General features: G+C 37.4%; 3 protein-coding genes across 3 annotated transcripts; all 3 read right to left on the bottom strand.

Moving 5' to 3' along the window:
* Window positions 1–1,193: 1,193 nt before the first annotated feature.
* On the bottom strand, window positions 1,194–4,830 carry LOC127873091 (uncharacterized). The gene is made up of 3 exons (XM_052416748.1): window positions 2,799–4,830; window positions 2,354–2,502; window positions 1,194–1,629 (listed from the first exon to the last, which is right to left on the bottom strand). The coding sequence occupies exons 1-3, from the start codon at window positions 4,828–4,830 to the stop codon at window positions 1,453–1,455; spliced, it is 2,358 nt and encodes a 785-aa protein (XP_052272708.1). The 3' UTR covers window positions 1,194–1,452.
* A 32,294-nt stretch (window positions 4,831–37,124) lies between these two features.
* Window positions 37,125–42,366, bottom strand: LOC127865570 (uncharacterized). Its single transcript, XM_052405457.1, has 4 exons — window positions 41,880–42,366; window positions 40,543–40,787; window positions 39,142–39,237; window positions 37,125–38,805 (listed from the first exon to the last, which is right to left on the bottom strand). The coding sequence occupies exons 2-4, from the start codon at window positions 40,741–40,743 to the stop codon at window positions 38,440–38,442; spliced, it is 663 nt and encodes a 220-aa protein (XP_052261417.1). The 5' UTR covers window positions 40,744–40,787; window positions 41,880–42,366; the 3' UTR covers window positions 37,125–38,439.
* A 12,016-nt stretch (window positions 42,367–54,382) lies between these two features.
* On the bottom strand, window positions 54,383–56,692 carry LOC127873036 (uncharacterized). The gene has a single exon (XM_052416619.1). It carries the CDS (start codon window positions 56,690–56,692, stop codon window positions 54,620–54,622), a length of 2,073 nt encoding a protein of 690 aa, XP_052272579.1. The 3' UTR covers window positions 54,383–54,619.
* Window positions 56,693–61,841: the final 5,149 nt, after the last annotated feature.

Raw genomic sequence — 61,841 nt, 5'->3', positions numbered from 1 at the left:
GAGATCGTCGAGAGAATGTCGTGTGTCGACCTAGGGGTTTTTAGGTCGGCAGGCGACATTCTCGCGATATATCATATTGACTGTCGACTGATTTGTCGTGCGTCGAGAGAATGTCGCGAGAATGTCGAGTGTCGCGCTCGAAGGTCGACACACGACATTCTCGCGACATTCTCTTTACGCTCAATACGACGCGCGACAAATCAGTCGACAGTCAAGATTTTCTGTGAATTTGTTTTTCTAAAACCAAGCGCGATATGCGACACTCAAATATTAATTGTCGCGTGATTTTCGCGCGTCGTATTGAGCGTCGAGAGAATGTCGCGAGAATGTCGTGTGTCGACCTCGAAGGTCGACACGCGATACTCAACTTGGCCCTATCCGGATTCCGTAAGAAACGGCGTTTCGCATGTATCACTCGTATCACTGCCTAAAAGGTCAAGGTTGCACCTAGCTGTCTTAAATCAAATCAAGTCTATAAACATATTGTTTTTGACATAAGTGGAGTTTTGAGAAAATTTGGAATGTGGCCTTTAGACATACGTCTTTTTATCTCTTGCTCTTGCACGATGAATTTATAATAATGCCCGGCAGGTTGTATTTTAACGTAATAACTATGGCGTCATACAAATAGTGTGTTTTTTTACATCGAAGTTGCTCAGTTATAACGTTTAATTTATGATGTAGTTTTCTCAAGTTTAGCTGGTTGAAATTTTCACTGACAAAGAAGTTATTCACTTATAGTTATTTTTTATATTAAATTGTCCAAACAAAAACTTGGCATCAAGCCAGAGTGAAAGTACCAAACCTAATCATTCCACTCGAGCCACTGTGAAATGATTACGTTATTATTGACGGATATTCACTCATTGATCTCGATTATAAAACTGTTAGGATGGGATCAAACAGCCAAGGACATTAATCATGTAAAAACGAAAAACACACACGATAAAAACGGTCATTAAAAATAATTTATATTGCCTTAAGTATACAGGTATTGATGTTTTTATATTATGATACATGTATATGTATGGGTCTTTATAAGAGTACACGCAGAATTCATTCTAACCATGATAGACAATTGTATGGCCTTTATACGCCGACAGTTCGCGCATGTTGAAAAATGATTGATTTCTATGGAACGTTACTTTTGAATGGAGACACGAGACTTAAATCAAGTCCAATAAGAACTTGAATAAAAGCTATTCATCTATTTAAATACAATGAAATAATAAAAATAATATGTCAACATACATAAAACACGTCGCTCAATTTTTACGAAATTGTGTGAAATGTATTTAATTATTTAATAATTTGGATGAATAAAATGTTCCCGTTGTTCTTGAAAATGGTCCATGAATGTCGATCATCCATCACACAATGTTCGTGACAACTCGGTCAAACCCCTATGCCAGTGAACAAATAATTTATAGAAGACAAAACAAGTATAAGGGGTTAAGCGTTAGTTTGCGCGTGTCGGTTGAGTGTGGCAAGAACTTTGTAGCGCATGTCCCGGATGTTGAGATCAAGATGACGCATAATACGCAGGTACTGCGTTACCCAGAGCGGCTTCAAGGTGCGGTTGATATCGAGGGTTTCGCTAGAGCCGTTTTCATTCGCCTCCTTCTGACTCTGAAAGCCAGGTATACAAGAGGTTAAATTGGGCCATGTCTGTGAAAATTTTACAAAGGATAATATGACAAAAATACGTACCGGAAGTATGGCGTATTATGATGTATTGTGTATGTTTAAACTTGGAATTAGAGAGCTAGGTTTCTATGATTTCTGTCAATTAAAATATCATCGACACTAACCTCCGTGCATTGTTTTTTTTACAAAACCGTTTGGCGTTTATCAATGTGTTTTTAAAGACTATATTCAAAATGTTCACAATCCGGTATTGAAGAATACGTTGCAACTAAAGCCTATTCGCTGTATAACTGTAAACAAGATGTAATTGAGACTTGTTATGAGAAAACTGGGCTTAATGCATGTGCGTAAAGTGTCATCCCAGATTAGCCTGTGCAGTCCGCACAGGCTAATCAGGGACGACACTTTCCGCCTAAACTTGATTTTCGGTAAGGAGGGACTTCCTTCAAACTAAAAACACCATAAAAGCGGAATGTGTCGTCCCTGATTAGCTTGTGCGGACTGCACAGGCTAAGCTGGGACGACACTTTACGCACATGCATTAAGCCCAGTTTTCTCAGAACGCGGCTCAATTAATGATCGTTATAATTACTGAAGAAAGTACTTTAAACATGATTTATAATCACACATTTTTACATAAGTAATTAGCACGAGCAGTCATAAATTATGATGAACTAGCATCAATTACTTGCACCTCACTTCCTACCTCGACTTCATGCTCGAATTCACCGCCGTAATATCGTAGCCTGCTGGTTACACTGGTATACAACAAATTGAGGTCATCATGCACAACTGACCGGGTATAGCGTTGGCACTGCCTCATTATCCGCGAAACCGCAATGTATAATGGTCGGTCTGAAGAAGTTGGAAAAAAATCAGGCGCATCATTATTAGTATTATTATTTATTATAGTATCGATAAATTTGATTAATGCGTGCTGATAATATATGTACAAGTGGTTTCGCATTTAATCTTTGCTTAAACAATTGATTGTTTCAAAGACGTTTCTACGTCTCTGATTGTTTTAATGAACTATTTCGATTAAGTTTTTTGTAATTGTATGTCCTTTAAGTGAATTTGATTGATTTAACTGAAGTCGTATTTAATGGAAGCCAACATTATAAATCATATAGTATACATCTGCAGTGTACCAGTATTAGTTTGCGGCGTTGGCCTGGTGTCCGCGGTGGTACTCCGGTGTTGCGGTGCCAAGGTGGACGCTGGTGCTTCTAAGTATTGTGGGTCAGCCGTTGTCGCTACGGTTTCTGTAATAATTGTTTCTGGCAAACAGACGCACTTGCCCGACGGTTTACTCATAGCAGATGTGGGGTTAGTATACCGCGTGAGCTCTATTGTCGTCTGCTTATCAAGATTATAAGTGCTCGGTGTGCTAGATACATGCGGCGCTGTTAAACTCGGATCAGTAACATCAGTGAGCGATTCGGTCTTTAATGTGGTCACACTGTACTCAGTTATATCTGCCGCTGTGGTTGATGCGGATGATGCGGATGATGCGGATGACGTCATTTGTTCCGCCGTCATGGTCTTAGAACGAATTCCGGTGTCACCGATTGACGTTACTGTGTCATTCGGTGACGAGATTATCGTGTTTGTGGTTATAGGCGTCTCAACGTTTTCCCCTACGTTTGACAAGAGCGTATGTGTAGTTGCGCGCGTAAGAATGGAAGGAAAAATTGTTGAAGGCGTCGTAACATCGGTAGTCCGAAAAACTGAAACAGTAGACGTATCGAACAGGAGTCTTTCTAAAGGAGGGACATACGGTGTTGGTCCGTCGACACACGTTAAACAACACGTATGACTGGTTAACGTTTTATTTCCGGCAATGCATTTAGATATCTGACATTGTCCTGATCTGTCGCCAAATTCACACCCCGGAAAGTCTATCATTATCTTCTCGCACGATTGACAACATGCGAACCGCACTGTCTCGTTGTAGCATACCGCCATGTCATTCATAATCATTTCATTGCAATTAACAGTTGGGTCATTTCCGTACGCGCACGTGTCCGACACGTCCTCGCCATCTTCAAATTCGTCACAGTTGCCATGCCAACAATATTTATTGTATCCGCATGTTGTTCCATCCGCTGGAAAGATGTAATCACACACACCCGTTTCTGGAACCACACATAGCAACCCGACACAAATCTTGGAGTAACGTGTACCTATAGCAACCCTACACACATCAGAAGTTGCTCCAAATTTGTGTTGACATTGTTCTTTCGGCGAATAGACAAACCCGACGGGTTTCTCATTTACGGACGCCGGACGGTCTGGATTAGGCTGAGAAACACGTGTCTCTTTTAAACAATTCATGCCCGCGACGTCTAATTCGTGAAGGTACATTTTAACGTACTGCTCTGAACAACTGGAAAATTTCCATTTATTAGAGGCAAACGATCTGATCGGAAGTTTGAACTTTTGAGCCATGATGTAGTTAAAGAACTCGAGGCAGTCGTTGTTGTCCATGTCATCACGGGAACCAAGACTCCTGACAATCTGCTGAGTAGCAAAAGTAACGGTTCGAGTGTCAAACGTGTCTTCCACGATGCTGGATTTAGAAATGTTTAAGCACATCGACGATCCAAACGCTAGCCCGGTGTTACCCGCACTTCCGGCGTAGGAAAGATTGGTACCCGTAAATAAAATAGCATGGTCAAAATGAGGCAAATCGATATTCGTGTCGATCCAAGACTGAAACTTTTCTAGAGCCTCGGAGGAATTCACCATGATTCTAGGACTTGTAGCGTCCACCTCAAGGGTGCTACCGAGCGTCCAGTTAGATTCAGACTCTCTGCGGGCTACGTACGTTCCCGCAAGCGCCGCTTTGATTGTGTAGTCTTGTTCCTTAAGATTCTGGAGTCGAAGATCAATTTCTCTAAACACATACCCGAAATGAGTTTCTATTAGTGTAACCGTGTCCGTATGTTGTCCCAAGTCTTTCGCAAGCCTGTCCCACCAATCGTAAATGGCAAAATCAATCACCATGAACAGTTCAACTGTGATGGTTGCTGTCTGCCGTTTCGCCCTGGGCTTTGATATTGTTTCCTCTGCACCATCATCCTCGTCACTTTCACTGTTACTGATATAAGGTTCAGTGGAATCATCGTGCAGCCAATCTTTCAAATTTCTTATCTCCGGGTACGGACCATGTATTTCCATTTCTTTGTAATTATTAGATTTTTCCTTGTCGTAAGCAACGAAGTTTTTCAGCTTATCGCGAGTATCGGCATTTTGCTCGATTTTTAACTCTCCATTGCCGTCCTTTTCGAAATTATACTTAGCGTCGTAATCGAAGTCCTCACATTTTGTAATGGTGACAGTATGACGTAGGTTTCCGTTGTGATGTTCATCTGGTTGGAATAAAAGTCGGACACCACGTGTACAAAAGTCGCCGTATAAATGAAATGCGTTGTTGCTCAGATGCTTTACTCTGTAAACGTGGGCAGTGTATTGTCTATCATAAGATCGATAGAAAGTGCCATATTTGTTCCTATTGCTGACATGTGTTGTAGTGGATCTTTGTTTATAAAATTGCTTTTCTTGCAATTGTGTCGGAAACAATGTTATCCAGTTATTGACGTCTTCTTTTGCAAAGTCGTTCAGTTTAATATGAAGCTCGTCTGGGAGTTTATTGTTAATGTTGTTTTGATTCTCATATAACGTAATTGTGGGCTCTATGACGCGTACTGGAGACCTTTGGCCATCAGCGGCATCATCTGTTAGAACATTTACACAAATATGTTATACAGGAGCTATCTTTGGTTCTGAAACAATTTTAAGTGTATTTATAACCCTTACCCGTAACACTTATTAAGTCCGCCTATTTCCCAAATTAATTTGTCTCTGACAGATATAACAATTTAACCCTGCCCACATTCTAGACTACTACTTTCTTTCTGCAATGTTGCATTATTCGTAAATCACGCTCTCTTGGACCTTTTTTTGTAGGATTACCGTGAAAAAGTCAACACAAATCAATTTGCACCAGAGGTTTAAGAGCCCATAAACCCTCAAAATTTACGAGCATTTCCTATAATATTTCGAAAAAATAAGGTTAACACATATACAAAATAAATGTTCCTTATAGCAATAGCCAAAATTTCAACGCTAGATGTAGTCTGGTAACATAGATTTAAAGAGATACAAAATCCTCTCTTTTTCGCGGAACACTATATAAAACACATGGTCATGTACCAAGTTAATGTTCGTGTGTCGTATAAATAGATATTTTTGCGGGAAATCAAAATGGAATAAATTGCTCAATACAAAAATAAAGACGAGCAGTTTGTGTCTCTTTAAATCTATAACATACCACTTCTAGCGTTGACATTTTGGCTATTGCTATAAGGAACATTTATTTGTTCATGTGTTCACTATATTTTTTCGAAATCTTGTACGAAATATTCGTTAATTTTGAGTATTTATATTACTTTTAACCGTGCCTAGAAATGACGGATGTTTTCCTCAGTTTTGACGAGGAATCACGCAAATTGTACGAGTAATGAACGCATTTTAAATAGTTCCTGAAATAATTAGGAAACGTAAAAAAAACACACACGAAAATGCCGATTAAAAAATCGCCATCTTTAAAGTTAACTGTAAGAACAAAGTGTATGTTTAAATGCGTACTTTTAAAGTCGCACATAACATCCTCAATCTATAATCATCAGTTATGAGTATAAAAGCATCAATAAATTTTAAGTTAGACGCTTCGTTGTGTTTGCAACAGAGAAAACAGCTTCTTGTACTACATAATAATGTAAAGGATGTTGAATGCAGCTATTAAATTTCCACAACTTTCGACATACATCTACTCACTACGTCATAGCTTGGGAATACGTCATGCAATTGATCGATTTGCGTCATTGCTACGCAATGCAATTATTCTGTTATTAAAATTATTTTATTGTATTTAATTTGGCATTTGCATACAAACCCGTTACACAAACGCGACACAAATTCAAAATGCATCTCATTAATGTGTATATTCCCCACCCAGTTGATGATGTCATTTGGCTTAAGAGAATTTCAATATTGAATGCATCGTTTCATGATGTAAATAATGACCAAAAACTCATTTGGTGTGATGATTGAGAATCAGTTTGATTGAATATTTCATGATTTTGTTGAGTGTTTACATATGAAACTTTTCACCAGTTCATGTAGATTGCACTTTTATTTTTGTTCTGTTTCATCACACGAAAAGTAAAATTCTCAATCCGATGTCTTACTCATTTATTTAATTTGTGTCTTTTATTTTCTAGAACTATTTCTTGAGTGTACTGTTCAAAACACTTCGATGGCGATAACGGGTTGTCTAACGTTGCATATTGTGCTGTGCTCGCTTAAAAATTCTTTGTTAAATATCTTATCTACTTCGTCTGCCAACATACCACATCCCGGCATTTTTACCCCTTGATAAACAAGCACCTGACTGCGAGACGTGTTTCAGATTTGAGGTAAAGCCAATAGACTAAATATATGGTTGGTTACTTTATATCACGGGGTGACAATCTCGTTCGTTAAGGCGTTTTAAAAAGGCTCTGCAAGCCTTGTCTTTTCCTTCGCCATATCACATGATATTAAAAGAAAAGTCACAAGCAATATGTTCTCTATATATTTAATTTAACCACGCTTTCCAGTTAATTATTTTATTAAATAGTCTAGAATATGAATAAAGGTTACATATTGCATTATCATGCTAAATAAAACTACGGAATACCGTTAATGCCATCGTGGTTACACATTAATATCCATAGGGCGACAATGCGATAGTGCGCTAGTACGACGGCGACAACGCGATAGTACGATGGCGACAACGCGATAGTACGATGGCGACAATGCGATAGTGTGATGGCGACAGTGCGACAATGCGATGGCGACAGTGCGATAGTACGATGGCGACAATGCGATAGTGCGATAATACGATGATGACAGTGCGACAATACGATGGCGACAGTGCGATACTACGATGGCGACAATGCGATAGTGCGATAATACGATGACGAAAATGCGATAATACTATGACGACAGTACGACAACGCGATAATACGATGGCGACAATGCGATAGTACAATGGTGACGCTGCGATGATTCGATGGCGACAGTACGATATGACTATCGCATTGTCGCCATCGTACTATCGCGTTGTCGCATTGTCGTCATCGTACTATCGCATTGTCGCCATCGTACTATCGCATTGTTGTCATCGTATTATCGCATTATCGCATTTTCGCCCTCTGGATTTTAATGTGCAACCACGATGGTCCTAACGATAATCCGTATAAAACTGTGCAGAGAGCATGCGCCTCTAACAATCGACTGAGTAGTGGATATGAAAGAGCCATATTTCCAAATTTAAAGGGTCCTTTTGACAGATTTTGACATGTTTTGAAGTTTGTCATTTAATGCTTTAAATGGATAAATGTAAACATTGTAACTAAATAGCTCCAGTATAAAAAAAAAAACATGAATAAAATTTTAAAAAGAAAAAAAGTAATCCTCAACTGGGCTCGAACCACAAACATTTTGAGTAATAGTCTAGAAATTAAACCACTCGACCATCCTTGCTTACATCACGTCACATAGAGTGGCGTATTGTATACTGTATAAAAACAATCCTCGTAATGTGACAAAATAAACGATAACAACAGAACTCTCCAAACTATTCAATAGTTTCGCGTTTGTAAATACTTCTCAGGTTTATTTAATCGTCAAAAGATGCATACAGTGGATATTTATAAGCATGGTGATTACTGTTTTCTCGCAAATATCATAACAAAAATCGAACATTTGCAAATCTAAAACTTTTTTTTTAATTTTGTCAATTTACCAAAGAGGGAAAAGGTCAATTTATGAAACAAATTAGACGAATGCGAACGTTTGTCATATGAAATGAGCAAGGGGTGGATGAATTTTGGTAAAATGCATGATTTATTTACCCCACATATTTTCATGTAAATGTATTTTACACATAAAACAGCATATACTATTTTCCTAATGAACTCCGAAAAGTAAACATAGAACAAGAACGTACCTATTTCAGAAACGTCCAATTTAAGGATGAAACAAGCACATAATCGAACTGCTATAATGAACAACGCGCCTTCTTTTAAGGACCCCATCTTGACTGATTGCCAACATCGAGGCGTTTGCCGAACCCTTGCAGTAGAGACGTCTTTAAGACAGGCTACATGCGAACTGTCGCTATTTGATACCGTTTTCCTTATGGGAAACCATTAGGGCATCTTGATTGACCGATGGTCTTTGTTCGATTCGCTATTATTTCTGTGAATTGAGATGAATTTTGTATGCAACTGCTGTTTAACAGTGATTAATTTGTCGGCTGGTAGGATGTTGCACGGTTTGATATCCACTATACAGGTATATCGTTTGTTCAAAAGACTCTTATTGTACGTCTACACGCAGGCTGATAGACTTATCCACATAAATTGGAATTTTGCTTGTATGATATACTGGTATCAGTCCGATATTGGTGAAACTGACGAGAGTTGTGGCGTCTGAACAGTTTGCCCTTTTTTCATCGAATTATTTAGAAGTGGTATTAAGTTAGAATAATAGCTAAATACAATTTTCCTGAAAAGTAAATGGTTGTATTGTGCCGAAGTATGTTTGATCACCGACGAATCTATGTTATTGTTGCCCTCCATCAAACGAACCCCAATGTTCCACCAAAACTGCTTCAAACAAGCTTAACTGTTTTTGTATGTGTTTTGGAAAATCAAATTGTACTTTATTAATTTTTTTTGAATATTACAATCATGCTCTTTAGACGGGGTTTACGATGTTTTATATGGTTAAACGTGCATGAATAAAGCAGTTCTGTAGTACTCCATTGTGACTTAGAGGAGAGTGGGAATTGTCAGCAACGGAAGACTGGAAAATCCACCCGTATAATCTGAAGTGTCTTAATCAATAATGTGCAATAATAAACATCATACAGTGATTACTAATTAGACACATGTAATACGCAGTAATTTTCAAATGTAAACAATTCTATACTAGTATTATGTTTACTGTTCTGGTGTTGTTATTGCAATACAATGAGAGGTCCGTGAGATGTGGATTGATTGGGAATTTCTAAACATATACAAATAGATGACCACAGGCAGCAGAAAGAAGACCTCCAGCATCCCAAAGACCCTCGCGAAGACCAATCAGCCCAAGGCCGGTCAGTGATGTGAACCGCCTGAACACGAGTGTCGCAATCCTGAACATGGGGCCGAATACAGCAGCGACCTCTTTAACTACCCGCTTCTACAAAATTCAAGCCTGCTTCAGAACGATACAAGACCAGAAGCGGATGACGAAAGTCCTTCAATACTAAAGGCATAGGTGAAGGAGGAAGTGCACAGTCTGAATGCAGGACAATCTCAGGGAGCGAACAACGTACCTTCCGAGTGGATTAAGCATGGAGGAGATCAACGATGCAGCAATGACGGCACTATGCCAGAAGATCTGGGGAAGAAGAAGTGAACTTAGGAGTTGACAAGTCTCTGGTTCCCCCCTTAAGGAAAACTATGCAAGAATTACCGCTCCATCAGCCTTATCCTCCATCCCAGCAAAGTCATGCTATGCGTCATCATCAACCGACTGAAAAGTAAGGCAGATGAACTGCTGGCAAAAGAGTAGGCTGGATTCTGAGCTGGGCAGAGCACAGTGGAACAAATCTCGAAAGATCCATACACACTAAAAATCAACGATTACTTAGTAAAATTAAGTTAATCCTAAATAAATCCAAAATTTCGACGATACATGTGGTATGGTAACATTGATTTAACGAGATACAAAATGCTCGTGTTTATTTTCGTGGGACAATATATTTCATTAGACTTTTCCCACGACGATATCCGGAGAATTACGAGCAAACGCTAGATTGGCTTCGGGCAGGGTCGGAAGCATGACGTTATTCTCATGAAGCGATTAAGCAAGAAAAAAGGAGAGCGTGTTCAAATGAACGTGTATGTGGGGCAATACATAACTGAATGGAAGTTCGCCATGGAAACCATAGAGTTTTCCCATGATTTTGACCTTGCCCGTTCACTACGGTATTATAATAGCGAGCGAACCAAATAGATAGCACAGGTTAGTGCGCTCGCAATTATACAAATTAACGCAAACCGAAGTTATCCCATCCTGACTCGAGATCATCCGTAAAGCGAAACAAGGTCAAAATCGTGATGTTGCAGAATTTTGTATTTTATCCTTTTTACACCAATATAACTTGTTTCAGTGTCTTTCAATTGTAATTAACCTGCAATTGGCATTTTTTGTTTGAAGATTTTATATAGCATTACAGTATTGGGCAGCGTTTGGCGGCGTTTATGAATCTTAAACTGAGTCATCATCGAGAAACACATGCAACAGCAACGTGAGCTATTCCATAACTTTTCGACTTTAAGAAAGTGTTCGACCGCCCGTAGAATGATGGCCTATGGCAGGTTCCGACAGGATGCAACATTGACAAAGGGATAGTGCATGTCATCCAAAAACTTTACTGTAACTTCTAAATAGGCAGAAATGTGACTTCGTCAAGACATCAGTGGCTGTCTGTCAGGGATGTATTATCTCTACCGTCCTGTTTTCTTTATTAAAATAATGCAGCAGACCCTCCAAGACCACCACACCTTAATCTCCATCGGGGACAGACCGATCTCATTAACCGCATGTGTGGCCCCAGCAGTGAAGTCTTAGACCTCACCTACAGACTCTGTGAAAGAGCAGGAGAATATGGGATGGAGTTCAGCGCTGAGAAGTCGACGATCATTACGAACAACACGAGCAACACCAGTGCATACATCACTTATAACCCTGAACGAAAGAATCGGCCAGCTTCGAGTACTAGGGAGCAACATTTTCCAATGATGGAACCAGTACTTCGGGGGTCCGAATAATACTTGCAATGTTGTCCGCAGCGATGACCAGATTACGCCGGTTATGGACAAGTAGCTCCATCGGCTTCCCCTCCAAGTACAGCCTCTACAATTCCTTGTAGTCGCCATCCTGCTGTACGGCTGCGAGACCTAAATACTTCATGCTGACACATAACACAGGATACCGGCATTTGAACACAAGCGTCTCCGAAGACTGCTTCGCATCCCTACATAGGGCACAAGAGCAACGAGTACATCTGGAACACGACAGCAGCACTTGTAGACCCACACGAACCCCTCCTATTGACCACCAAACGGTGAAAGCGGGCTTTCTGTGGACATGGCATCAGGCACGACTCTCCCAACAGCCAACGCGGTCAAGGGAATGATGATGATGATGATGATGATGATGATGATGATGATGATGATGATGATGATGATGATGATGATGATGATGATGATGATGATGATGATGATGATGGTGATTTCTCTCATGGTTATGTCACGGAGTTTCAGTGTCACCACATTCAGCACATCATAGGCAATACTATGCGGTCGCTCTGATATTTAATTGCTATAAATATTGTCACCGATTTTTACGACGTCATGACATGACATTTCTTAGCGATAATATTGAAATACAATAAATATTTATAAGTTTTCTATGGTTTCAAATATTGCTATAAAATGTATACTAATATCTGTTGTTTTTTATGACTTTTCTAATTAATGTTAGTGTATTACAGCTGTGACCGGCTTTTCCATTTTGGTCCATCGCAAAACACCTTCAATATTTCTTGTTTTTGTTTGTTTGCAATAACAGAAAGATTGAAGTTTTCGTTTTCGCTATATCGCAACACAATTCAAACCGATTTAAAAATAATAATTGACCTGGTCAACCTTATGTCTTCATTTACAAATCATAGTCAGATCAAATAACTTTTGACGTCAAACAAATTGCAACACAATTTTTTTCTCACGTATTTCAACTGCTTAATATATAACATTATACAGACAAAAAACGAAAAAAAATCTCGCTGTTTTAAGATGGCACCCCGTGTACAACATACATGACGTCGTATTTTAAACACGCCGTAACCTATGGCGCACCAAAGGGGTCGAAACTTTAACTTGTGCTGCAGCAGAAAAAAATGCTGCTCGAGCAGCATAATTGCTGCTCGAGCAGTTTCTAGATGCTGCTCGACCAGCAAAATTCCTGCCCGAGCAGCATTATTTTCTGCTGCAGCAGAAAAATCCTGCTCGACCAGCATTTATTTTTAGAATAAGCCCTTGAACCCGTCATTCAATCAAGTTTGAAATTACAAACGGACGACATAAGCTACCTCAACGGAAACGAAATAGACCCGACAATAACTTTAGAAAAACTGCAACAAACTCATAGTCTGTGTTTGAACCAATAATTATTAAATGCTCATCCTTTTTCGTAGTTGTTCATAAAATAATAATTCAGCTTTAAAATCTATAAGTAATGTAGGAACATGCAAATTTGGTTGATCAATTGCTCCAACTTACATGATTTATGCTTATGTGTAATCTGATTCTGATTGGCTGATGCCATAATCTAAAAATAAATGCTGGTCGAGCAGGATTTTTCTGCTGCAGCAGCAAAAATGATGCTCGAGAAGCAAATTGCTGCCCGAACAGCATCTATATGCTGCTCGAGCAGCAATTTGCTGCTCGAGCAGTATTTAAATACTGCTCGAGCAGCATTTTTTTCTGCTGCAGCAGAAGTTAAAGTTTTGACCCATTTGGTGCGCCATAGTAACCGGTGTCGAAGTAAACAACAAGTTTGCGCGCGGCAGATTTTAAATTCTCCTTCAGAACAGAATCAGCCTATTTCTTGAACATGTAATGTATCTGTGAGTTGTAATCAATTGTATTAAATTGTATTTACGTTTTCCTTTCATATTTTTACCGAAATGCAGCCTAATGTCAATAATACTTTAGAGTGTTATGCATTTTCGCGTGTTTTTTCAAAACAGCGTTTATCGATTGACACTGTAAATAATTTTTAATGTAACAACATCAATTACACAAAATAACTATATAAAGCATGTCATTAGGTCATAAGATGAAAATAAAGTGTGTAAAAATATTGTAGGAATTTTCAAGGTTACCCGAAAATGCATCAAAAAATAAACTACGGAAGCGCATATGTTTAAGAAGTTCACAAAAATCGTAATATTTTTGTTAAAAAGTGGAGGTCGATTTTACATGTGTTTAGCATAGGAATGTTATATGTGAAATGATTTCAATTATTTATTCAGTTAGTTATCGAACAACTGTTCATTTTATTTCAGGTTCAGCAATTAAACTATTTGTTTAAGCAATGCATAATGCTGTCGCGTACGTCATGTCGCTTGACGGATGTGATTATTAAACAAATTAAAGACTTAGAAACACGTATTGCATAGCTACAATAATCCCATAACTAATTAAGAATGATTCCAATAGTATATTGATTTAATGATCCCATATTTTCCTAAGTTTATTCTTTGATACGATGAAGCTCTGTTTTATTATGTTCAGATTGTTTAATCATAATATACCCTGTAATCAAGAATGCTTCCATCCGTCACGAGGTCACCGACTCACCGTATTTGAGCGGTCAGTAAAGGTATTAAGGGGGCTTAAACAAATTAAACGGCGCGTTGCTGACAGACATGAGTATTCAACACATCGTAATTTGGTTTTAGTTTTTTTAGGATATCTTTAATTTTTCAATATATTAGTATTGCAATCATTTCGATGCAGATTCAATGCGGATCCATCTTTACCAATAGAAACAACTTTGCAAAGTTTTATTTTAAATATCACATTCGTAGACAGACGCTTTACCTTCAGAAAAAATAACTTCTAACTACGCTTCAAAAGTCTTACAAACAATCATATGTAGAGAAAATGATAAACTGGTATTGACATTTTAATATTTAATGATTTAAGCGACGCACCTGTACACCACGGCGTTTTAATTAAAGTGCTTTTTCTATTTACATGGGCTAATCGAAAACACCTAGGAAAATTGACAGACCGAAATAACATGGCAAAATGATAGGCGCATAAACAAGTTAATGTTTTTGATCCAAGAAATAAAACTCAAGACATTATCGTATATACAAGGTCTAGTGGATCGTAGTGGGTGACAGCAATATGCATAATTGTATGCATGTAATGTGCACTTAAACATGGTTATGATTATTGGTATGGTGGTACAAACTTATTATTTATAAATGCAGATTTATTAATGGTAACATATACCGTTACAATACAGTAATTGAGTACATTACCGCTAAGATCATGCGATTATGAAATCCACATCCATGTACAACAATAACAGGGATTATAAGAAAACTTGTACGGATTATTAGAATGATCTCATGCTGATATTTAAATACAATCACCGTAACATTTGCTTCTCATTATAATCTTATCTGAGAACACAAACATTAAAGAGTGTTTTCTTTAGTCTATTATCATACCTTCTAAACGTTAGATCAGTTTTTACACTTAACTTTCTCTAACATCAATTCTGACAGTTGTTGTTTTCTTCCTTGTCCTTTGATGATGTTTCTCTGGACAGTGTACGTATTCCCGTCACCCCCTCGTCGCCGGCTCTTTCTACACGGCCCCACCGCGGTGCCGGACACCTGTAACTGTCAACGCGTCAACGCGACCGTCAACTCAGTTGGAAAGGTGTAGTGCGCGCCGCGACGTGTTATAGGAGTTTTTTGGTGAGTGTGATAATGGCAATCAGCGTTGGTGCCGCGGTTGATATAGACATGCTGTCAACTGCTTGTAAAGAAGATAATTCTTTCTGTCAATCAGAAAGCAAAACATTAACTAGAGCAAACTATTTTGTTCAGCTATTAATTCAAACTACCACTAATGCTTATTTTACCTATTCTAATTTTGGTACTACTACTACTACTACTACTACTACTACTACTACTACTACTTCTACTACTACTACTACTACTACTACTACTACTACTACTACTACTACTACTACTACTACTACTGGTGTACTACTACTGGTGCTACTGCTCCCACTGCTGTTGCTACAACAACAACAACAACAACTACTACTACAACAACAACTACTACTACTACTACTACTAAAACTACTACTGCTTCTGCTATTGCTGCTACTTCTACTACTACTGCTTCTACTACTACTACTACTACTACTACTTCTACTACAACAACTACTACTACTACTACTACTACTTCTACTACTACTACTACTACTACTACTACTACTACTACTACTACTACTTCTACTACTACTACTGCTACTACTACTACTACTCCTACTTCTACTACTGGTGCTACTGCTCCCACTGCTGTTGCTACTACAACAACAACAACAACAACTACTACTACTACTACTACTACTACTACTACTACTGCTTCTGCTATTGCTGCTACTTCTACTTCTAATGCTACTACTACTATAATACGAATAATAACATAAAGATACATATACCATTGCATAACATCAATGGTAATTTCAATTACTTATATTGTTGATATTATTTTACTTACTTGCAAAGCAAACGTGAGCAACACTTTGGATTAAGTATTCGTTCTTTTGACAATTTTACTGAATCACTCCATGTTTTCGCATTTGTGGATTGCTAAAATAAGTTTATCGTCATAGTTTGAAATCAAATTGCATGCCTATTACCGACTGATCGAATTTTGCACGTTGGACACGATCAATAATTCATAACTTAAACAGTAATCATTCGTCTGTTAACGTTACATTACGTTGATAAGTAAATACACCCAATAAATAACAATGCATACAATGCCGTTTGAACTTTCAACTTAACGCTTGTAAATTCATGCTTTCGTGTGTGCGCGTGTGTGTGTGCGCGTGTGTGTGCGTTCGTGCGCGCGTGTATGTGTGTGTGTACTAGTAGATATTCTATTTAAATAAATATGTGCGAAAATAGCTCTACAAAACTCGTTTTCGTACATAAACATTATATATAAACACAAAAAAGAAATATTGTACTAAGTTTATTGAATTGTTTTCCAGTCAAATATCAAAATTATATTAGAATCAATAAAGTTTTCCGCCAGAAATGAAACGTTTATTTTTTCCAATTGAGACCATTACTGACTTTGTGCTCCAAAAAGAATATGCTCGCACATATATCTCTATAATATCAAAAGTACAATGCTTCTGCATGGCATTTCTGTCACATGAGGTCAAGCCAGCCAGAGTTATGTTTTCCGACATACAGCCTATAACACCATTTGTCATAAATGATTGAATACGCAGCAAATAAGCAACCATTTAAATAGGTATTGCAAAGAGGAAACGATAATTTATATCTGAATATAAATTATCGCAATACGGGCTAATTATAGTTAATGAGATATCAATCTGAAATATTTTAGCATCAGGAAGTCTCAATTTAGATGAAATCATTTATAATAGTTTATATTTAATTCATGACCATTTAAAACATAACTTTATGACCGTTCTAAGGTATGTTTCCTGGTACAAAATGCTTGAGAAAATAGCCACCAGAACAGAAAGATCCTTAGTACACAACGTAGTTTTACAAATGAGCTGGTTTATTGATGGTTTATGGTTTATTAAACAATAGATCCAGAAGGCCAAAAGCCCAAGTGGACACAGCAAGCATACAGTGTTTACAAAGTACACAGTTTATGAGTATACAAAATATAGTTATACAAAGAAGTAAACCGTTTAATGGCAACGATACATACATGAATTATTATATATTACAATAGTACATAAATAATTATCGAAAGTATATTTGTAATTAATATGTCCAAATTACGTCATAGTGTAATGAGGCTAATTAACCAAATAAACTGTAATTTACATTTATTAGGTAATACTAAGTCAAGTGTAATAAAAATACGTTGTACTAACCCGGATTAATAAAATTCGTTTAATGAGGAACATTCTAATGATACTAGTAGATGTATATATACATCATATGTTTTTGAGTCATTTTTACTTTTCATTTAAATGTTTGTCCTTTCATGTTTGTATGCTTTGTACAATATTTATTGATTGATTACTAAGCTCTGTAATACTAATTTTGTCTGATATTTTAAGTTCATCTAAACGCAAGTCTTTTAAAGTCATATTAAGTTACCTCTAGTCTTTTAAAGCAATACTTTATTCATTCTCATATTCTCTGTTGTTATCAACTACAGGATTGTTATAATCATGTTTCATTGTAAGTGCTATATATCATGTTGTTATCATGCAATGTAATGTGTAAGTCGGTTTTAAAAGCTCTTCAGAGCTTGTGTTATCATGTTTAAAATAATTGCTTGAGTTGACTTGAGTAGAACCACGTTCAAGGAAGACGGTCCGTATGGGCTAATCATGGTCGACCCTTTCGCCATAGATTGGAATTGTGTTCAGAATGGACGACACTTTAACCCTAGATTGGAATTGTGTTCAGAATGGACGACACTTTAACCCTAGATTGGAATTGTGTTCAGAATGGACGACACTTTAACCCTAGATTGGAATTGTGTTCAGAATGGACGACGCTTTAACCCTAGATTGGAATTGTGTTCAGAATGGACGACACTTTAACCCTAGATTGGAATTGTGTTCAGAATGGACGACACTTTAACCCTAGATTGGAATTGTGTTCAGAATGGACGACACTTTAACCCTAGATTGGAATTGTGTTCAGAATGGACGACACTTTAACCCTAGATTGGAATTGTGTTCAGAATGGACGACACTTTAACCCTAGATTGGAATTGTGTTCAGAATGGATGACACTTTAACCCTAGATTGGAATTGTGTTCAGAATGAACGACACTTTAACCCTAGATTGGAATTGTGTTCAGAATGGACGACACTTTAACCCTAGATTTGAATTGTGTTCAGAATGGACCACCTTTAAAACGAAACAATCTATAAAATTTGAAAGTGTCGCCCCATGTTAGCATGTGCGGACAGCACAGGCTTATCTGGGACGACACTGTCCGAACATGCATTAAGCTCCGTTTTCCCAGAGCGTGGCTCAAATATTTTACAAAACCAAATAGAAGGACCTCATTGAAACGATTCTGCTGCGTCGATTTTCGGTAAAGGGTTGTTGCCTCTATAATAAATCAGTTTTTCTTCTTTATTGAAGTCAAACCAATCTTTTTTCAAACTGAGTAATTACCTTTCGAATAAAATAAAAAAAAACCGTGTAATACCAATAATCACTAATAATAATAAAACTCCTCCAAATGTTGTCTCATCATAGGGTTTAACTGAAGAGCATATGCTCGGAAGCCGTCATATGGTGTCCTTTTGTGAATTTTCCGTGATTTCTGTCATCTGGTTACTCCAGTCGTCATTACTCTCTATACTTTCTGTAAGCAAGATTTTCTAAAACGATTTAACAACTACTAACTTAAGTTGAAAGAGGACATTGTGACTCAAATATATTTCCCGACCTAATTGACAAGACTTTGAAAAGCAATATCAAATCAAGTGTCACTGTGAATACTATTTAGGCCACGTCAATGGCACCTCGTTCTGTGAAATCTTGATAACACTTTCCGCCGGAAGTGGATATTCGTTTAGAAGAAACTTCATTTCAACGAAAAGTTTGATACAAGCGGAAAGTGTCGTCCGTGATGAGCCTGTAAGGGTCAGTAGGGATACCACAGGGCATAAGAATGGACGTCAGTAAGGATAATACAGGGTATATGAATGAATCAGTCACAAAATTCACAGGAAGTTAAGTATATCCGCGTGGATTTCACTAACATTTGGAATGTTAATTATCACACGATTATTGTAGATTTGATCATCATCATCACCACCACCACCATCATCATCACTATCATCATCAGCAGCAGCAGAAGCATCATTAGTAGTCGTTGTAGTAGTAATAGTAGTTGTACTAGTAGTATATCATGATTATTATTATTTGCATCATTCTGTATATGTATACGTATACGTATATCTATATGTAATTTACCTATATAAAAATATGTTCAAATATTTCTAGAGCCAATCTGAAATTTTCAGTGAAGCCAGTGAATGTAAAACACAGCAAACACAATTCTTAGTCAGATGACAAAATTTTATTTGAAATAAAATAGATCAACAACGGACAATCACAATTTTGAAGCACTGGTTGTAACGTGTAGCTCAAATTAAATAATATAGCACAATACTTGTTCATCTGACAGCCAAAAAAGCACATCAAATATTTTTTAACAATTTAACTTTATAAACACAGAATCAAACCCGTTTTTAAATTTTATATTACACAAATGTATATTATGATAACATGCTAACTTTTATTTCTTTGACTATACATGTATACTCGTTTTTTGTTGACTCATTTCTTATTCTTCAGTAACCGGTACACGTACAATTTATGATTTGTTTCATAAATATTTATCATTTGTAGATTATATATAACGATGTCAACCAACTAAATTAATTAAATTAATATTCAAATATTCACGCATATAAGATTCATTCAAACAAATGCATTCAATGCAAATAAATAAATACACATATACACCAGCAGAAATTCAAACAAGCTATTTGAAGACAAATACAAATATATCTTAAAGGGCCGTGTTCACAGATTGTCTTATTTTTTAACAATATCAGAAAATGAATTGAGTATTAAATTTGTTAATTTGGTATATTTTTAAATAATTATAGTTACCAGGAAAAAGATGTCAAATAGATTTTTGTCCTGATCCAGAACCTCAAACCTTTCGAAGCAAACGATAACACGCTACCACTACACCGCGCAGGGGTTCGTATTATATAAATATAAACGTTCTATTGGTAGCACACGGGTTTTTATTTAATTGTCGATGAAATGCGTTATAAACGCATTATTTTATCTGATTAAAATAGATTTTAATCAATGAAGGAACATATATTTTATTTATAAAACTGTGAACAATTCTCTTTAAGTATAGATAGTAAAAACACATATAATGGACGGAATATTACATCGAAAAATATGGAATGTAAATATTGTAAATATAATATTGCACAAACTTATCACACTTGTTCCATTGATATTTGTCGTTAGGACTGCACACTAGTAAAAAAGGAAACATACAATTCATTTCCAAAAGGTATACAACGATGTTCTTCTCAAACAACCTACTTAATAAACCTCTTTTTGACGTTTTTATACAATATTTTGTTATTAATTAGACATGAGTTCAAATGCTTATAATAATTGCATGTTTTTAAACATTTTGTCAATAGTTAATTGGTTGTATAGAGTATTATTTTGGGTTTCAAGTTACGTGCCAATTGTATTTTTGCAAATTCGTCCAGAAGATACCGAGCACAAGTTGTGCTCTTATTGATTCAAAGCACTTCTACTTAAGTTTTATCTGGCCACGAATACACTCATAGTTTTATTTCAACGGGTGAATCTCTCACGGCTGTATAAATCCTATGCAATGACGTCATCACTTTTTCAACGTCTCTTATGACGATGTAAGCGCGAAGCATTTCATTAACGGTAGTGGTCGGTAGATTTTTGAACTGATTAGAAACAGTTGTGTCAGAATTTGAAACACTTTGGACTGTAAGTTTGGATGCAATTTTTAAGTCACATAAAAGTTGGAAGATCTCTTTTTCTAGATCTCTGAATTGTGATTTTAGGCTTCCGCTCTCAGACTGTTGTCTGATTGTGTTGTTTTTGTATACGTGCTCAACATGTGTCACGAGTCTGAACAATAAAGAGTAATGCTCCCGGAATGCCTGTTCCCGCTAAAACAAACAAACGTCATATTATTTACATTTCTTCATTCAAAATGTCTATGTGAACTTCCATACTTAAATTATGCATTCTATGAGTGACTAATTATAACGTGTTTATTTCAAACCCATGTTTACCTTTTTTTTGTAATAATTAAATACTAAATGTACTGAAGGTTGAAAGCATAATTAAGCTTTATAAAATAACATACATATTTACTTACTATTATATTACATGACAGTGTAATAATGCGAATCAGAATATTACCATTGCATCGAAAACCGCAATTTTACTTAAAGATTGCAATACAACTATCAGAGTTATACGTACATTTGCAACTGCTGCCGCCGGAGTAAAACTAGAAGTTACAAAGCTGTCAGTTTCTACCATGTTTAGAAGCCTCGGCTGTAATATGTTGTCTTTCAGCTGAGATAAAAGTATTGCGTATAATTTGGATGTGTAAAAACGGGTTACGTTATGTGTAACTTGACATGGGAACGTTTAGGAACTAAGTAAAAAAACGTCGTTATCATTCATAAATGTTTGCAAAGTTTCACACAATCTTGATAAATTACATTTTACGCCAAGAAACCTATGGGCGTAGTTGGCAATGCGGAAAAACTAAAGCGCACACATTGATAATCCACCAATGAAGGCGCGTCGATCATGCCTATTGCATTGTGACCACGCGCGCGTCTATGTACGAAATCGTTTAACTTGACTTAGGGAAATCACATTATTACAAATTATTTCTTTCCTGATCCATTGCATGTACTCAAGCGACGTTGTTTCCTTGACATTAACTTAAATTTAGTTGCATTTCAACGTCTAAATTAATTGGTTTGCAAAATGATCTTTAATAAATTATTTTGGTCTTTAGGAAACGCGACACCCGAATGTGTTTTATTATCACAGCTTGATTGATGTATTGTTTCAGGAAATAAATCTTCAATCGTTTCGACGATTCAAACATGCTTATTGAATTGCAAACTGTCGCTAAGTTTAAACGCTTCGGTAAACGGAATGTCAAAAAAGTGTAATCAATTACAGTTAAAAATTGATTCCTTTTTTTACAGTGATACATTATGACTTATTTGTTGAAAGTTACTTCCCAGTTGTGTGGAGGCTATGCAAGAAATGAGGGAATTGCGTTACAAATGAAGCTCTTGCAATTTTAAAGACTTTGTTTTAAGGCAAAAATACCGATAGTTCACTTTTATATATGAATAATATACATGTATTTTGCAGTCACGTATTATAGATGTTACAACATAAATAATATGGTACTATATTTTTGACGTGTTTATACTCTAGAAAAAATGTACGGTTAAAAAAATCCACGAGCATTTCAATGATATAGCTTTTAATGTATCGTACTTTAAATTTCAATAACAATGATGTGACTCTTGGCGTACGACAATTGAAACTAATAATAGTTTAAGCACATCGTCGTAAAGTCTGTGCCACTTTAAGTTATCTTGACGCACTTCAGGTCTAATATTTTTAAGCTTAGTATCAACCACACCCAACAGTTATTTTTTATTGCTTGTCTAATATTAAAAAGCAATAAACAGTTCTTCAAAGGGAGAGACTCAGGTGGTCATTTACCAAATCAATTGATAATCAAGTATTTCGTCATGATTTCACTTATGAAAACTCCTAAAAATGCTATAAATTATCATTACAACAAATATTTAGTGATCGTTTACTTACGTGTTTGATAATCTTTGATGCGGTTATTTTTACTCCTTCCGTCCTTCTAACCATATCGTCAATGGTTTCCCTTGGAGATATATTTATGACCGGATTCTCTGGACTTAAAACGTAGCAAGGGGTCTCGTGCATCACCGTGGCTTGGTCCCTTACGACCCGGTTAAGGGCCGGATTGGGAGCCCCTTGCACTGTCAATGTCATGACAATCAATAGCAATGCCCGATATTGAGTTGAACTCAAACCAGCTGAAATTGTAGACAAAACACACATTAATCCTTCGTTACAGATAAGTAAAACTTATATCCAGTTGTAGGATTAGGGTAAAGGATAGAATCAAATCTGATTGTGAATTGCTGCAGAACAAATTGCCCATCACAAGAATGCTGCAGTGTCAGCTTACTATCTTATTATGAGCCAATAAATCTCTGATAAGCCCAATGTAGCGCAAGGATCAAGAAAATTATTTCTGGCTGAACAGTCCTACTCAGTTACTCCCAGGACGGCTAGATTTTAGCCATCGGCTTATCAGCAGAACTAATTAGTGTTAACTGTTCTGTGGTCATAAAGCACACTCCCCTGTCAGGCTGACAATGAATAAATAATAAATGAACCCAGGTGTTATATCTGGCCAAATCTGCAACATATTTCAGAGAGTTATCGACCAGTGTTATTATCAGTTGTGCCAAATATTCATAGCCAATACAACATTTATTTTGATTTTTTATATTTATAAAACAGGTAAGCTTGAAACTTGTTAGTTAAATAATTTTATGTTCACCTTTGTTAGATTTTAAATTTGACATGTAACAAGCACCGAACATGTTATATGAAATGATTGAAATTAAAACTAATAGAAGTTATATGATTTTAAAACATAGTTTTCTTTACTCTTTCAGATTGACAACCAAAATGAATTTTCATATTCCATCACTGAGGTAACTTAGAATAGTTTTTGACGAAACTGATTCAGAATATATTATCCTGATGAGTTCAAAACATTTCTAAAAAACAATAAGTGTGGAGATGAACCAGCAATTAAAAGTGGCAACATTTTCAGTTGGTTGAAAGGAAAAGATCACAGTGTAAAAAGTGTTGAAGGAAAACCTTTATTTAAACTGGAGAGCAAATAGTGAAATACGGTATGTCATATCGCGACACACATGAAGTGTGTAGACAGGTTACGACGGAATTAAGGGGATATTAGTTAAACAGTCAGAGGAAACCCCCATTACATCTACAAAAGAGATATACAAACATATAGTTAATGCTGATTTTCTATCTAAAGTCTTAAAATTGAGGAAAGTGGCATTACAACATTAAATTCATTTTACAAAAATGAGTTTACTGAAGAAAGCTGAAGGAAAATATGTTTCTTTGAAATGCATTTTATGAGAAAAGGAGATACCATATATGCCGACAATAGCAAAAATGTTGCTTTCAAATTGTGTAGCCTTATGCCGCATAATTACATTTTACTTTAATTCTGAATACATAATGTTTTATTTTGATTGTGTAGGAAATTGTAAGGGTTCGAACACATGATATGAATAAGTTTATACATAATGTTAGTTATCGTTAGTATTAATCATTATTAAAATCTTATCGATTAGGTACCGTAACGGCGCAACCTTTCAACTGACTTAATGTAGCTTGCCTACATAGTGTTGGAATTTATGTCTTGAATCTGAATAGATGTACAATTTATTAGTGTAAGTGGTTACATATTAAAAGAATAAGTGTACACAAATACAAGCATGCTGTTATTTTACAGAGAAGAATTTCAAACAATAAATCATTGTTCTTGTTTTCCAGAAAGAAACATGATGTTTGATGAACCAGTGCACAGATGGAAAATATGTTTGAAGTAGATCAATGCAAAATTCATGTTGATAAGACTTTAAGTTGGGACATTTTGGTATTTAATATTTATCAACCACAGGAGACTACATCTAATTAATTCATTTCATTATATAATTTAAGTTCAACACTCCACTAGCAAATATCATGCTGGATACTCATGTTGATAGTCCTGTAAAGTTGTTTATTAAGAAATTTGTTTTTTAACTTACTGATTAGTAACATGGTTACCCGTTATGTATATTATGTGAACATTTGTTATGTGAATTACTAAGGTGAAGTTGGTATTTGGTGTATAAATTAATGTTTTTTTCCATGAAATGTTCTTGCTAGAAAAGTTTGGGTTACAATCATGACAGTACTTAATATAACTGTATACATCAGCTTATCATTCTATTATTATAAATTGACAAGAATTCTATAAAGTTTCTGTGGCATACTATTAATGCTATTTCAACTTGTTTATATGAACATTAATAAATTTACATTGAAAAAATAAGGAATATTCAATTGCTTACTTCTGAATTTGATAATAATGTGTAATAAAAAATATCTGCATTATAATTTTATATAACATAATTATAATTATGCTCTGAGATCATTACATACTCTTCGCATATTTATATACTTTCCATAACATAGTTTAATTAATATGTTGTTCAATTCAATAATAAACTATGTACAAGTTTCGATCTGTTTTTTATATTTTAATCCATCATTCAAATACAAGCACGATGCTCTTTATTAAAATGTGCTTGAGTTAATTAATATTAATTAACTCTTTGATACCTATTAAAATGCATGCCCCTGTATTTTTCTACAATCAAATTATTCATTTAGTGTGTGAGCAATGTTTAAAACCCTCTGAATTCTCAGCATTCTGCACCAGTATCTTGTAATTAGATATGGCCAATAAATCCCCGTATGTTATCACGTCCAACAGTGTTCAGCGCTTCACACCACTTTGATAATGACCCCTGAAATGTTAAATAGATTAGCCCTGATCTTGTTGAATCTATGGAGAAAGGAGTAACCAAGTAGGACTGTGAAGATATTGTATTGTTTTCTATCCTGTTTAGAAAGAAACACTGCATGATTATAATCACTGTAATTTTATGCATTTTGAATATGTGTATGTTCAGATATAAAGGATGTATTCCTACAATATATATTTGCCAATTATGATTATTGTGGTGACATAAAATGAACTTAATAAAAAGTAAATTGTAAGCTTTCTTTGCAACTGTATGATTTTCATTTGTGATAAATAGTACACAGTGATAGTGAAATAACTTGAAACTTTGTCAAAAAAGTCCAACATAAAAAGGAGTGTGAACACTTGTATTAGCGCGGTTTGTGTAAATACCTTGGACTTGCCATATGATAGATCATTTATGATGCAGATTATGCAGGTGAGTGATTTTTTACATGAATATTTTATTTCATATTGAAATATATGTCTAACATATCATCATTAATATGGACAGAAAGCAACCAAATGGCATACCTGTTAAGTAAATCACTTGGAGAGAATGTTGGCTACGTTCGCATATATATATATATTTTTTTTTTTTCAATAAAAAAGTCGATTATATCCGTTTTATTTGTCATTAAAATGCAATTACTCCGTATGACTATGTATGTCTATGACTATATTACAGAAAGCTACACACGAATACAAATTGTCACAAAGCATGGCCTCCTTGTATATGTGACGGTGACATAACACTGGGCATCATGTGCATAACCATTAAATCTTGTGTAATAAGTCAAATGGTAACAAATGCATTCTTTTTTTAGATGTCAGATGGATGACAAACCTACACTAACAAGTCTCAATGACCTACCCTTTATAAAAATAAATGGTAGTTGCTGGATTGAATGTGAAAGACTTTCAACATTTCTTCAAAATCGTAGGGGTGAAAATGAACCAAACGTCAATTATAGTAACATACTTCGTGACTTTAGGAGTTACAGAGCCGGGATTTCTGAATTTAAAGGGAACAAGATTGTCAGTGCTTCGTCTGTGTTGAAATATTTAATCAAATTGTCTGAAAATACTCAGTGTGCGAAACTGTTCTCAGTGAATTAACAGACATAGTATTCAACTTTCAACAAGAAACCGTCGGAGACGGGTGATGCTCCCCAAAGTGTTTTTGTCACAATATTACACTATATATTCAGATAAAAGGAAACGTCTTGAGGGGCATAGCTTTGGACACAATAATACGATGGATGGTTTAGCAATTTAAAATTTCAAAGGGCCATAACTCTCTAAATAAATCATCTAACCAGAACCCACAAAATACATGCGCATCTCCTCAAGGTAGTTAAGCTTCCCATAAAGCTTCATTGAATTTCAGTGAATGTCAGTAGTTGGGGAGAAAAAGCCCGGACAAGAATTGCACATGTACAGTTTATAGAAAATTTCAAAGGGACATAACTCTGTGAAAAATCATACGACCATAACCGGCTGATAATATGCACATCTCCTGTTGGTAGTGAAGCTTCCCATAAAGTTTCATTGAATTCCCGTAATAAGTTGCTGAGAAAAAGCTCAGACAAGAATTGCACTATATGTACAATGGAAATTTTCAAAGGGCCATAACTCTGTGAAAAATCATCCGACGAGAACCGGCTGATAATATGCACATATCCTCTTGGTAGTGAAGCTTCCCATAAAGTTTAATTGAATTCCGGTCATTAATTGCTGAGAAATAGCCCAGACAAAAATTGTGCACGGACGGACGGACGCACAGACGGACGGACAGACGAAGCGGCGGCTATATGCTCCCCCAAACAATTTTGGGGGTGCATAACAAAAAGAAAATAGGAATGTATTCAATGTTGTTGATTTATAAATGGTGTATATTATTAAGAAAGCATGGATATTACAAACATGTGATAAATTGTGTTTCGAAGGATACATGAAATGTGTATGGTATAAAGAAAGCATGGATATTACAAAAGTGTGATAAACTGTACTTCGAAGGAAAGAAACAATGGATACTACACACTTGTGATAGACTGTTCTTTGATGGATACATCGGATAAAGGATGTTTAATTACTATTAAGAAACTAAAGATCTTATGAAAATGTGTTTTTAACAGGCTGGGTTCAATCATTAAATAATTCCGATCGGGCTATAGCAGTATTTCTTTGAAATTTACATTTTTGTTAGTGTAGTTTTCAATAATGATTTCACTTAAAAGCTATTTTACCATAAAGCTGACACCATCTGATCAGTTTGAAAATAGAAGGGCACTTTAAAAGGGTGAAAAACATCTGCTCCATGTTGGATTCGAATCCATGTGGAATCAGGGATTGACTGACAATTGTTAAGCTGACTTACGTGTTAGAACACGTTTCTATCAATATTTCACAAAAATAATGTTATAATAGTCTTAATGTAACAAGATATGGATTGATAATCTAGCGGTTAATGTATAGATCTAAATTGTGGAAAATCTAGAGCTAAATGTGCAAAAAAAAATAAAGACAAAAGTAGTGTATACGCTGCAAGCAGATCAAAAACTATAATTTTTATTTTAAAAAAGTTTACGTATTCCGTAAGGTTCTGATTTTGAAATTATTGTAGTGAATACACAATAATATACCAGTGAATAATAAAATTAGACACCGACGGAATGCGCAAACTTCGTTTTTTCCATGAAGATAATATTTCTTTACCCATTCAACTTTTGAGATAAATTAAAATAAATGATTGGACCCCAGACTGTAGTAATCTATTACTCTTATATAAAAGACGGTGTATTTTCTCAAACTGTCATTGCTCTGAATATAAGACCGGTTGTATTTACCATTTATATACTTTTTCTGTACATATTGTATCCTATAACAGAAGGGAATAGAAACATTATATACTGTGAACTCATTACAATCCAATATCGAGTAAGGAGATTATTCATGTCCATGTCTATTCATATCTATGTTTTCAGTAAAATAAATTCATATCTATGTTTTCAGTAAAATAAAAACTGGAAAAGTGGCTCCTTTTAAAGTCTCGTTATCAATTAATTCATGCTGTTATTTTTCAGTCAGATTCAAATTTTATGCTTTATTAATAAATACATTTGCATACATTTATCATAATCTAAAACTGCAAATATATGTATTCAGTTATTGATTATTAATTCAGATGTAGCTAAATTGTATTTTACAAATAAAAAGAATTATGACCTGATTATTTTCTTAAGAATATATAGTGAATAATTCAACATTTCGTGCAAAAAGATTATCCTTTAACGTGTAATTTTTTCATTATCATCTGATTATTTGCAAATTGATAATATCATGATCTCAGAAAATTAAAACACTTGAGGACATTTCATCTTTCTTATCAGTTGTAATCATCCCACAGTGCTGGCTGGTGGCAAGCAGATATCAAATTACCCTGCTCCCCAGTGTTTAATTGTCAAGCAATTGATTATGGATTTCACCCTTCATGATAAGGTGTTTGGTGAAAATTCTGCCTTACCCTTGTCCTATAACTGTACCCAGATACGTTTCTCCTGAGCTAGTTAGAGAAAGGTTATCTTCTTCTAAAACAAAAAGCAAAACCCATTATGACAAGAATGCGAAATCACTCCCTCAACTGTGACAGTTCTAATTGTTCTCCCCTCAATGTTTTATCTGATAAGCTTTGTTAATTGCATGGATATGAAATTACCAGGAATTTCATTCAAGTATTTGTATTCCGTTAAAGCAACAGTTTCTCTTTTGCTGTTAACTGCGCTTGTACAAGTTAGTTTTGTTGTGTTTTACATTTTGGAATTAATTTGATTTAAAAGGGGGAGATGGTCTAATATTACCGGTATAGAGTTTACCAGGTTTAAGTCACGTGATGTACAAAGATGACTGTACCAATTAACATGCATACACTGGAGCTGTGCGCTCTCTCTCATACCAGCTTTCCATCGTGTTAAATCTATTGTATTCACATACTCTTATATTGGTGCTTATTAAAAGTAAAAGCTTACAAAACACGAGTTAACATTCGAAACAGGTCTATAATATTTAAAATAGTACGACAATTCATATTCAATGCCTGTCCCTTCGCGAAACATTTAAAGAGAAACGCTTTAATTTATGATTACCGACCCTTGCAACATCAAATGAAACTATTAATTAATTTAGAAATGCATTTCCTTGACACAAAACACAATTCTATATATGAAATGCATATGAATTGTAGATTAAGACTGTACACAGGAGTTAACTATTGCTTCAGAAAAAGGGATAGGTGAATTAAAAGTGAAACCCGAAACCACCGACGCTTATGTTGCAAACGTATTTCCGAAGTTTAAGTTTGCTACTTAACGAGGAGGATCCATGCGTACAACTAACTACGATAAACGTGAAATAAAACATTAAAATTAACATCTCGTCCGGTGTTTATTGCAGATTAAACCATTAATTATTTTATTTCATTAACATTCTAATTCGTGCGTTGTTCTCACACAATTTACCATTTGGCTCTGAGCGCAACGGCATGTCCCTGAAAACACAACAAATTCCGTGGCACGTACCATGCTTTAAGCCATATTCTTACTTATGTATTAAACACAGTTGACATAAAGTTGTTAACTTTATTTAAAAACTGAGCTTTCATTTCCTAATAAAACCTATTTAGATCATCCGCACCATAATTGATTGTGATTAAACCGCCACTCGGTGCCCATCGACACAACACACTAAAGTTGTCAACAAGGAGAAGACCAACAGAAAACGCGTTACATATAGTTTAAATACCAATATTTTACCACCTTAAGGTTATTGAGCTTGATGGTTACTAAATTACATAAGAATTGGTTCTAAGTCGTAAAGAATGTCCTTATTTATTTAAATGTACAAAATACTATCATACATTATGCTCATAAAATATGCCGTTCAAAATATATGCAAATGCGGTAAATGACTTACAGCAGACATTTATCAATTGTTTACTAATATAGATACATTATTGATTTTAGCTCTAAGCAACATATACATATGAAAGATGTTTATTAAAAAGCGTACTGCAGCCAAAATGTCTAATGACATTAAAACATTTTACTCGATAAAAAAACGCGGATGTTTTTCCCAACATTAGGAATCATTTTGCTGATGAACTCCGTAGTACACAGACGAAAGCTCCAATCAGGCTTTCATTACGTAGTGTGTGTAATTTGACAGTGTAAAACTTATTGGATTACCGTAGTTATGTTAATAAATAAAAATAACCGAGCACAATCCCAAACTTGCATGGTTGACGACATGCCTTTGTGCGCTAGACCGTTGCTCGAGAGATATAAAGAAGGTTTCAACGAAATTTTTATTTTCACTATATTGTAATGTATGACCCTTGGGATTGAATCAATTTCAAGTAAACGGATCAAACGTCATTGTCTACTTAAACCTCGCAGCATATCACGACCTATCACGGCGACATGCATTGGTAGCCATTCGTTTAAGGATGCTATTTAATATTTTTCTATGTCCGTTTGAAATAACAGATGTAGAATGATAAGGAGCGCCCAAGGAACTAGAACAGAGCTGAACCTCTGGGGTCCCTCTGCGCAAATTGTATCTTTCATGGAAAGGTGTTGTTTTTTAAACATGTCAGACGAAATAAGCATTAGAAGGATTGGCGCGCAATCATCATCTTCATCATTATCATCATCATCATCATCATCACCATCATCATCATCATTATTATCCGTGTGCGTTGAAACATACTCATTATTAACCGAATGCAATTGTTTAACACTTACATACCATGAACAGTAGCATGTGTACAGAAACTTACTATACAAATAAATGACAAATGTTAACTAGATTGTTTCTAACAGTTTTATGACATTAAGTAGTAAGAACCCTAATCGCTTGTCAAAACGGAGACGTAAGTCAACATGTTTACACCGTTTATAACGATGCATTATTCCGAAAGAACATACCATAATGTGTTCTGTCACAAAAACTGGTATATAAATCGTGCAAAAAACTTAAACGTATAATCGTTTATAGTATTTTTGTGTATATCATTGTCTCTCGTTTCGCTGTAACTGTTAACCCAGTTTTATCAATCATTTTGTCGAAAGAAGCGAACTATGAAATCTACAGCTACTCTGCTCTGACGTTCTTGCTACTCCATTATTTTAGGCACACTTTTGAAAACATACATACCACGAGAGACTGACCGGCAGGCACAATTTATCGGTCGGGTGAAGAGACTGACCTGGATGTACAATCAATCGGTCCTAGTGGAGAGACTGACCTGGACGCATAATCAATCGGTCGGGGTGGAGAGACTGACCTGGACGCGCAATCAATCGGTCGGGTGGAAAGACTGACCTGAAGGTACAATCAATCGGTCGGGGTGGAGAGACTGACCTGGACGCACAATCAATCGGTCGGGTGGAGAGACTGACCTGAAGGTACAATCAATCGGTCGGGGTGGAGAGACTGACCTGGATGCACAATCAATCGGTCGGGGTGGAGAGACTGACCTGGGGGCACAATCAATCGGTCGGGGTGGAGAGACTGACCTGGACGCACAATTAATCGGTCGGTGGAGAGACTGACCTAAAGGTACAATCAATCGGTCGGGTTGGAGAGACTGACCTGGACGCACAATCAATCGGTCGGGTGGAGAGACTGACCTGGACGCGCAATCAATCGGTCGGGGTGGAGAGACTGACCGGAAGGCACAATCAATTGGTCAGGGTGGAGAGACTGACCTGGGCGCACAATCAATCGGTCGGGTGGAGAGACTGATCTGGAGGCATAATCAATCTGCCGGGGTGAAGAAAATGACCAGGAGGCACAATTAATGGTGGAGAGACTTACCTGGAGGCACAATCAATCGGTTGGGGTGGAAAGACTGACCTGGAGGTACAATCAATCGGTCGGGGTGAAGATACTGACCTGGAAGCACAATCAATCGATCGGGGTGGAGAGACTGACCAGGAGGCACAATCAATCCGTCGGGGTGGAGAGACTGACCTGGAGGCACAATCAATCGGTCAATCGGTCGGGGTGGAGAGACTGACCTGGAGGCAAAATTAAATGGTCGGGGTGGAGAAACTGACCTGGAGGCACAGTCAATCGGTCAGGGTGGAGAGACTGACCTGGAGGAAAAATCATTCCGTCGGGGTGGAGAGACTGACCTGGACGTACAATCAATCGGTCCGGGTGGAGAGACTGACCTGGAGGCACAATCAATCCGTCGGTGTGGAGAGACTGACCTGGAGGCACAATTAATCCGTCAGGGTGGAGAGACTGACCTGAAAGTACAATCAATCGGTCGGGGTGGAGAGACTGACCTGGACGCACAATCAATCGGTCGGGTGGAGAGACTGACCTGGACGCACAATTAATCGGTCGGGTGGAGAGACTGACCTGAAGGTACAATCAATCGGTCGGGGTGGAGAGACTGACCTGGACGCACAATCAATCGGTCGGGTGGAGAGACTGACCTGGACGCGCAATCAATCGGTCGGGGTGGAGAGACTGACCTGAAGGCACAATCAATTGGTCAGGGTGGAGAGACTGACCTGGGCGCACAATCAATCGGTCGGTGGAGAGACTGACCTGGACGCACAATTAATCGGTCGGGTGGAGAGACTGACCTGAAGGTACAATCAATCGGTCGGGGTGGAGAGACTGACCTGGAGGCACAATCAATCGGTCGGGGTGGAGAGACTGACCTGGACGCGCAATCAATCGGTCGGGGTGGAGAGACTGACCTGAAGGCACAATCAATTAGTCAGGGTGGAGAAACTGACCTGGGCGCACAATCAATCGGTCGGTGGAGAGACTGACCTGGAGGCACAATCAATCTGCCGGGGTAAAGAGACTTACCTGGAGGCACAATCAATCCATCGGGGTGGAGAGACTGACCTGGAGGCAAAATCAATCGGTCAGGGTGGATAGACTGACCTGGAGGCACAATCATTCCGTCGGGGTGGAGACACTGACCTGGACGTACAATCAATCGGTCCGGGAGGAGAGACTGACCTGGAGGCACAATCAATCCGTCGGTGTGGAGAGACTGACCTTGAGGCACAATAAATCGGTCGGGGTGGAGAGACTGATCTGGAGGCACAATTTATCGATCGGGATGAAGAGACTGACCTGGAAGCACAATCAATCGATCGGGGTGAAGAGACTGACCTGGAAGCTCAATCGATCGGTCGGGTGAAGAGACTGACCTGGAGGCACAATCAAGCGGTCGGGGTGGAGAGAATGATCTGGAGGCACAATCAATCTGTCTGTTGACGGTTACTATGAATGGTCAATATAACCTCATATAAAAATCCATCCATACATCCATCATTTCATGCAATCTTGCATCGATCAATCCATTCACGATATATTACGGGCCACGTTAAATAATTTATAGAAAACTTCAAAAGAATTGCTTTTAAGCCGTGGACCGCGCCGCCATCCAATCTCAAAATGCAGGTGTGCATCTTGTAAATTATTGTATAATAAGTGCGGCACCTTGAGACTATTGCACAGGCACTTCCGTCCATCCCATAAACATTATGTGCTTATCGTTGATAAGATCTTTGTCTGGATCTTAAGGCTTAATCTGCTATTAACTTATTATAAAGACCAGTAAGAATCATCAGTTCGTCAGTTATTGTGTTCAAAATGCCCGATTACAACGCAGTCCGTGTATTATACACCAGTGAAACGTAAATTACCATATCGTCCCCTACCCCCATCCCACCATAAAAGTTTCTGCCATCTTTGATAAACAAGAAACCGTCGGAGACGGGTGATGCTCCCAAAAGTTTTTTTTGTCACAATATTGCACTATATATTCAGATAAAAGGAAACGTCTTGAGGGGCATAACTTTGGAAAAAATAATACGATGGATGGTTTAGCAACTTAAAAATTTCAAAGGGCCATAACTCTCTAAATAAATCATCTAACCAGAACCCACAACCGCATAACGCACCATTAAACGTGTCTCCGGTTTCAGAACCGCCGCACGTGACACAGCAGGCAGTTCTTGTGCTTCCTCTCCTTCACGTACGGCAGTAGAAAACGTGCCACTTCCGGGTAGTGTATGTCGTTGTATTGAACGTACGAATAAGAAGCTTTTCTGCAAGTGAAAAGGACCATCGCCATTCGATGTGCTTGTTGGGACTTTGCGAGTTGCCGATGGGGACCACGTGACATCCGTGTTGGAGAATGAACTTCTTAAGTTCGACCGTGGGCCACACGAATCTTCGGACCCGGAAAGCCCACTCACGTGCAGCAATAGGCCACACCGGCGAATGTATGCAGAGAATCGGCTGAACAGTACCGCGGATTACGCCTGCGATCGCTGGCGGACTCACGATACCGGTTCCGTTTCGACTGTAGGAATCCATCAACAGTTTGCCTGCCAAAATCATTCGTCCTTGTTCGTCGGCAATGCAGCAGCTCAGTGTTGGCATAATTGACCGGCTGGGTCCGGTCCTCATTAATACGCACTGCAGCCTCACGTGTGACGGATGGTACGTCTGTACAACTTGAACAAGTGCACGTCGGACGCCGGACTCTCCGACTGCCGCTGCGGCGCTATACGCGTTCCCGACAGCGTCATCATAATGTTGCAATCGGAGCCCAGGCGTTCTAGGGCGACGCCCTCCGCGCTGCTACCGACGCAAATTGCGTGAAACATGAAGTCAACGTCGGAGCCATATTTGGCGATGCCCTCCATCGAGAAAAGGGAGTTGGTGTAGTCGTTGAGCCAGCTCCGGTGCTTGATGTCCTCAGTGGAGACCCCGACCTCGCAACAAAGCTCGTACAAATGTAAGGAGTCACGCTCTGTCTGTTTTACGCCGTTCCACATCGTCGGATGTTGCGTTCGTGCACTGAAAATAAGTTGAAAAGATTCAAGCTCGTTATTTCCCTTTCGAGAAGATCGATTGTCGTTTCAAGTCTGAGTCATCGTTCTCGATATGAACGCTTACATTAATCGCGTGAGTAGTAATAGTGCATGGGATTTTCTTATTAAACACTTTTGAAATATTATATATTTTAGCAAATGACAGCACAGGCTTATCTGGGACGACATTGTCCGAACATGCATTAAGCTCTGTTTTCGTAGAGCGTGGCTCAAATATTTTACAAAACCAAATAGAAGGACCTCATTGAAACGATTCTGCTGCGTCGATTTTCGGTAAAGGGTTGTTGCCTCTATAATAAATCAGTTTTTCTTCTTTTTTGAAGTCATACCAATCTTTTTTCACACTGAGTAATTACCTTTCGAATAAAATAATAAAAAACTGTGTAATACCAATAATCACTAATAATAATAAAACTCCTCCAAATGTTGTCTCATCAAAGGGTTTAACTGAAGAGCATATGCTCGGAAGCAGTCATATGGTGTCCTTTTGTGAATTTTCCGTGATTTCTGTCATCTGGTTACTCCAGTCGTCATTACTCTATATACTTTCTGTAAGCAAGCTTTTCTCAAACGATTTAACAACTACTAACTTAAGTTGAAAGAGGACATTGTGACTCAAATATATTCCCCGACCTACTTGACAATACTTTGAAAAGCAATATCAAATCAAGTGTCACTGTGAATACTATTTAGGCCACGTCAATGGCACCTCGTTCTGTGAAATCTTGATAACACTTTCCACCAGAAGTGGATATTCGTTTAGAAGAAACTTCATTTCAACGAAAAGTTTGATACAAGCGGAAAGTGTCGTCCGTGATGAGCCTGTAAGGGTCAGTAGGGATACCACAGGGCATAAAAATGAACGTCAGTAAGGATAATACAGGGTATATGAATGAATCAGTCACAAAATTCACAGGAAGTTAAGTATATCCGCGTGGATTTCACTAACATTTGGAATGTTAATTATCACACGATTATAGTAGATTTGATCATCATCATCACCACCACCACCATCATCATCACTATCTTCATCATCATCAGCAGCAGAAGCATCAGTAGTAGTCGTTGTAGTATAAATAGTAGTTGTACTAGTAGTACATTATGATTATTGTTATTTGCATCATTCTGTATATGTATACGTATACGTTTATCTATATGTAATTTACCTATATAAAAATATGTTCAAATATTTCAAGAGCCAATCTGAAACTTTTCAGTGAAGCCAGTGAATGTAAAACACAGCATACACAATACTTAGTTGGATGACAAAATTTTATTTGAAATAAAATAGATCAACAACGGACAATCACAATTTTGAAGCACTGGTTGTAACGTGTAGCTCAAATTAAATAATATAGCACAATACTTGTACATCTGACAGCCAAAAAAGCACATCAAATATTTTTTAACAATTTAACTTTATAAACACAGACGCAAACCCGTTTTTAAATGTTATATTTCACAAATGTATATTATGATAACATGCTTACTTTTATTTCTTCGACTATATACTCGTTTTTTGTTGACTCATTTCTTATTCTTCAGTAACCGGTACACGTACAATTTATGATTGTTTTCATAAATATTTATCATTTTTATTTATAAATAAGGATGTCAACAAACTAAATTTATATTCACGTATATTAGATTCATTCATAACATATGCATTTAATGTAAATAAATAAGTAAATTAATACACACACCCGTACACAAGCATACATTCAAACAAGCAATTTGAAGACAAATAAAATATATCTTAAAGGGCCGTGTTCACATATTGTCTTATTTTTTAACAATATCATACAATGAATTGAGTATTAAATTCGTTAATTTAGTATATTTGTTAAATAATTATATTAACAAGGAAAAAGATGTAAAAAGGTGCTTATCCTGATCCCGAACCTCGAACCTTTCGTATTATATAAATATAAACGTTCTATCGGTAGCACAAGGGTTTTTATTTGATTATCGATGAAATGCGTTATGAACGCATTATTTTTTTCTGATTAAAATAGATGTTAATCAATGAAAGAACATATATTTTTGGCCTTTTTTTCTTACTTATGTGTCTTAGTTTGTTTGTTCAAATATAATGCATTAGTTCTTTTGAATATATGGCACTTTTTTGAAAATTGTAATTTTATAAAACTGTGAACAATTCTCTTTAAATATAGATAGTAAAAACACATATAATGGACGGAATATTACATCAAAAAATATGGAATGTAAATATTAAAAATATGATATTGCACAAACTTATCACAATTGTTCCAATTAAATTGGTCTATAGGACTGCACACTAGTAAAAAAGGAAACATATAAAATTCATGTCCAAAAGGTATACAACGATGTTCTTCTCAAACAATCTACTTAATAAACCTCTTTTCGACGTTTTTAAACAATATTTTGTTATTTATTAGACATGAGTTCAAGTGCTTTTAATAATTGCATGTTTTTTTAACATTTTGTCCATAATTCCTTGGCTGTATAGAGTATTATTTGGGTTTCAAGTTACTTGCCAATTGTATTTTTGCAAATTCTTCCAAAAGATACCGAGCACAAGTTGTGCTCTTATTGATTCAAAGCACTTATAGTTAAGTTTTATCTGGCCACGAATACACTCATGGTTTTATTCCAACGGGCGAATCTCTCACGGCTATATAAATCCTATGCAATGACGTCATCACTTTTTCAACGTCTCTTATGACGATGTAAGCGCGAAGCATTTCATTAACGGTAGTAGTCGCTAGATTTTTGAACTGATTAGAAACAGTTGTGTCAGAACTTGGAACACTTTGGGCTGTAAGTCTAGATGCAATTTTTAAGTCACATAAAAGTTGGAAGATCTCTTTTTCTAGATCTCTGATTTGTGATTTCAGACTTCCGCTCTCAGACTGTTGTTTAATGGTGTTGTTTTTGTATACGTGCTCAACATGTGTCACGAGTCTGAACAATAAAGAGTAATGCTCCCGGAATGCCTGTTCCCGCTGAAACAAACAAACAAACGTTATATTGAAATCAATGTAATTACATTTCTTCATTCAAAATGTCTATGTGAACTTCCATACTTAAATTATGCTTCTATGAATGACTAAATATAACGTGTTTATTTCGAACCCCGTTTACCTTTTTTGTAATAATTAAATACTATATTTACTGAAGCTTGAAAACATAATTAAACTTTATAAAATTACATACATATTTACTTACTATTATATTACATCACAGTGTAATAATGCGAATCAGAATATTACCATTGCATCGAAAACCGTAATTTTACTTAAACATTGCAATAAAACTAGCAGAGTTATACTTATACGTACATTTGCAACTGCTGCAGCCGGAGTAAAGCTAGAAGTTACAAAGCTGTCAGTTTCTACCCACTGTAGAAGCTTCGACTGTAATATTGTGTCTTTCATCTGAAATAAAAGTATTGCGTATAATTTAGATGTGTAAAAACGGGTTACGTTATGTGTAACTTGAGCATGGGAACGTTTAGGAACTAAGTAAAAAACGTCGTAATCATTGATAAATGTTTGCAAGTATCACACAATCTTGATAAATTACATTTTACGCCAAGAAGCCTATGGGCGTAGTTCGCAATGCGGAAAAGCTAAAGCGCACACATTGATAATCTACCAATGAAAGCGCGTCGATCATGTCTATTGCATTGTGACCACGCGCGCGTCTATGTACGCAAATCGGTTTACTTGATTTAGGTAAATCACATTATTACAATTATTTCTTTCCTGATCCATTGCATGCACTCATGCGACGTTCTTTCATAAATATTAACCTAAATTGAGCTGGATTCCAACTTTTAAATTAATTGGTTTGCAGTCGAAGGAAACATATGCAAAATGATCTTTAATAAATTATTTTGTTCTTTAGGAAACGCGACACCCGAATTGTTTTATTATCACAGCTTGATTGATGTATTGTTTCAGGAAATAAATCTTCAATCGTTTCGACGATTAAACATGCTTTATTGAATTGCCAACGGTCGCTAAGTTTAAACGCTTCGGTAAACGGAAGGACAAAAAAAGTGTAATCGATTACAGTGAAAAATTGATTCATTTTTTACAGTGATACATTATGACTTATTTGTTGAAAGTTACTTCCCAGTTGTGTGGAGGCTATGCAAGAAATGAGGGAATTGCGTTACAAATGAAGCTCTTGCAATTTTAAATACTTTGTTTTAAAGCAAAAATACCGATAGTTCACTTTTTTATATGAATAGTATACATGTATTTTGCAGTTACGAATCATAGATGTTACAACATAAATAATATGGTACTATGTTTTTGACGTGTTTTTACTCTTGAAAAAATGTACGGTTAAAAAAATCCACGAGCACTTTCAATGATATAGCTTTTAATGTATCGTACTTTAAATTTCAATAACAATGATGTGACTCTTGGCGTACGACAATTGAAACTAATAATAGTTTAAGCACATCGTCGTAAAGTCTGTGCCACTTTAAGTTATCTTGACGCACTTCAGGTCTAATATTTTTAAGCTTAGTATCAACCACACCAAACAGTTATTTTTTATTGCTTGTCTAATATTAAAAAGCAATAAACAGTTCTTCAAAGGGAGAGACTCAGGTGGTCATTTACCAAATCAATTGATAATCAAGTATTTCGTCATGATTTCACTTATGAAAACTCCTAAAAATGCTATAAATTATCATTACAACAAATATTAAGTGATCGTTTACTTACGTGTTTGATAATCTTTGATGCGGCTATTTTTACTCCTTCCGTTCTTCTAACCATATCGTCAATGGTTTCCCTTGGAGATATATTTATGACCGGATTCTCTGGACTTAAAACGTAGCAAGGGGCATCGTGCATCACCGCGGATTGGTCCCTTACGACCCGGTTAGGGGCCGGGGTGGGAGCCCCTTGCACTGTCAATGTCATGACAATCAATAGCAATGCCCGATATTGAGTTGAACTCAAACCAGCTGAAATTGTAGACAAAAACACACATTAATCCTTCGTTACAGATAAGTAAAACTTATATCCGTGCACCAATAACTAGCTAAATCTTATGGTGTATCATTGCACATTAGGCGTTGACATAAAAACTTTTTCCACACTGATTTAATCCTTCAAAACAAAGGATTGAATATCCAATACGCTAATATCCGTATCGCATTTTCACTTTTTTTAAACAAAAATAAACACACATACTGCCAATTAAATAAGCCCAGACAAACACTTCTTATTTAAACAGCTGAGCGCTCGTTTGTATGTTGTTCTTATTTTGCTGTTAGTTGATGCGCTTTGATATACCGGTATTGTACACTGTGTATTTTACAGCTACTTAGCAAGCACTTAAACACTGAGCATATTTACGTCTAAAGCAATTATCTATCGTCTGTTTTGGCAGCTTGTGATAATAAAGCGAAATTTAATCTATTTTATAAAAAATGTTCCAATTACTACAGTTTAATTTTTTTTAATTTTCTATTGTAAATCATCTGTAGCGAATTCATTGGAGGTAAAATATAACTTATTGTGATGGTGACATGTTGTTGAATGAAAAAATAATAATTAATATGACTAAATAAAACATAACGATTTTCGGTTATAATGAGGTATAGTATAATAATAATAATAATAATAATAATAATAATAATAATAATAATAATAATAATAATAATAACAATAACTTTATTTCATGAAGAATTCACATTAAGAAATAATTTCTTTTTTACATTGTGGTCTTCAGTAACAAAACACAAGTATACATATTATCATAAGTATCATTTTATGAATTAATAAATTGCCAATTATAAATAAGAAACGCGCACTCCTATATTATCATATACTTACTCCATGACAAAAAATGTCTACCACAATGTTTAATGAATTTCTGTATCTTCATAATTACGTATATTACGTATATATATATATATATATTGATTTTAATTGTATGTATGCTTTGACAAAGTTGCTCTTTGTTACTGAATTAAATAAAGTTATGTTCTGTTCTGTCTGTTACTATAGTATATATAGCCCTAGATATAAATAGAAATGAATAATTGGCATACCATCCTTTACAACTCCATTCACTTATGATTTAACCCGGAACACGCTCATCATCACCTAGCCGAAACGAATATCATTAAAATTCCCGCCAGATATTCTCACGGATTGTCACATTAATTCATTTCGGCGTGTCATAAAACGCCAATCAAGGTAAGGTGCTCCAGGTTAGTTCTCCGTTTCTTGGGCTTATCGCAGGGCACCACTCCTCATGACAATGAAATGAACTGAGCACATTTCCTTGGAAACACATATTAGTAAAAAGATAAAAATAAAATGCAACAAATGAGATCAAATAAAAAGAGATGCACCATTTAACATATTTTTTTCTACGCATTTTCAACGTTTATATTTTCTAGCTTGCACGATAATAAAGGTCTTTTAAATCCAACTTTGTGTATGTGAATCAAATGATCATATACTTATTTTTAATAAACACGACATTTGCTTTTTTTAAATTATAAATTATAAAATTGTGATCCCAACATACAACGCAACACATCGCACGACAAATGAGCTCTGTGCACGTAAACATCGTCGCCGTCAGAGTAAACTATACAGAAGTGTATAAGCTATCATCGTCGCTTAACATGCCTCTGTACTTTTGTATTCAGTATGAAGCAAGATTAATTATTTTAATTTTAAATTCATGCCGTTCAAAATTAATTGAAGACTCTTGACCTTCAAATTTATCTTTTATCAGAACGTATACGGTATGACTTTGGGACTTTAAAATGTTTGGAAAAAAACACACATTTGTCATCGCCTCTTACAATACATTTTTGAAACATCAAATAAATATATTTACATTGATGTAATGCAATAAGCGCTAGCTATTTTTTTTTACCACGAAAATGGGAATATTCGAGTCGTGAAATATTCCGATTGGGAATTAAAGGTTTTTTTAATGAACAACGATCGGGGCGACAGCGACTCTACGTCGCCGCTCTTTGAACCTCGCGAGATAACCGAGCAAGCGGTCTCGCTGGCCTCGGGGTTGCGAGCCCTATAGGTATTAAATGCAAAAATCAACTCAAATATTGATTTACATTCATTTTGGCTTGTAATGTTCAGTGTAAGTGCTCAATTTATTTGTTAACTTGCAGATGATGCACTTTTTGAACAAAATTGACGGAATTTGCCTTTCTTTTGTGAAATTTTCAGACAGCAACAGGGAATTTTGTAGTTGTTCTTCAATTGGGAAAGTATCTTTTACGGGTACTTTATAAAGAAGGGAAAATTTGCTGGCTTATGTTGTGCACGTTATGTGGCAACAATACGGACTTTAAATTTTGAATAAGTTTTACTGATGTCACCCTTTTGACAAAAAGCACAGCGTGCTCGTCCGTCCTTCTGGTGACAAGATGTGATGCAAAACTGAAAAAGACTACGTGTAGTATCCTGTCATTTATAGTTTTTTGTTCGAGTTGCTGATGACGAATGACATATGCAAATTCGATAAAGATTTTTCACAATTGCTGAGAGTTGTTATTGCAAATAAATTTCATATGGTTTGACCCGTTGATGTGACGGTCTACACCGATTGCGATGTAGCAAGCTATTTCATTCAATGCAAAATGACCGCGTATCAGTGGTCCGGATCGGAAGATATCAACAGTTTTGCGACACGCCAAGGTGCTGGGTACTTTTTGATGGTCACGGGTACTAGAAGACCCAAAATCGTCTGCGTATATTGCACATAGGTGGTGGCCATGTGAGGACGAATCCTGGTGTTATGAAAACAAAAACACTAAACAGTTTGATAGCCCTTTTCTCGGTTTATTACTGGCTATAAAAGCCTTATAGCATTGTCTTGTTAATGTTCAATCAGAAATGAACACATGGGCAGATAATTGCACTATATTGCCTATTGTCAATGGCAGTATGCAAACACAAATAAGCGAGGCACTAATTGTTTTTAATTCAGTCATTCAACATTAACGTTAAATAACAGACCAATAATACTCGAGACTACTATGTTTGTATATCAAGTGAAAGAACAAGAACTTATTAATATTAAAGTAGATTAAGTGGTATCCCGTTCTGTAAGTCTCTGGACTATTGCTTCTCACTTGACAATAGTTTTTTTTTGTCGGTCATTAGAGTCATAAGAGCATTCAAATACGGAAATTCTAATTGTTCAGACTATTATGAGTAAGTGCAAATGGCACGAGTCGTGACTGATTTCATTTTATAGTTTCGGTTAAGAACCGAGCATAAAAAACGAGAAAAACAACAACTCGATATGACATCATTTTTTCCTACGGAATATACGAGTTAACACTCGAAACAGGTCTATAATATTTAAAATAGTACGACAATTCATATTCAATGCCTGTCCCTTCGCGAAACATTTAAAGAAAAACGCTTTTTATTTATGATAACCGACCCTTGCAACATCAAATGAAACTATTAATTAATGTAGAAATGCATTTCCTTGACACAAAACACAATTCTATATATGAAATGCATATGAATTGTAGATTAAGACTGTACACAGGAGTTTACTATTGCTTCAGACAAAGGGATAGGTGAATTAGAAGTGAAACCCGAAACCACCAACGCTTATGTTGCAAACGTATTTCCGAAGTTTAAGTTTGCTACTTAACGAGGAGGATCCATGCGTACAACTAACTACAATAAACGTGAAATAAAACATTAAAATTAACATCTCGTCCGGTGTTTATTACAGATTAAACCATTAATTATTTTATTTCATTAACATTCTAATTCGTGCGTTGTTCTCACACAATTTACCATTTGGCTCTGAACGCAACGGCATGTCCCTGAAAACACAACACATTCCATGGCGCGTACCATACTTTAATTCATATTCTTACTTATGTATTCAACACAGTTGACATAAAGTTGTTTACTTTATTTAAAAACAGAGCTTGCATTTCCTAATAAAACCTATTTAGACCATCCGCACCATAATTGATTGTGATTAAACCGCCACTCGGTGCTCATTGACACAACACATTTAAGTTGTCAACAAGGCGAAGGAGACCAACAGAAAACGCGTTACATTTAGTTAAAATACCAATATTTTACCACCTTATGGTTATTGAATTTGATGGTTACTAAATTACATAAGAATTGGTTCTTAGTTGCAAAGAATGTCCCTATTTATCTATATGTACAAAATACTATCATACAATATGCTCATAAAATATGCCGTTCAAAATATATGCAAATGCGTTAAATGACTTAGAGCAGACATTTATCAATTGTTTACTAATAAAAATACATTATTGATTTTAGCTCTAAGCAACATATACATATTAATGATGTTTATTTAAAAAGCGAACTGCAGCCAAAATGTCTAATGAAAAACATTTTACTCGATAAAAAAACGCGGATGTTTGTTTCACAACACGTTGTATAACAAAAAAAACTGACTTGAAAGTCTCAGTTCGATTGCTCAAGGACATGATGTTGTAGATTTCATTCGCATATGTAACTTATTTATTTGCGTTTACATAAAATGGATATGTTGTTGTATCGCCATTAAAAATTTTCCTAAATGTATTTAAAATGCATACGCATTTTACGACGCGGATTTTTCTTTGTCAGCACTTCAGTCACTAGAAGTCAATAATAAAAGTGAGCATTGTTTATGTAGGTTTGTTCACAAAATGCTGGATGGTTTTGATAGTCAGCTTCCGTTTGGAAAGCTCCGAAATTACGATTACACAATATAACACACCACTGTGCGTGTTAAGCTATTATAATAATAATAGAATGATATCACTTGAGGAGATGTAGGAGTTAAAACAGGCAATTTTTGATGAGAATCATTTTTATGTAAATCCGTAATAATTACACATGGGAACACAATCGTTATGTTTAACATTTCGCACGCCAACACAAAATATTATATATCACTTTTTCAAATTAAAAATGTGTTTACATAAACAAAACTTAATAATTTAATTGAATGTGCTAAAATAAGCTAAATCGAATGTCAGACGTGGTTCTGGATCATATTCTACGTATTCATACATGTATTTGACATTGAGTATAAAAACTAATTAATATTCGAACAATTTATATTATTAACAAGGTGGATAACTACAGCAATAAAACATGGCCAAGATGTCAAAACAACAGGCTGTTGTAGCTTAATTTTTGCTATTTCTAGTGCATGCTGAATGAGTTACGTCTTGCGAAACTAGGTCTTACGCCATTCGTGCAGTCTGGTCAGGAACTTTCCGCTAATGAGACCACGAAAACTTGAGAAGCGTTTTAGCGCATAGTGTAGCTTCTTAGCAGTGTGTGCCAATGCGCAGACTTGTCTGGAGCTACTCGGTGTGTGCCAATGCGCAGACTTGTCCGGAGCTACACGTTGTGTGCCAATGCGCAGACTTGTCTGGGTTACACGGGCCGAATAGAACATAAGAGCACCTTCGCATGACGCGGCTCGAATATTAATTTGCGTAACTTCCCATTAATTTCCTATGTAAAAAATAAAAAAAATATTATAACGTTATTCACATATACACACATACACATGACCACAGATAATGCCGCACTCAAGACGGAATTCATTTACAAAACAAAATAGCGAAAAATTGTCTTCTTTTATCGGGCCAATAATGGTCTGCATCACAATTTCATAAGTTCGAACGTGATATGAAAATTTGGACCAATATCCCGGTTTAGCTGTATTCAGTTACGATCTCTTATTTTCTTGAAAATTCACAATCGTGATACATCGGCTATCTCCGGACTCCTCCATAAGATAGGCAGATTTAAGCAATAAATCGTCTGCTGATCCAGAGTGGAAAATTCAGTGCGATCCACGGTATGTCTACTTTATACCGCAAAAGGAACTCACATCATTCGTTGAAACAATAAATATCCCTTGGCGATTGTTGCAATCTGGATGACAATTATGAATATATTAATTTATATAGAAAGGGCTTGCCGAAAGCGGCAATGATTCCCGGATATCTTTCATCATACCATGTAATAGCATATCTAATGATGCGCCCAGAGCTGTTTGTTGGTGTTACTAGTTACATAATGAACTTCATCTTCCTTCAAGTTTAATAAGGCGTGAACTGATTATCTTCGAAACAAACGAATCAGTGAGTATTGGATACAATTTCACTTATTGATTGGCTACATTGTTTATGTTACAAGGAATAGCTTTTTATTTCCATGCATTTCATAACGTCAAAGGACAAGGACAGTGCATTTTACGGACCGTTCCAGTAGGTGCACATACTCTGTGCAAAACTGAATTATGTACGCTGAGTTGATAATTTACCGTAGTTACCTGCGATGAAAGTTTGACTGTGTGGTTTCCATGATAATCCAATAAGTTTTAGACTGTCAAATTACATACACTAAGTATTGAAAGCCATAACTGGACCTTTCGTCCATGTACTACGGACTTCATCAGCAGAATGATTATCTACTGTTGGGAAACGTTAACACCGCTTATTGTCGGGTGAGCGGTGTTAACGTACTGTCCCAGAGAGTGGTCAAGGAGGCTATTGACATGCGTGCACTTAAACCGGCGCTAAACAAGGACGGGAGCCGCTACCAACTCTCGCACACCTGGGACAGTACGTTAACATCGCTCACCCCGACAATTAGCGGTGTTAACGTTTCCCAACATTAGGAAACATTTTGCTGATGAACTCCGTAGTACACGGACGAAAGCTCCAGTTATGGCTTTCAATACTTAGTGTGTGTAATTTGACAGTGTAAAACTTATTGGGTTACTGTAGTTATGTTAATAAATAAAAATAACCGAGCACAATCCCAAACTTGCATGGTTGACGACATGCCTTTGTGCGCTAGACAGTTGCTCGAGAGATATAAAGAAGGTTTCAACGAAATTTTAATTTTCACTATATTGTAATGTATGACCCTTGGGATTGAATCAATTTCAAGTAAACGGATCAAACGTCGTCTTCTTAAACCTCGCATCCTATCACGGCGACATGCATTGGTAGCCATTCGTTTAAGGATGCTATTTAATATTTTTCTATGTCCGTTTGAAATAACAGATGTAGAATGATAAGGAGCGCCCAAGGAACTAGAACAGAGCTGAACCTCTGGGGTCCCTCTGCGCAAATTGTATCTTTCATGGAAAGTTGTTGTTTTTTAAACATGTCAGACGAAATAAGCATTAGAAGGATTGGCGCTCAATCATCATCTTCATCATTATCATCATCATCGTCACTAATTATACAAATAAATGACAAATGTTAACTAGATTGTTTCTAACAGTTTTATGACATTAAGTAGTAAGAACCCTAATCGCTTGTCAAAACGGAGACGTAAGTGAACATGTTTACACCGTTTATAACGATGAATTATTCCGAAAGAACATACCATAATGTGTCCTGTCACAAAACTGATATATAAATCGTGCAAAAAACTAAAGTTTATAATCGTTAATAGTATTTTTGTGTATATCATTGTCTCTCGTTTCGCTGTAACTGTTAAGCCAGTTTTATCAATCATTTTATCGAAAAAAGGGAAATATAAAATCTAAAGCTACTCTGCTTTAACGTTCTTTCTTCTCCATTATTTTAGGCACAATTTGGAAAATAAACATATCACGAGAGACTGACCTGAAGGCACAATCAATCGGTGCGGGTGGTGGGACTGACCTGGATGCACAATCAATCGGTCGGGGTGGAGAGACTGACCTGAAGGCACAATCAATCGGTCGCGGTGGAAAGACTGACCTGGAGGTACAATCAATCGGTCCGGTTGGAGATACTGACATAGGTACAATCAATCGGTCGGGGCGGAGAGATTGACCTGGGGCACAATCAATCGGTCGGGATGGAAAGACTGACATGGACGCACAATCAATCTGCCGGGGTGGAGAGACTGACCTGTAGGCACAATCAATCAGTCGGGGTGGAGAGACTGACCTGAAGGCACAATCAATCGGTCGGCGTCGAGAGACTTACCTGTAAGCACAATCAATCGGTCGGAGTGGAGAGACTGACCTGGACACAAATCAATCGGTCCGGGTGAAGATACTGACCTGCAGGCATAATCAATCTGCCGGGGTGGAGAGACTGACCTGGATGTTCAATCAATCGGTCGGGGTGAAGAGACTGACCTGTAGGTACACTTAATCGGTCGGGGTGGAGAGACTGACCTGTAGGTACAATCAATAGGTCGGGGTGGAGAGACTGACCTGGAGGCACAATAAATCGATCGGGGTGGAGAGACTGACCTGTTAGTACAATCAATCTGCCGGGGTGGAGAGACTGACCTGAAGGCACAATCAATCGGTCGGGTGGAGAGACTGGCATGGACGCACAATCAATCTGCCGGGGTGAAGAGACTGACCTGGAGGCACAATAAATCGGTCGAGTAGAGAGACTGACACGGACGCACAATCAATCGGTCGGGGTGAAGAGACTGACCCGGGGGCACAATCAATCGGTGAGGGTGGAGAGACTGACCTGGGGGCACAATAAATCGGTCCGGGTGGAGAGACTGACCTGTAGGTACAATCAATCTGCCGGGTTGAAGAGATTGACCTGCAGGCACAATCAATCGGTCAGGGTGAAGAGACTGACATGGAGGCACAATCAATCGGTCGGGGTGGAGAGACTGACCTGGACGCACAATCAATCTGCCGGGGTGAAGAGACTGACCTGGAGGCACATTAAATCGGTCGAGTGGAGAGACTGACCTGGACGCACAATCAATCGGTCGGGGTGAAGAGACTGAAATCGAGGCACAATCAATCGGTCCGGGATGAAAGACTTACATGGACGCACAATCAATTGGTCGGGGTGAAGAGACTGACATGGAGGCACAATCAATCGGTCCGGGAGGAAAGACTGACATGGACACACAATCAATTGGTCGGGTAGAAGAGACTTACATGGACGCACAATCAATCGGTCGGGGTGGAGAGACTGACCTGGAGGTACAATCAATCGGTCTGGGTGGAGAGACTGACATGGAGGTACAATCAATCGGCCAGGGTGAAGATACTGACCTGCAGGCAGAATCAATCTGTCGGGGTGGGGAGACTGACCTCGAGGCATAATCAATCGGTCGGGGGGGGGGGGGGAGAAACTGACATGGAGGAACAATCAATCTGCCGGGGTGAAGATACTGACCTGCAGGCAGAATCAATCTGCCGGGGTGGAGAGACTGACCTCGAGGCATAATCAATCGGTCGGCGGTGGGGGGAGAGACTGACCTGGAGGCACAACCAATCGTTCGGGCTGGAGAGACAGACCTGGAGGTACAATAAATCGGTCGGAGTGGAGAGACTGACCTGCAGGCACAATCAATCGGTCGGGGTGGAGAGACTGACCTGTAGGTACAATCAACCGGTCGGGATGAAGAGACTGACCTGGAGGTACAATCAATCGGTCGGAGTGGAGAGACTAACCTGCAGGCACAATCAATCGGTCGGGGTTGAGAGACTGACCTGGAGGTACAATCAATCGGTCGGGGTGGAGAGACTGACCTGTAGGTACAATAAATCGGTCGGGGTTGAGAGACTGACCTGGAGGTACAATCAATCGGCCGGGGTGAAGAGACTGACCTGTAGGTACAATAAATCGGTCAGGGTTGAGAGACTGACCTGGAGGTACAATCAATCGGCCGGGTTGGAGAGAATGACATGGACGCACCATCAATCGGTCGGGATGGAGAGACTGACATGGAGGTACAATCAATCGGTCGGGGTGAAGAGACTGTCATGGACGCACAATCAATCGGTCGGGGTGGAGAGACTGACCTGGAGGTACAATCAATCGGTCTGGGTGGAGAGACTGACCTGGAGGTACAATCAATCGGTCGGGATGAAGAGACTGACATGGGCGCACAATAAATCGGTCGGGGTGGAGAGACTGACCTGGGGGCACAATTAATCGGTCGAGTGGAGGTTACTATGAACGGTCCACATAACCTCATATAAACATCCATCCATACACCCATCTTTCTATGCAATCTTGCATCGATCATTCCATTCACGATATATTACGGACCACGCTAAATAATTTTAAGAAAACTTTAATAAAAGAATTGTTTTTAAGCGGTGGACCGCGCCGCCAACCAACCTGAAAATGCAGGTATGCCTCTTGTCAATTATTGTGTAATTAGTGCGGCACCTTCAGAATATTGCACAAGCACTTCCTTCCATCGCATAAACATTATGCGCTTATCGTTGATACGATCTTTGTCTGGATCTTAAGGCTTATTATAAAGACGTGTAAGAATCATTAGTTTGTCAGTTATTGTGTCCAAAATATCCCATAAGAACGCAGTCCGTATATAATACACCAGTGAAACGTAAATTATCACATCGTCCCCCACCCCCATCCCGCCATAAAAATTTCTGCCATCTTTGATAAAAAAAAAGATTTTAAAACGTTATGTAACATGTTATTTATAGTTATGATACACGTTAATGCGTTTTATTTGAAATTGTATTCATATTATTACCACGCCCGGCCAGATGAACAGAATGGAAACAATTGATACACCTTAACAAATGTTTGTGTTAATTTACATATTAGGTGTTTTAAAGCTGTCTTTCTAAAATTGTACTGACGTAAATGTTACACATGAGTAAATGTGTTGCATACTACTCAGACAAACCTCCGAGTTGGGAAACACCAGCTAAACAGGCAATTGACGTGATGCTCCAGATGTCGCGCAGTCAAAAAGGGTTGTTAATGGTGGAAGTGGTGGCTTTTATAATATGAGTCGCGTTCTGAGAAAAATGGGCATAATGCATGTGCGTACAGTGTCGTCCCATATTAGCCTGTACAGTCCGCACAGGCTAATCAGGAACGACACTTTCCGCTTTTATGATATTTTTCGTTTAAATGAAGTCTCTTCGCAAAAATCCAATGAAGGTGGAAAGTGTCGCTCTTGATTAGCCTGTGCGGACTGCACAGGCTAATCTGGGACGATACTTTACGCACATGCATTTTGCCCATTTTTATCAGAACAAGACACATATATATCGCGGAAGAGTCTTTTACGCTGTTTACTGGCTGTCCATTCAGCGCAATGGTTTGCAAACACCAATGTTACCTCGGCCACACGTCAACAATACCCGCTCCCGGCCCATAATGGTTGGTGATCACTTGAGAGGGAGCAGATGGGGTTTCCTCCGAGTGTTCCGGCCAACACCCCCCCCCCCCCCCCCCTCATAGTGCAATACCACACTGTCTCCGTTCAAAACTCAAAGCTGCAAATGTGAGTTATAATTCATTTTAACTCCCAACTTTCGGCAGTCTAGTAAGTTAATTAGTAAGGAGGTCTGGGACTCACTACGGGTCCTGATAAAATACAGCCTCACCAACTTCCAAATACACACACAAGACAGTATAATTAACCCATTTATGTCTAGTGGACTCTCCCATCCTTCTAAATTGGATCAATTTATTTCCAAAATTAGGTATGTCTAGTATATTTATTTCTATATTTAGAATATTTCTTACAGAAATTCCTTTAAGCAAACAGCGCAGACCCTGATGAGACGCCGCATTATGCGGCGTCTCATCAGGGTCTACGCTGTTTGCCAAGGCCTTTTTTTCTAGACGCTAGGCATAAATGGGTTCAGACTAAAGATAAAGAAGATTTTGCGAAGTTTAGAATCGAAGTCATAGCTGTTCATTCGTATTGTTTTATGGAGGAATAATATTAGTATCAGCGACAGTAGCAAACTATGTGCTTTCACAAATAAAATATAATGGACAACTAGTCTACAACAAATTACACACAAATATAAGATAAAAAAATTGCAAGCATTATTATTCGGTTTATAAGTTTTTTAAGCTTTGGTGTGTTTTATTTTCTGAATGTGTTCTGCAATGTGTTGGGGTACTTGAATGTATTCACAAGACATCACAATAGATAAGTAAAAAAAATATCGAGCGTTTTTCTTCACTTCCAAACATAGAAAATATATTATCCACATTTTTAATTTATATGTAAGCTTTGATATTAAAAACAAAAGTTGAGGGGGTAATTATAATAACAAATTACAAGAAAATACACATTTACACACTTAATTCATCGAATACAACCGTCCACATCACACATGTTTAATTAACAATGTTTTATCATGTTTCCTCTGGTTTTAAAACCCGTTAATATAGTATGTTTTTTAACATAATGATACAATTACGCGTTGTTATCTTACACATAATTATATTTGTTAATAAAATTATTTACAATAACAAAATCGAATACGAATTCCGACAGATAGGACTTAAATACAAAAGCGCTGCACTAAAATAGTGTTTTAAACACTAAATGAAGTAATAACGCGATGCATTTAAAGGGGCCTTTTCTAAGTTTTTTGCATGTTTTGTAGTTTGTCATTAAATGCTTTATATTGATAAATATCAACATTGGGTCTTAAACTCTCCAGTAAAAAAACAAGAATACAATTAAAGAATTTTTTTTTAAAAGTAACCCTCAACGGGGCTCGAACCACTGACCCCTGGAGCAATGAAGCAAAAGTCTACCGCTCTATCCACTAGACCATCCACTCTTGTCCAATTATATTGTATTTTTACCTCATATATCAAATCCTCGTAGTATCAAAAAATACGACAACAACAGAATTCTCCAAATTATTCAATCGTTTCGCGTTGCAACGCTTTATAATTTTCAGATTTTTAAATCGTCAAAAGATGCACATAATGGATATTTTAGAGCATGGTAAATGTTCAGTATTAATGTTTCCTCACAAATATCATAACTTCAAGGAAAATTTGCGAATCTGAAACAATTTTTTCAATTTTGTCAATTTACCAACGCGTGAAAAGGCCCCTTTAATACATACACCAAACTTACATCGCATGCAATTAGAAAATGTGCAATGTTGGCGTATCAGACGATAAAACGGTAAGACAGAAAATGCATTAAATGTAGGACACATGCTTATATTCACATCAGCAAAGTGCACTGGGTTAGGCTATAGCGAACGAAATACTAAATGTGCATGGTTAATGCTACGATCTCAATAAGAAATGCTGTATGTGCATGATTGCTGCTACGATACCACTAACTATATTTGCTCGGCCGATGCTACGATCCCACTTAAGATACTTGCTTTGCATGGTTTATTCTACGATCCCACTAAAGCAATAAGGAAAGTCGTTAGTCAATTTGGGTGTATTAATATAATGAGGTCTATGATCTTGAATACAACTGTTTAACTCGTGAAAGATTTAGCAACCATAGTCGTTCCGTATCATGCCGGAGAGCAACTATTCTTGATAAACGTAGGGTGACGTATCACCTCCCATAAGACATATTAATGCGGGGAACCCGGTCGTGTTGATAGTGTTTAATCGAGACCCAGAAGTTGACTAATACGAAACACTGCCGTCGGACCGTAGGTAATCGTATCTGAAGTGGAGATCAGACCGTGTGAGATCGAGGCAACTGTAACTAACTAATCGCAAACGGGTTTAAACTGAGCGCAAAGCAGCGGATCATAACGTATGGACAATATTCGTATAGTATTTAAGACTGCAATCTCAGCGAAATGCCACATTGAGTTACGTAACGCCTATCGTAGCGCTCGTGTCGCACGACAGAGGGAATGTAGCATAACTTAACAGAATTGAAACTCGACCCGTTGCAAAACCGAGTAGTTCGTTAATACCATTTATAGAATGCTGTGGCAATTTATGGTTCATCACAAACACATACGGTACTCTAAACGCTATGCTCCATACAACCGCATAGCGCACCATTAAACGTGTCTCCGGTTTCAGAACCGCCGCACGTGACACAGCAGGCAGTTCTTGTGCTTCCTCTCCTTCACGTACGGCAGTAGAAAACGTGCCACTTCCGGGTAGTGTATGTCGCTGTCGTCGAGGTTCCGCACGAGCAGCTGCAGATTCTCAATGGCCTGTTGGCGGTGGACGGGGCGATGGATGCTGTTATAGGAAAGCGCCAACAGAAAGTAAGCGTATACTATAGCGTCCACAAACACGAAACCCTTGTGGTCCGTGTCGTCATCCGTTATTGCTTCCCGATCTTTCAGCATTTGTATGGCCTCGGGAGCGAACGGGACCTCCCACGGACCGAAAATAAGCTCAAGTGCGGCCCATTCCATTATTGACGGAGCGTTACCTAGCAGCGAGGTCACTGAACGATGCTTCCGAAGTGTCTGCGGTCGCTTGCACGATTTTATCCTTCGGGTTTTGTCGCCGGTTGTGTTGACAATATATTCATTGAACTGTCGAAGAAGTTGCATGATGATCTTGATTGATTCATCGTAGTTCTCTGTCATGTAATGAAACGTGGCCAGTTTCAGTTTTGTAGCGGCTGCGTCCACGCCAACGGCGTCCTCCAGATATTTCTGGCCAGTAGGAATTAGAGTCTGCGAGCCGCCTTTCCGGTTGTACGGGTAGGTGCCTGACAAACCGAGATAGCTAAGACCAAGGTGACATTTTATCATAAGCTTAATGATACCAGTCGTCGGAACGTCCGGGAAATGCACCGGATCCCGCATCGTGGGATACTCCAGAAACATCGTGATAGCGTCGATAGTTGCTTGTAGGTCTTGACGTTCCGTAAGTCGCAGAACGACGCGGATGGTTGCGTTGAACATCGTATATACTCGTTCGACCATCGAGACGTCTCGCTCGCAGCCCTCGACGCCCCAGTGTGTGTCAAAGCAGTCGCAGCGTACCTGGATCTTGTGTCTGGAAAGCAGCATGTTCATGTTCGGTGGCAGACATTGCAGGACGCACTGCCAGCCTGTCTCGAGAAGACCCGTCACTATGGATACAAGACGGATCCTCGAATCGCCCTGAAGCCGCGGGTGGAACAGGTTGTGACTGGGGATAAAGTAGTGAGGAAGACTGCCGTCTTCGAGGGATTGTAACAGCTTCTGGAGACATCCGACAAAGCATGATGATAGCTTCTCCTTCGTCCATTCCGTGGGATGAGTGCTCTCGACCATGTGAAGCATGATCGTTTTCACGTGATACGAAGTGATTGTTTCAATCACGGCTGGGTTGATTACGTACCCTACAATCATCTTCAGCAGAAAGTAACACTGAAGCTGCGTTGTATTGAATGTACGAATAAGAAGCTTTTCTGCAAGAGAAAAGGACCATCGCCATTCGATGTGCTTGTTGGGACTTTGCGAGTTGCCGATGGGGACCACGTGACATCCGTGTTGGAGAATGAACTTCTTTAGTTCGACCGTGGGCCACACGTATCTTCGGACCCGGAAAGCCCACTCACGTGCAGCAATAGGCCACACCGGCGAATGTATGCAGAGAATCGGCTGAACAGTACCGCGGATTATGCCTGCGATCGCTGGCGGACTCACGATACCGGTACCGTTTCGACTGTAGGAATCCATCAACAGTTTGCCTGCCAAAATCATTCGTCCTTGTTCGTCGGCAATGCAGCAACTCGGTGTTGGCATAATTGACCGGCTGGGTCCGGTCCCCATAAATACGCACTGCAGCCTCACGTATGACGGATGGTACGTCTGTATGACCTTGAACAAGTGCACGTCGGACGCCGGACTCTCCGACTGCCGCTGCGGCGCTATACGCGTTCCCGACAGCGTCATCATAATGTTGCAATCGGAGCCCAGGCGTTCTAGGGCGACGCCCTCCGCGCTGCTACCGACGCAAATAGCGTGAAACATGAAGTCAACGTCGGAGCCATAGTTGGCGATACCTTCCAGCGAGAAAAGGGAGTTGGTGTAGTCGTTGAGCCAGTTCCGGTGCTTGATGTCCTCCGTGGAGACCCCGACCTCGCAACAAAGCTCGTACAAATGTAAGGAGTCACGCTCCGTCTGTTCTACGCCGTTCCACATCGTCGGATGTTGCGTTCGTGCACTGAAAATAAGTTGAAAAGTTTCAAACTCGTTATTTCCCTTTAGAGAAGATCGATTGCCGTTTCAAGTCTGAGTCATAGTACACCATATGAACGCTTACATTAATCGCGTGAGTAGTAATAGTGCATGGGATTTTCTTATTAAACAATTTTGAAATATTATATATTTTAGCAAATGACGATTGCTATACATACAGATTATTTCGGTACTTTCCATGTACAGTATACGTGTGAAATGACTGCGTTAGATTGAACGACATTCAGTAATCTACTACAGGCTATCCTGCTCGTATTTGAACATTTTCCAATGTTATTTGAATATTAAAGTATGTCATTTTTATTGTTAAAACTTAAAAGTATTAGCCCAATTACATAAACAAACGCAATCATGCTTGACGTATCTTTTAAAACTGGTATCAAACACGACGTCAGGTCTTAAAGAATCGCGAATGCGTACTCTCGCTAAATTCCGTCGCTACGCGATTTACCTTTTTTAATTGGTTTGTGATTGATGTACACAAATTCACCCGGAAATATGCATTCGAAATGAGCAAATACATTATACTATAATTTTAGTCATCACCTCCAGCTAGAGTCGGTCATCATTATTACTGAACCTGAATGGATTTGTTGACTGTTAAGCAAATAGACATTTAAAAAAAAATGTTCACTGATTCAAACAAGAATGTATGTAATATATTCAAAGAAAATAACACTCATGAATGAGAAATGTTTAAAAATGTGTACATTTATTGATTATAATCCAGTGAAATCGTAAAAAAATCAGAAGCTTATGTAACGATGTTCTTTAATATTTTATCTAAAAAGTGTTTTAAAGACATATAGTCATCTTCTTTAATGAAAGACTGCGTTGGGTAATGGTAGAGGGTTATCCTTTGCTTCTAAAGATCCCGGGTTCGATCCCACATGGCAGGCACATTTATATTATGTTTTCCCTGTTATTATTATTATTTCTTTTTTATTATAAAAGATGCTTCGCATTAAACAAGTTTGTTAGCAAAATAACTTAATGTTAATTTTCAAAAATAAGAAAACCTGTGAGCGTGTACTTCTAACGTTTAGGGCGAGTATCGTACGCTTAAAAAACACAATGCAATCAGCTAGGTCATCACTGCTTATCTCGATGAATACTACATTAAATATACACCAATCATCGAAAATGTGTGAATCCATTTAAATAATAAAAATACACTTATAATGTGACTCGCTTATATAACAGCCTTGAACGCCCCTCGTTTTGAAGAGCAGGGTTTGATCAGCAAGTGCACAGTCGGTTTCAAATTGTACCTGATTATTTCATAACCAGGTCAGTGCGCATATATTTTTCAAGTATCGGACAACTAAGAAAATATCCCTTATGCATAACATAGTGACAATTAACTGTTTATGGGACAATGGCAGCTTACAACTGAGAATACAAACAGCAAATTTGGAAGGGAAAACATTTAACAAACTTACGATTACCTTTATTTCAGAATCGCAATCCCTATTATGTTCTATGCTAGAATCATAAAATTGTACGTTTGTTAAAAGAAGTTTTTATCCGAAAAAAATGGTTTAAACTTTTCACAGCTCAAACGTTCCATTTTCTATTAAGGACATTTAAAGGCCCGAACTATTAAAATAAACGAAAGCGTGTGGATAGAATTTCACCTTTTCTCTGTTGATTGCATTACAATGAAACAAAGGGCAAAGAATGTAGTTTTACTAATTTGGATGATCTCCAAAATAAATAACAAAATCGCTACGACTCGCTATTAATTTGACTTAAACAATCACAATACCGGTAGTTCGAAATGGATAAGCCTAATTGTGAATAACTACGTACACGATTTTGAAGGAGGTCAACAGACATATATAACTCCGTTGCATATTAAAAAAAATATTTTGAAACATTTGCATTGGCGCACGCTTCAGTTTGCATTTTAAACCATTTATACCTAGCGTTTAGAAAAAAGGCCTTGGCAAACAGCGTAGACCCCTGATGAGACGCCGCATGATGCGGCGTCTCATCAGGGTCTGCGCTGTTTGCTTAAATGAATTTCTGTAAGAAATATTCTAAATATAAAAATAACCATACTAGAAATCCCTTATTTTGGAAATAAATTGATCCAATTTAGAAGGATGGGAAAGTCCACTAGGCATAAATGGGTGAATCATCATGCCGATAAAGAACATTAATTACAGTCAAGTATGTGGTCGATTGTGCATTGCGCAAAGACTAGTAACACTTATGCTATGAGTGCAAGTGCAGCACTTGTATTAACCCTTTGCATGCTGGGAAATGTGTCATCTGCTAAAATGCCGTCTGCCGAATTTCTAAAATTAGCATTTTCTTCGATTTTTTTCAAAGAATACTATCAGAATAGCAAACAGTTTGGATCCTGATGAGACGCCACGTACTGTGGCGTCTCATCTGGATCCAAACTGTTTGCAAAGGCCTTCAAAATTCGGTTCCAGCACTGAAAGAGTTAAAAAATTACGCGTTCATATGTACGTGAATGTGTTCATGATACTGTCTAACTATGATGTGGTTTAACAAAAAAAAAAAGTCTACCTACATTCAGAGCTAAAATAGAAACGTCTAGTAGCTACTGTTCAATTAGTCTGCTAAACATAAATAAATTAATGAGGTCGCTTTCCTAAGGCGGATCGCCACATGTGGCCTATCGTCATCTACTATTATATACTTGTCAGCAGACAAAACATAAATTAATGAGCTCAGTCGCGTTTAGATGACAGCCATATGTGGCTTACCTTTGGTATTAATTTGAGGACAACTTCGGTATAACAAAATGAATCTTGTTGACGGATTTGTATTAGTCCATTATAATATTTTATTAAATCGTATTTACAATATGATACTGAAATAATATTATTACGCTAGTTAACTGGTGATGCAACTTTCCGGTAAATGTGACGACAGTGGAAGTCCTCTTGCACATGTTTCAGTTTTCTCAAAAAGCTGTGTTGCGAATTTAAGGTAGTAGTGATTTGGTAACGGAGACAGTAACGGAAATAAGAATATTAGTAAGAGCACATGGATGCTCTAAGCGCAGTATTAGTTTGCAGTTGTGGACCTGATTCTTACAAGTTGACATGTTGTATAGGGCCGTTGGTGTCGAACCAACTACTGGATTCAACACTAACGTTCTATCGATTTGCTAGTTTAAACGTATGTAGGTTGGCGCCACTGAAAGCCTTGGACTTTCACCGATTGTTCGTACAGTAAATAAAAATTTAAGTTTTGCATTAATTCAGCCGATCGTCTCGCTGTTGTTTTCATGTAATGGGACAAAACGTCTACATGAACAGCTATGCAAGACGAACGCTCTTAGAAACAATCAGTACTAGGGCTTTATTTCCTTTTGTTGCGCGCACAATACGCGAAAATTAAGTGTTCTTTGTTTGGGATATTTTATACGGGTTTTGTTCGCCTAAATAAGTCTTATAAAATGAAAATTAAGACAGAATACTTTATAGTAATGTTATAAGTTTACAATTGTGACGATCTTTGTAAAAAACGGAAAGAACCTGGATATTTCTTACGAAAGCCTATTAGTACCACTGAAAATTTAGATGAAATAGTGCGAAGTCGTAATAATGCGAAAAAGGGCATTACTACGCAAATAAACACGTAATAACGAAAGCAAACAAATTATTACTTTAACAAACTCGTAATAACGCTAAACTGAAGGCGTAAAAACGCTTAAATTTAATTGATACCTTATAATGAAAGTTGAAACGACACGTATAATCGTATATTGGGTAGTGAAATCTCGTTAATTGTTAGCGTTATTAAATTGGATGCGGTTTTCGAGTCTATATTAATTAAGAGGACAAATTAATGTGTCAGTTAAACTCAATACAAAGTTTAAGTATGGGATAGCATATAGTTTGAAAAGGATAACTGTCACCATTACTAAAGGTAGCAAATCGTGATAATGTACTACTGCAACATATTCGAAGTTGTTATAGAAAACATCGATTACAAATGCGCTTATCTTCCTGGTATAGCTCTAAAGCGATCTTTTCATGGTGTTTAATACTTATGTTGCCTTGACACACATTTCGGTAAGTCAACGAACTTTGGTGCACATATAAAATATGGCACATATTGGCGACTATTACTTTTGACCTGCCGACGTAATTTAATAGCACATCCTGGCATGTCCACTTACAATACATTGCACCTTGAAATGTATAACGTTGACATACGGACCTCATTATCTGGTTCACATTTTAAAATCACACAACACGTAAACAAACAGTTACATGTATATGCAAATGGTACTTAAACATCAATAAATCATCGAACTTGAACGACCTCGAAATGTATGAAATCCATAAGATTTTACTGAAGAAACATCACAAGACCGAAACCTCTTGACCCTAGTAGCAGCGTGCGTGTTAATGTCATATGTGTACATATGCACGAATCGTATGCTATATGGTGTTCATATTAGGATACCTTACGAACATTAAGACGTATTTTATATCAATTACTTATCAATTCAAAGGTGTAAATATTAGACTTCTTGATATTTTGTGTAAATGCGTAACCACACGTGATATGATTAAAAAATCTGCGTTGGTTCGGTCGAAAAAAAGACGCATGACAAATGACAAACGAGCGACTTCCGAGAAAAGCACTTACAAAAAGCCAGCGGAAAATACAAACTGCGATCCTTCAACATGGTGCCATTCTGTGTTCCAAGAACGAGGGCAAACTAGCAGATCATACTCTGTTGTTTGACACAAATGGTAAAATTTTCTCCCTAAAAACAGCAAGTGCAATTTCGTTGAAGCCACATCTTTTCATTATTGTTCACAAATGTTTAATGAAAGTGTTTGTTAAAAGTTAAACTTTTAATGAGTAATTTTAAGACTATTAGCTGTAAAGCGCAACAGATTTCTGAAACATATTTTGAGCAAATCAAATGCTCCTTTGGTTTGATTGATTGTATTATTCTTTACATTATAGAAATTGTTAAATGTATGGAATTCTGTATAAACAAGAATGAAACAATAAAATAAACAATTATCTGATTCATTTAACATATAATTCTTTGAATTACTTTAAGTAGCAATACTATATGAATTGAACA

This window comes from Dreissena polymorpha, chromosome 1 (assembly GCF_020536995.1).
Source record: "Dreissena polymorpha isolate Duluth1 chromosome 1, UMN_Dpol_1.0, whole genome shotgun sequence".
NCBI lineage: Eukaryota > Metazoa > Mollusca > Bivalvia > Myida > Dreissenidae > Dreissena > Dreissena polymorpha.
Note: the sequence above shows the minus strand (reverse complement) of the source record. Positions and strands in the feature narration are given on the sequence as shown.

Bases quoted from the DNA above. Each gene is read 5' to 3' on its own strand.
- LOC127873091 (XM_052416748.1), bottom strand. From the start codon at position 4,830: ATGGAAATACATGGTCCGTACCCGGAGATAAGAAATTTGAAAGATTGG. The intron at 2,503-2,798 runs GTACACTGCAGA...CAACTTCTTCAG, and splicing joins AACGCCGCAAACTAATACTG to ACCGACCATTATACATTGCG. The intron at 1,630-2,353 runs GTAGGAAGTGAG...CCTGGCTTTCAG, and splicing joins AATTCGAGCATGAAGTCGAG to AGTCAGAAGGAGGCGAATGA.
- LOC127865570 (XM_052405457.1), bottom strand. From the start codon at position 40,743: ATGACATTGACAGTGCAAGGGGCTCCCACCCCGGCCCCTAACCGGGTC. The intron at 39,238-40,542 runs GTAAGTAAACGA...CTTTTATTTCAG, and splicing joins CATCAAAGATTATCAAACAC to ATGAAAGACACAATATTACA. The intron at 38,806-39,141 runs GTACGTATAAGT...TGTTTGTTTCAG, and splicing joins CGGCTGCAGCAGTTGCAAAT to CGGGAACAGGCATTCCGGGA.
- LOC127873036 (XM_052416619.1), bottom strand. From the start codon at position 56,692: ATGTGGAACGGCGTAGAACAGACGGAGCGTGACTCCTTACATTTGTAC.